The sequence below is a fragment of the Peromyscus californicus genome, unplaced genomic scaffold (assembly GCF_007827085.1).
Source record: "Peromyscus californicus insignis strain IS unplaced genomic scaffold, ASM782708v3 Scaffold_12__1_contigs__length_115047231, whole genome shotgun sequence".
NCBI classification, from domain to species: domain Eukaryota; kingdom Metazoa; phylum Chordata; class Mammalia; order Rodentia; family Cricetidae; genus Peromyscus; species Peromyscus californicus.
The window spans coordinates 19,559,287-19,631,375 of NW_026294413.1; the positions used below are offsets into that span (position 1 = coordinate 19,559,287).

Sequence of the window (72,089 nt, forward strand, 5' to 3'; positions counted from 1 at the left end):
ATGATGCCTCTTCATGTCCCTGAAGTGATGACCTAATTAAAGGGAACACACACAAGAGAGAGGGGTGAGAGACAGGAGAAATAGAGAGACGCAGGCGTGTGTGTGTGTGTGTGTGTGTGTGTGTGTGTGTGTGTGTGTGTGAGAGAGAGAGAGAGAGAGAGAGAGAGACAGAGAGAGCGAGCAAGAGTGACACACAAAGTAGCTCTTTGTAAACGTAAGAACAGCCTCTATTCCCTTCCTATCCCCTTGAGAGTCACTGGCATGGTTTTGTTTTTCTGTTTTATTTGCTGGATGGTAGAAGCACATGCAGATGATGCCCTACATGCCACAGCATGCATGTGGAAGTCAGAAGACAACCTATAAAAGATGGTTCTCTCCTTCCACCATGTGGGTTCTGAAGATCAAACTCAAATCATCCATCTTGTCGTCATTATCCTGTGACATCCTGCCAGCTCCTAGACTGGAGTTTTAAAACATGGTTTTCATTGAAATCAGGTGGATTTTTTTTTTTTGAGAAGTAGACAGCACAACCCTTCAAAACAAAAACATGTCTAAGCTGAAAGCATCAAGGGCTCACCTTGCTTACACAGGAGGCCTAATTCTTGTTCTAACACCAACAAAAAGAAGAAAGGAGGGGAGGAGAGGGAAGGGGAAGGTAGGAGGGGAGGAGCCAGATACATGTGTTGAGCTAAAAATAAACATTTTGCATTGCTATCTGTTGTAACATAAAAACAAAAACATTATCTTCAAAAGGTTGATTTGCTTGCATGTATTAAACTGTAACCTATCTCCTAAAACAACAAACAAACAAACAAAAAACTTTGAGAAGTTTAAATAATGCTACAACAAGCAAACTTACATCCATACCAGAGTTGTTTCTGTCTCAAATCTTTCAGTCTGATATATAAACATGCCAGAGAGGTCAAGATAGTGATTACATACTTAGAATCCTAAACTGGTTTTCAAAAGAATGACATTTCCATCTATACAATTATATTAACAAACCACATGCCAGCATGTTTCTTATATAAGCAAGGACGCTGCTAAAATAACAAATGGCACATTATCATCTAACAGTTGAACTTTATCAAGAATGTCTTTAAAATAATGTTAATATTTCATGACTATTTAACTCAAATTCAAATGATACAATGGCAGTTAAAAACTCTAAATTCCATTGTTTATTAAATATTATAAGCTGTAATCAAATTTAGCTTCTTTTAAAAATAAATTACTATGCCTCTTTTTTAAGCTAAAAAATGGTTGTTTAAAAAAGAATGTAATGCTGGGTGGTGATGGCGCATGCTTTTAATCCCAGCACTCAGCTCTGTGAGTTCAAGGCCAGCCTGGTCTACAGAGCGAGATCCAGGACAGGAACCAAAGCTACACAGAGAAACCCTGTCTTAAAAAAACAACAAAAAAAAAAGAAGAAGAAGAAGAAGGAGGAGGAGGAGGAGGAGGAAGAGGAGGAGGAGGAGAAGAGGAGAAGAAGAAGAAGAAGAAGAAGAAGAAGAAGAAGAAGAAGAAGAAGAAGAAGAAGAAGAAGAAGAAGAAGAAGAAAACAAAACAAAACAAAAGAAGAATGTAACATCCTATTTTGGTTCCTGCCCCTCCCCAAGTTTTCTCTCTAGAGTAGTGAGTTATAATAGTCAATTCTTATTGAAGGTGCCCATATATCTTACCTTTTTGCACTTTGGAGAGAGAAAGGACAATTTAATCTGAGCAGGCTCCAGACACCGGTGAGGGAGGATCAGATTCAGTGTTGCTGTGCCTTTAAAACAGTAAATGCCAGCCGGGCGGTGGTGGCGCACGCCTTTAATCCCAGCACTCGGGAGGCAGAGCCAGGCGGATCTCGGTGAGTTCGAGGCCAGCCTGGGCTACCAAGTGAGTTCCAGGAAAAGGCGAAAAGCTACACAGAGAAACCCTGTCTCGAAAAACCAAAAAAAAAAAAAAAAAAAAAACAAAAAAACAGTAAATGCCATTTTGGGGAAAAGTGTTGAGAAACCGTGACTTCTTCTCCAGTTGGACATTTTGAACTCTACTTTCCCAATTATGAAACGTTTAACTAAAAATGTGGTGCAGGTATGTGATTTGAGCTATGTGGGCAGCTGAGGCAGGGTGACAGCAAGTTCAAGGGCTGCTCTGAGCTACAGTGTGAGTTCGGGGACAACCCCAGGACTCTGTCTCAAAATAAAAAGAGGACTTGAGGTACAGCTCAGTGGCAGGATGCCTGCCTAGTTTTCACAAGGTCCTAGATGAAAGAGAAACAGGGAGGTGGGAATAGAAGCAGAAAAAATACTTGTGACCTTAACAACTAAAATTTATGAATTACTTCAGAGACATATCTAAACTGAGATTTATCTGCCAGGTTAAAATAACTGGTTGGAGATTAGTGGGCTTTTTTTCTGTGAAGTAGAGCCTTTCAGTTTAACTTGGTATAACAGAATTCACATTTTAACTTTCAATTTGTAAATGTCATCATAATGCACTACATAGAAAAACACATTTTGCTATAAATTAGTCAATTGCATAACTACATCAAATGGATTATTCAACACATAACAAGCTTATTCAAATACAATAAAAATCACTTAAGATACTTTTACATTAACATCCAAGCTCTGGTTCACATTCATTCAAAATGGTTTAGATACTGTGAGTTTTGACTTTCAATATTTAAGACATCATGCAAATGTGGTCAAGGGTCCCACAAAACAGAACAACTGTTCAAACTCACAGGAAATGACAGGATCTATGTGGGAGTCCACATATCTATCTGAGAAGGAATACTAAGTTTTTTAAATATCACTCTGGCAATCCTACGTGGATGATAAGATTTATGGCTACCGCTGAACTAGCACAATTATAGAGGATTATGTAATATACATTTGAACTTATAAATTTAAGGGAGAAATCAAAATAAAAATGTGACATTCTGATGCTGGATCAAAAATGGTACATACATATGCAAAACCAAAATACGAATACTATAAAACTGAAAGGAAATTCTAATAAATTGACGTTTGGTAGCTGAGCTTCCTTGTAATTGAAAGTCACAGGAAGAGACTCTAGAAAGCAGCGAGGGTCTCTGTTACTAGTGCACGCTCCCACTGAGGCTATGACGCTCGGCCCTCTGCTCTCCTTCCCCAGCCTAGTGCCTTACTTCCAGGGGTGGAGCACATGCACTTCAGTCAAAAGTAAAAGTTCTACAGAGGAGAGAAAGAAAGTCAATTAGGGAAAACAATTTAGGAGGCTCCATTAGCAAACAAAGCTGTATGCTTTATTTACCAAAAACAAAAAAAAATCATAAAATACAAGAAATACAAAAGAGGTAATAAAATATAATAAATTTTATTTTTCCTTAAAACTGGAAAAATGGTCCTGAACAGTGAGATGTATCTTTTAGCTAGTGTCTAGCAGTCAATTTTGTATGTTCTTTATAGCTCTATTTCTTACACGTATGCAGTCATGTTATTTCTGTTATCTTTACTGTTGGTGTTCAAAGGCTAAGAGAGAAACAAAAAGAAAACCACAGGGGACGGAAAATGATTTGTAAGATGCCAAGCATTATGCTATGGATGTAAAAGAAGATTCCAGTAGGAGTAATCGTCACACACACTCACCACACAGACACTCAACAACCCTGTATTTCACAGATAAGCTTCCAGAACATGAAAGTATGTATTTTAAGTTATCTCAATTCGGGTTATATGTTTTTTACAAATTAATCTTGCAATCATTAAGCAAGGCGCTATTAACAGAACAAGATTTTATTTGCTAAGCTTAACAAATTAAACATTTAAAGAAAAAAATGATTACAGTAATACTGAAAGATACTTTTATTGGCTTTCTAAAAGACAAATGCAAATGAGAATATATTTGGTAAATTAATTCTTTAAATTGTCTTAGATGTAAATAAATATAAGATCTACTGCAATATCTTCTTGTAAGAATTGCTAAGGTGAGTAATCCTTAAATCGAAGTTTCTGATTTGAAAATCCCTAAAACTAGTATTGCCTCTTAGCTTTTTGTTTTTTCTTTAAAGGACATTTGGAATACTCACATTTTCTTAAAGTTCATCTGAAACCACTCTATCTTTAACAAAGTTTATTTCTGTATATTTAGTTTACCTAATTTTAAATTAATGAAAAGAAATCTAGACACAATTTCTAAAAAAAGAATGAAAAAAGCAATGTATGCATGGTTATTTACAAGAGTTTTCCTAAATAATATCATATCCAAAAATCTGACAACTCTCTTCTAATAATCACACTGCAAGTTTTAATAAACATCATCTATAGCAAAGAATATTTCAATGTTTGGAATTACCAGGTGAATCTAAGCGCCAGAAACTAAAGCATTTGACAAGATTAATAATGTAATGTTTATTACACTAATGGTCACGTCAGAAGCATTTACATGCTGGAAGGGTTTATCACTCACCTCTTCCAACTCTATCAAACACTGATTAACCAAGTGTGACTGGACTTTGCTGCAACAACTTTACGGATTCTTTCAAGTATATGCATATCTTTTACATAGGCACATATGCAAATGTGCAAAATAAACGAAATACAGATAACTAAAGAATGAGCAGACATGGCTGGTAAGCATAAACCCCCTGCCATTGATTTCGAAGTTCCACCTTTCACTAAGTTTTCTTCTGCTCTCAGTCGTCTTCTATCTTAGCAAAGCTGCAGGCTTACAGATGACGTGGACACTTCACATTGGTGTAAGAAGGAATGTTGGGTTGATGCAGTCTAGAGACAAAGGAAGAAGTATTAAAATGTATTAAGTTATACTTGTCGGAATCATAATACAGTAAAAACACATTTTACAGCTGCATTTCATTTAAGTATATAACAGTCTTGGGATAAAGATAACTATGTGCTTTAATATTGTTCTAAAAAACAAAGCCTCTATATAAGACCTTCATGTAGTCCACAATATTTACATTATATTTGACTCTTGAAAACTGCAAAATAATCACACTACTCAGAGAACAGTGTTCAAGTTAGCCATTTTTTTTTTGCCTTTTATCTTCCTGTCAATACTACCAAATCCTTCGAGCCACTATTCACGAAGACATTTTAACGATTAGAAAGAAAATTTAGTATCTTCTGGGAATAGAGGATCTTAGGGAACACTTAGACTAGTGTATTTTAATGTAATCCAGAAATACATTTATATAGACATTATATTTACATGTATATTCTTCAGCAAAAATAATGATATATTCTTTTCTTACCTTTTTTTAATTAAAATATAGTTGAATCATTTCCTCCTTCCTTTTCCTCCCTCCAATCTCTCTTAACTAAGTCCCTTTTGAAATCAAGGCCTCTTTTTCTCTGTCACTGTTACATATATCTATAAATGCCTAAATATATAACTATAACCTGCTCAATCCATTCAGTGCTACTTGTATGCATACAGTTTCAAGGCTGACTACTTGGTACTGAACAACTAATTAGAGGATTCATCCCTGAGGAAGACTATTTCTCTCAATCTCAGCATTCCTTACTTGCCTATCTATATTTATTTAAGGGTGGGGCACTTATAATAAGTAACATAAGCTATAAATGTAAATAATCAAGTCATAAACCACACAGTTTACTTACAAGGAGTATCATCTTCCCTCAATAGCTACAGTGGATTGGTTTCAGGCCCTCCCTCCACTATCAAACTCCTCAGATGCTCGCGTACATTAGATAAAATAGTACGGAATGAACACACAGCACGCCTCATCCTCTGCTAGTGTGTCTCACCTCTAGTTATGTACAACACTTAATACAATTCAAACACTATGTAAATGTTTGTTACACTGAATTGTTTGAACAGTATGAATGTAATTCTTTTTCAACTATTTAAAAATCCATGAACACAGAACCCATAAATACAAAGAGCTGAGTAAAGACATAGGTCTCTTTATCTGAAGAGACTCCTCGGCTGTTTAGCAAACAAGTGCTGACTAGACACACAACTTCCAGAAATTCTCTGATAACTATCAAGTTCTCTCTGCTTCTTTCCTTTTTTTCTTACTACGTGACAAAGTGTTTTCCAGTCACAAACCTTGGTCATTCTGGTTTGGTTTGTTTGTTTGTTTGCAGATCTCTGCTTGGACTTTGCACTACTTTTTGCAGAATATTCATCCTTTCTATGTAAGTATGTTGTTATGAAAATTATAGTTTTCAAATATTCAAGTTTGTGCTGCTACTTACTTCAAATGTGCCTGTGGCGAATCATTAAAAAGAAGTTGAGAAAGTAGGATTTAAGTTTCTCTGGGCATAGTGGTGCACACCTGTAATTACAGCACTTAGGAGAGTCCCAATTTTTTTGTTGTTATTGTTTTGTTTTTGTTTTTCGAGACAGGGTTTCTCTATGTAGTTTTGGTGCCTGTCCTGGATCTCGCTCTGAAGACTAGGCTGGCCTCGAACTCACAGAGGTCCGCCTGGCTCTGCCTCCTGAGTGCTGGGATTAAAGGCATGTGCTACCACCGCCCGGCTGAGAGTCCCAATTTTAAAGCAAGCCAGGGTTACATGGCAAGAGCCTGTCTCAGAAGGCCAAGGCCAAGAGCTAACAAGCTTGTTAGTTGCTTGTTGTTTCACATGTGAAGCACTGGGCTTGATCCCAACACCACAAAAATAAATAAGTACAGCTTTTGTTTATAATTTTGTATTTTAAAATTTAAATTAATAAAATTCAATTTTAAAAAATTTTATCAGTTATCTAAAAAGGTCAAAAACTTACTAAATTTCCTTAAGTTATTAAACACAGCATTTAGTACAAAGCATAGTAAATACATTAAGTAAAAATTATGCCGGGCGGTGGTGGCGCACGCCTTTAATCCCAGCACTCGGGAGGCAGAGTCAGGTGGATCTCTTTGAGTTCGAGGCCAGTCTGGGCTACCAAGTGAGTCCAGGAAAGGCACAAAGCTACACAGAGAAACCCTGTCTCGAAAAACCAAAAAAAAAAATTATAAGTGCACATTAAGTATTTAGTATGTATCTGGAAAATATGACTCTACAATATGAATAAATAAACATCATATTAACATTTCTTACCTCTATAGTAAGAAGAAGTATCTTGTTCTATGTGCAGCTGCCATACTTTCAGACATGTTTCTGACTTTTAGGTAATTAACAAATCCTCTGAAGAAAAGGAGCAGGCCTACAAAGATTGAAATCACAGACACGTTCTTAACATAAGGGGAGTACATAGACAATAGACAATGATACATATGATCTCTTCTGCTCAAGGAAGGAAATCTGTAGAATCCCATTTATTCTATATTGTATCTTAAACTACAATGATAACTCCATCATCATAAAATATAGTAACATTTTATTGACATTCTTTCAATTTCTTAATCCTAACTGTAACAAAAGTAAAGCAAACGTAAGCTATAAAAATCCAAAGTCACATAGAAATATGCAAGCAATGATCATGTTAAGTACCAACGTTAATGCATTTTAAATGAGCTCACTCCTAAAAATCTTAACCTTTTTTAAATTTTTATTGATTCTTTGTAGATTTCACACCATGCATTCCGATCCCACTTATCTCCCCATCTCCTTGCATCTGTCCTCTGCCCATGCAATCTCCTCCCCTGGAATCAAATCCAAATTTAAAAGAAAAATCAAAAATCAAGCAAAACAAAGAAAGAAAACAAAACTAAAAAGAATAAACTAAAGGAGAATCATGTGGAAGCTGTAGTGTGGCCCGTTGAGACACACGGTTTATTCACCCTTTAGTCTTTCCTTGTATGAAACTTTCTGATGAATAGAACTCCTGAGCAAATGAAGATGTTTATTTTTAAAGTACTCAGACAAAATGAGGGCAGGTAAGAAACAAGCCTGTCTCACAATATAAAGTGTCTGCCATTTGTGAAATCTGCAGTCAAAGACGGATATGTTTTTAAGTTTTTATTTTTAATTAATAAGATACTAATAATAAAAACTGAGACAAGCCACTCTAGTGATCTTTTGATTAGACAGCTGAGGTGGCCCTCTAAGCAAAATACTATTTTACATAATACCCATTTACCCCATATACATTTGTAATATTTAAAAAGCAATGCCTGTGAAATGCTTCAGAGCTTCAGATGAAGAATACTAGGTAAGTGTAGAAGCATTAACATTATTAGTACAAGCCTCTGTACAAACACAGTTTTCTTGAAAGCACTCAACTCCAGTAAATTTATACCCAGAAACAGTGGGGAGAAAACAAAAGCAGAAGGTATGTATGTATGTGACTTCCTTCACTAGGAAGGAAGAAAAATGCTTGTGAACTTGAAGTCTTAAGTCCAAAACAAACTTCACCCCACTCTGAGACAGTAATCGGAGCGCTACAGAAAGAGGCACATTTGTAACAGACGGGAGAGAGGTTAGCACATACACACGATGAGGGAATGAAGCATGAAGTTCAGTTAAATCTAGTCCCACTGGCTTTCATACCCAGCTCTCTCCATTTGTGACCCTCTCTCTCTGAATTCTACGCATTCCCTTCCAGATGCAAGTCAAAAACAGAAACATTGGGTTTTTCTTTTTCTGGGTTTTTTTGTCGTCGTTGTTTGTTTCTTCCAAATACAAAAAGCACTTTTGAAAACTAACAGACAAAATTTATTTGTGAGATCTCTTTGTCTATGAAGCTGCCAGTTCTTAGGCAGTTTGTTGTGCTCAGGCATTTTCTAAAATAAGTCGTTCATTGCTACAGCCCACTCAGTGGCACTAGTCTTGGCATCCCCCTTGCAGTCAGCTTGTTTTAAGTACTGACAGCAACATCTGAGTGCTGATGGAGTCTGCATACTCCTGGTCTATGTGGAACGGGGCTGTCGTCTGCACTCGGCCCCATGGTTATCTTCCTCTGTTCACGCTCTTAACAGTGGACACGTAAGCCAATACACTCACTAATGTCTAAATACTTACTTAACACAACTGATAGGGTTTTTTTCCCCACTTTTAGGTAAAAGACTCAATAAAGATAAAAAAATTCAGGAAGCTAAGATGTAATTAACAATATATAAACCCACATTAACCATTATATAAATATGATCCCCAACACAGTTACAACATTAAAATAATTTCACTATAATATTACAGAAAGAATTTAGTGACCTTAACTGGCCATTGACAATTTGTTCTCCAAAAATATCCTAAAGGTCCAACAATATGACTAAAAACCTAAAGAGAAGACTGCCACCTACTGTAATCTAAAAGAATTAAAATATGAATTGTCAGTCAAGACATTTAAAATAAGGGCCAAAAGTACAATATGATGTTAAAATTAATTTAATTACCATGTATTACTGAACACTCATAAATCACACCAACATAATAAAAAGCATGCCTTACAAAAAGACAACCAAACAAGTGCTGTGATCACTGGGCATGAAGTCTTTCCCTGCACTGGCAGATTAATGATTAATACAGAGCACATTTCAAAAGCACAAAGACTGTTTCCGTGATCCAAAAATAAGAAGAAGGCACTGACTGCTCCAAGGCTCCTTCTCACAGTATCATGAAATCGTGCACCTGTGCTTCCTCAGATCCTCATCAAAGAGAACAGTATTTTCATGAGACTGCCATGTTGAATTCTGCAGGACTGATTTCTCACTCAGCCACTGGTTCTCTGTGCTGGCAGCCTCTGCTTTTCCGTCTAGGAGACAGCGGCACCAGAGAACTGGGAGCTGAGGAGCGAGTGCAAGGATTTCACATCAGAGACTTGACTTCTGCACTGCTAATACACAGCTGAACTGCACTTAGGATTTTAGAAATATCACTTAACTGAGTAACGAACTAAGATTATTTAAACTGAACGACATTAAGAATAAACTTACCAAGTACAAGAAATATCCACCAAAGCCAATATTGTCCATTGAAATAGCCAGTAAAATAGTCAGAAAACTATGGAGTGAACATAAATACATTAACCATCTTTGTATTATTAAATTTGAACATTCAGATTGTTCTAGGTTTCAGAATAATCTATCTCACATAATCTTTAATGCTTAAAAAACAGCATATAAAAACAGCACAAAAGGAAAGCACAGGAATAATACTTAATGATATACATATATATTTGGGAAAACCTCTCTTATGTAATTGCAAACTTATATACTTCATAAACAAAAACTCCAAACTGCTTGCAAGAGAATAAATGCCTAAATGTTATATATTGGAACTGAACATTTTTTTATTGAAAAGTTCACATCAGTTTCTTATACTCTTAAAGCTACAACTAACATCCCACATACGCCACAGCACCCTGCTGCTTTGGATATTAGCACAAAAGCCACATTAGTTTAATCTTATCGGACGGGGATGTTGTGCTGACCTCTAGAAAGAAGCGCTTTGACCTTCTGTACACCCCCTACTGTTAATCACTGCCAAAATACTAGGCACATAAAGACCCCCAACTCATTAGAGACTTTTCACTTTCAAACTAGATGCCTGACATTCAGTTCCCAACAGTGAACTGAGAACAGCTAAATGAATCCTGAAGTGGCATTTCAACAGTTGCCATTACTGGACATGTTAGCTGGTCTTCCACTCTGTGTGAGGTGGCAAGTTAACAGGCAGCTGGGAGGCAGGGCCTCTCAGCACAGGACACAAGTATCTTCTTTTGAACAGGCACTGAACCTTCATGGAATGTAAGAGGTTTATCAATCCAGTGTTCTTAACCTACTATGGACAATGGTCCCCTATATAAGCAGCTTCTGTATCTTAAATTATGGATATTATGTATCTTAAATTACCTCAAAATAATTATTCTTTTAAGTATTTCAGATAACCTATTCTAAATAAGTTTTTTTTAAAAACTTATTTTAATTTCTTTCTTTCTACTGGTCTCCAAATTGAATCTTACTTACCTAAAAATAATTTTGTTAAATGCAATATTGATGCTTGAATCTGAAATTAATTAAAAGTATATCCAACTATTTGCTGGTGATTTTTATGAAAGCTTAAGAAAATCTACAGCTTTGGAGAGAGAATGGGGCTCTAATACCCTCAAGGTACAGGCCATACATAATGGGCTGACTTCCTTCTTGTGTATCAAGAATGACCCTAGTAAATTATCAACTTTTGGAAAATTTACAAATTCATTTTTGGATAGTTTCCTGCATTCTATGATTTAAATGAGAAATTCCATTTGAGTAACAACAGGTCCACTGGCAATATTGCTAAGTCTGGACATACTTAGTGCCAACTCTTCAGTTTCTTACCAAGAAAATCTGCAAGGACAGGACCGTAGCTTTGTCTTTGTGTTTTATTTACAACGTCTAGTAGATTTAAGCTCCTGGTAGGAACTCATTGGACATCTTTTAAAGCAAAATTAAAATGAAAAACTACCAGAGGACAGTTCTCACAATGGCTCAAACTTTAATCATCTTATAAGAAACTAGTATACAGATCCCAACCAAGAGTCAACAGATTAACATTTAAAACCTATAATCGGATATGTCCAGTACAGGATCTGTTAAAAGAACCAAAGGCCCTGGGAAGCTATAAAACAAATTCAAAAATAATAGTACATCACTCAGAATATTAATATTTGTAACAATGGATACTTTTAATAAATTAATAAAACAGATGCATTATCAAAGCATCTGGAGCATTTAAAGAGGCGAACATTTCAGACTCGTGATTCTACTGAAAACTTTAGGAAGATTTAGCTCTTTCAGTCAGAAAACAATGTTTAAGTAAGTACTACTTTAATTTAGTAATTGGCTAGCATCATTTAAAACTCTGTGGCTAGCTGTCATAACACAGTGCAAGAATGGAGACATCTGAGGGGGATTCTGAGTGCTTGTGAGAAAACTCCAAGAAAACAAAAGTTTTATGACCTCAGTTTCTTCAAAAACACAGAACTGTTCTTGGAATGTGCTTTTTATGCCCCTCCCAGGGGTCTGAGGCTCTGAATTGCATGAGACTTTCATTTGCCTCATTGTTAGGCTCCATTCTCCCAGGTTGCACTGTCTTTAGAGAGGTGAGCAGATAGCTTCGCAGCAAAGTTGACACAATAGTGAATAAAGCTACCCATGCCCACCCTTCTAGGTCCACCCTTTAAGAGCCTGCAGGAGAGACTGCAGAAACGGCTCATTAGGCAAAGACACTTGCCACCAAGTCCAATGACTTGAGTTTGGACCCTAAACCCACATGGTGGAAGGAAAGAACAGACTCTCACAGTATGTTTTACACACACACTCTCTCTCTTTCACACCACACACACACACACACACACACTCAATGAAAGCTAACAAGAACAGACTCTCACAGTATGCTTTACACACACACTCTCTTTCACACACACACACACACACACACACACACACACACACACACACACACTCAATGAAAGCTAACAAAGCCAGGAAGAAACATTTGTGAACAGCCTCCCAAAGGAACCCTTCAAGAGGCAAAGGTAAAAAGTGACCTGAATGTGTCTGACAACGAAAACACCTACACAGCTTGGGCAGAAAACCATCTCATAGCAAGAGACGCCGTTGAGACCCAAGTGAGAAAAGGACATGACCTTGAAAGTCACTTCAGGGAAGAAGAAATCCGGAGAGGCTTAGGGAGAGCACACGGAGTGCGGGATGAGGGTTCCTCAGTAAGCTTTCTCCTTCTTTCTCTTTTTCTGTTTTTAATTTTGAGATAAGGCATTACACTGTAGCCCAAGCTGGTCTCAAACCCTTCCTCCACCTCACAAATGCAGGCTGTGGGTGTCTACCATAAACTCAGCAAGAGCGAGTTCTGACAGCCATTTCATAGGCCTTTACTTTTGAGCTCTCAAAGTTCTAAGGAGAAAGGAAGTATTTAGTTATTATTTGAAACAGGATCTTCCAATATTTATCTCTTCTCATTGTATTTCTAAACATCAGAGTTCTCAGTTCGACTTGAGTATACTTTAAAAAAGTCCTCGGCAAACTCCACATTATTCTTGGTGACCTTGATATCTCTTTGACCAACCTTAACTAAGAACAAATGGACATAGTAAAAACCACCTTTGAAGATATTTAAATTCATAATAATTCATTAAGCAGAAACCTTTAGTTTTTGATTTAAGGCACACTTGTACTAACGACATCACAAGAGCAGAAAGCATGATCTGTTCAAAACATATATACTATATTTCTGTATCCTATATGTATATATATACATACATACTATATTTCTGTAGTCTGTATGTTCGAAACACACATCCATTATTTCTGTAGAGTATAGGTAACCGGGCAAGGCTCTCTGCTTTCCATCCTCAGAAATAACCACATGTGGCAGTTTTTATCAACTTATTATAAGGACACCAAGTAAATGGTAAGGACAATTTAGATAACTTAAAACGAGGACACAGATACCAAAGGTGGAAGTATTTTCTTATTTCAAATAAACAATCTTTCACATTCAGTTATGGCACATATAGTTATACCAAATCTTCATGGTTACAGAATGCCAGAGTAAAAAGTCTTTCCTGGGTGGAATATGTGTGCATGAGCAAACGCTGCGATGAACCACACGTTTTACAGAGGAATGATGGAAATGCTCACCCTGACAATAAGGATCCATTTGATCAGAGAAAGGCCAAATCCGCAGATAGCACCATACCTCCCAGCTATGGTATTGGTGATACAGAAGGACAAGCAGAACCCAAGCCAGTTGAAAATGAATGCCACTAAAAGTAAGAGAAATATGCTTGTTAACAGATTAACAGAAACACAGTCCTAGCAATACCTCACTGCTCACAGGAAACAGCAGCTTCCTTTAACTCTACCCACTGAGCTGTCCGTAGAGACTGCCATGGCTTGCTGTTTGCAGGTCTATCCGTTAATACGCAAATAAACTAGTAAACTTGGGTTCCTGTCAGTCTAGTCAACAGCTTCCTTATCAGTTCTTTAAGTTTTATTACTAGTATGCAAAACTGCATTTTTATTGATGCATTTCACTTTTCATTAACTCTTTAGGGAGCATACAAAATAACTGTTTTGATTTTCCATATATGTGGATCACTCACTGTATTTGCTCATATTTGCCCCTTTACTGCCCCCCCCCACCCCCTACTCCTGTCTTCCCTCCTACTGGTCCCCCTTCCTTTAGATGTTCCTACTTTTGTATCTCTCATATGTATGTGTGTATATAATACAGAGTCCAGGACTACCAGCCCAAAGGTAGCACCATCCACCCTGGGCTGGACCCTCTTCCATCAATCACTAATTACGAAAATGCCTTACTGGCTCCTCTTATGCGTCATTTTCATAAATGAAGTTCCCATCTCTCAAATGACTTTAGCTTGTGTCAAACTGGCATACAACTATCCAGCAAACCCGGCAAGTCACATTTACATTTCAAAATAGTCTTCTGGTTCTGCTTTTTTGTAAATGTTAATTTAGAAGAACATTAATTTTTCTTTATGTTTTCCTGAAGTCTAAAATAAGAATGATCTGGGTAATTAACTATAATGTCTCATTCTGATACAAAGATTCTGGCATACATACTGCAAACAGCTAAACCTTGGAGGAAACGTTTTCACACAATGGTCCACCACATTTTAAAGCATTAAGTCATTTTCAATCTGGTCAGTTATCTATTAGATCAAGTATTAATTTCTCGAGTTGAATTAACTGAAAAGCAATTCTATTCTACTCTATTCTCTTAAAAAAATTTTAAGAGGCACTTTATGATAAAACCTAACCAAACATGAGATTACTTCTCATATTCCTACTAAACATTATCCAGAGATACAGAGATATACATATTTCTCCCCTTTTATTTTCTATACATGAAAATGTAATTATATCACTAAATTTAACTGTAAATCTTTTCTAAGGTTACATGAATTAAGAAGCAAAAACATGAATGTTCTAAAGGTTTTTATTAAAACTCTTATATTTGCCGTGATTTTGTTTGCAAAAAATATAATCTAAAATGTTTAAGTTATAAGCTATATTAAGGAACATATTTCCAGACTATTAGTTTAAGCATGGAATAGAAACCAAGCTGCAATTTCAAGAATAGCCACTAGATGGTAGTAACTACAAATAAATCTATGCTTATCAAAGCAGGCTCTGGGCATACCAGAATAAAAGACAATTTTAATCTTATATAAAATATTTGCAAAAACAAAGAACATAAAAGCAATTAACTTGTAGAAATATAATTTCACAAATTTTACTAAAATTCAGAAATTTTGTATTAAATCTGGGAATATATATTTATATAAATCAATATACTGTCACTGACCAAAATAATCTAAGTTACCATGCATTTATAACATTTATAAGTAAAGTATTTCAAATCCAAAACATTTATTGAGGTTAAAGGAAACAATATATAAGTTCAGACTCAAATACTTAGATGACATAAACGGTATGCTTTCATTTCTAAAGAGGTTGCTACTTATACTATCAATAGTATATTCATAATCTTTTCTAATTGATAGTTTTCCTTTTGGGCCATGTATGTGTGTGCAGTGTAGATGTGGGCATATGTTCATTTGCATGGTTTTGGGCACAGTGTGTGGGATGCACATGTGTGAACATGGGTGTAGAGGCCAGAAGTTGCTAATGGATGTCTTCCTCAGTTGCTCTCCACTTTATTTATGGAGGCAGGGTCTCTCATTTGAACACAGAGTGACCTAGCTCACTCCAAGGATCACTGTCTCTTCCTCTCAAGTGTTGGAATTACAGGCAGCTGCCACACCTGCTCAGCACCACGCCTGCTCAGCACCACGCCTGCTCAGCATGGGTTTAAGGAATCGAAATTCTGGTCTTCATATGTGCACAGCAAGCTTTACCCACTAAGCCATCTCCATCGCCCCATGTTTTCTTAAAAGACATAACCATGAAAGGAATAAATGTTTAAGATATTCCTTATGTCAACAAAATAAGTGAGGAGTTTGATATTATTGTAAAAGCTTACTAGATGAATAAAAAATCAAAGATTAAAAACTCAGGTGCACTAGACTAGCAGTAGGCACAGCAGTGATTAGTCATCTGTCACCTGAGAATCCACTCCTTTTTGTTCTATCTACCACATCCACCCAACACTACAGCAAAAGGAACTTAGGATTCAAATAGCACAGACTGGATAGCAATGTAAACACAATGAGTGAATCTGAAAAGAAAGCCGACTGTCCCCATCTCCTTACGCATGTCTTTTGTTTGAAAAAGGAAATAAAGAGAAGAAAGCATCTCAAACTGAGAAAAGGGGTTAAGCCAACCTCCAGACTCAAAAGGAGTTCAACACGTTAAAAATGATTATTTTTGAAGTTGAGAAGAAAGCATCTCAAACTGAGAAAAGGGGTTAAGCCAACCTCCAGACTCAAAAGGAGTTCAACACGTTAAAAATGATTATTTTTGAAGTTGAGTGTATCATTTTACATAAGTAAACTATTTCTCATTTTTATCTGTTGAGTAAACAATACATGATCTAAGTTTTTACTGAACATTACATGTCTACTATTGGTTTACCAGTAGTGAATTTAATGCATGCTAATCCTCGTGTTCGGAAATAAAAAACACTATGACAGTCTCCCCTCGCAGTTTAAATTGACTCTGTTAAGTCAAATAATTAACAATTTTGTATGAGGTTAAAAATATTCAGGATTGTAGCCTTCTAACTATTACCCTGAATAAGACTTGTATATCCATACCTCTGTGGCACTGTTCTGGATTTCTAGAATTTTCCCTTCTCCAACCCTTCTGACTTAAGGCCACTTGGAGGGACGTCTTCTGCCCCCAAAGCAGAAATGTACAGTTCACTGTATATATGACTACAGCCTTGAAAGGACACAGTATTTCTCTATAAATTCTTGTTCTGCTTTTTCCCCTGTAAAATCTCATTCAGCTTAAATATGCATATACTTCTGGTCAGTATCAACCATAAAGGCTGCTGCTATCAGAATTACCTAACAAACACTTAGCAAGTTCTAGGATTTACTATGTCTACTGTCCTGAGCAATTTACCCTTTAAATGAGGCGGACCCATGCCAGCAGGAGGTTTTCTTCACTGTTATTTTAAATATACTTACACCAGTATTTCCTAAAGGTAGAATGGAAAGGTCACTTACTGAAAAACGCCAGCATGAAAATGCCATCATTGCCTACTCTAAGCTGGTCTACATCGCTGAAGTCATCTCTTGGTGTACACTCTTCCTCCTGGTTCTGGAAAAGACAGACCAAAACATGTCACAAAAATAATTACAATGTTATTACCTTCAATTTAAAAGTAAGAACATCAGTGACACCTAACGTTCTCAAGTGGTCATACAGGTAAGACATCAGCAAGTATTACTTTATCATAGGTGCTGTTGAGATCTTTAAAGGCAAACCACAAAAGGTAACTTGAGGGGTCGGGAGGCGGCTCAGTCAGTACAAGCACACAGACCTGAGTTGGGACCCTGAAAATCTACGTAAAAAGGTTGGCATTGCAACATGTGTATAACCCCAGCGTTGGCGGGACAGAGACAGGCAGATCCCTGAAGCTCACTGGCCAGCCAATCTGGCTAAATCAATAAAGTTTTGGTTCAATGAGAGCCCCTGTCTCAGAAAAGAAACGTGAAGAGGGAAGGAAGGACACCCCAAACCCAATAATATACCCAACACTTACCTCAAGCCTATACACACACACACACACACACACACACACACACACACACACACACACACACAGGTTGAGGGGGAGAATAATATCAAATTCAGGAAAAAGATACAAAGAAGACAGATGTGATACCACTGCATAAATGTCAAGCGGGAAAATAGAACTCTCATAATCAGTGACACAGGGCGATCTGGATAACCTCTGGTTAGGAAGAAGTAATTATTAAAAATGTGTATGTCCTCCGATCTAGCAATTTCGATTCTTGAAATAAATTTAAATATAATTTAAATTTAAATAAATAAATAAATATAAATGTATATATATATTGACATGCTTATAAGAAATAATATATTAAAAAAATTTATTGTAGTGATGCTATTAAGAACAGACTGGACACAATTATAAATGTCTCTTAATCATGGGCTGAGTTGGGAGATAACTCTACAGACATCACTGACTCCTTTTTCTGGATACTCACACAGTGGATAGCTTTGGAGAAGAGTGGAATCTCCCAGCAGAGCAAAGATGTGGGCATTCTTTTTTTTTTTTTTTCGGGGGAGGGGGAGGGGATGAAACAGGGTTTCTCTGCCTTGAAAACACACTCTGTAGATCAGGCCAGCCTCAAACTCAACAGAGATCCACCTGCCTCTGCCTCCTGCCTGCTGGGATTAAAGGCGTGCACCACCACCCAGCCAGATGTAGGCATTCTTAAGGATGGCTGGAGAGCTGGGATCCTAGCAACATAATCCACAGTGTGGTGGCCTGTAGGAACTGGGGGGCTTGGTAGACAGCAGAGCAAGACAACTGCCACTGCTCCGAATAACCAAGTCTTTCCTTCTGACCTAAGAAACTTCCTGCCTTCTTTCCACAATATCGGAAACTGACAAACTAAGAATCTCTCTACCAGCTGGGTTAAAATTCAAGTCAGTTCTTGGTAGACGGATTAAATTATAGGACATGTACCCTAAGAAACTAAAAAGTCAGCATTAAAATTTTTAAGTTAATTTAAAAAGGTTTTTAATATCTTGGTGTCTTTACTATTCTAATTATCGGGGACTACGGGGGTCCAGCCCCTCGATAGTCCCCTCCCAGGGTCCGGGAAGAGTCTACAACCAGCTGATAATTAATCTTTGGTGAGAGGAAATGAATCTATGTACATGAAACTCCTTAGTCCATATACTTCATTCTTCTGAGTCAGTTACAAGCTTATATTCTGCTCTCGTATTTAGCTCATTTCTAGCCTGATTTCTCTCTACACTTGTCTGCGGTCCCCTCTAGGTTCTATTTTATTCCTTCATCTAGTTCTGCCCCTTCTAGGTTCTCATCCATCTTGTTCCTTCCCATATCATCTTTTCTCCCATCTCCTTCTCTCTCCTCATCTCGTTCTTCCTCAACTTGTTCTTCCCCATCTGGCTCTTCCTCATCTTCCATCTCGTTCCTCTAGTCCTCTCTTCTAGTCCTTCAATCTAGTTCTTACCCATCTCCAGTTTGTTCCTCTCAAGTTCTTACCCATCTAGTTCTTCCATTCTCTTTTCTCTTCTCTCTCTCCCCGTGCCCTGGAAGTCCTGGTATATAAAGCCAGGCTTCCAGGGTCAAACGGAGGGGTGATAAGAATCACATAGGGAGCCAATAACCGTTAATTATCATTTGCAACCCCAAAGGGAAGTGACCAATGGGGAAATGAATTAACTAAAGGCTAAATTCGGGTAATATCTAAGAAGAGGGAATCTTACGTGCTCAACTATAGTCTTAAACGTGATTAGTAGAAAATGTTAAGAATCTATAAGTTGCTAGGTCAATGGGAGAAAATAAAACTGTCTTCTTTTTTCCTGTGGCTCCTATCTGTCCAAGCTATCTGCCGTTTTTCTGCAGGGTGGGGGAAAGTGTGCTCAGTCGCTAGGCAACCTGTGTACAGCTAGATGCCTCTGGTGATAGTTAAAGGGAGATCTGGAACCAGAGGTAAGGTTTGGGAAAGGAGGAAGTAAAGTTTAATTGGCACATCCACCAGGCCTTCTCAAACAGGTAGCCTGGATGGTTAAGTCTGTTCTTAGAGAATACAGAGGTATCTCTGATAAAGTATTCTCCTCCCTCTGGGGATGGACCTGGCCGGATGCTGCTAATGATGATAATTACAGGGAGGCTTGAACTGGGGTTCTGGCTGAGCATTGTTGTCAGCGCAGAAGGTTATCTAAATATTCCTAGAAGTGGTTAGGCAAGGAGTTAGCGGTCTATAAAGTTAGTAGGCTGTAAGAAAGGAGGGTCCGAGCTGAATTGCACCTGACCTAGGTGGTGTCTCCTTGTGGAATTTACCTTAAATGAGGAGACTTGCATGTAGACTGTTATTACTGCTAGTCCTTGAAAGTGGCCAAGGGAGATATCTGATTCCAGAGAAAGCCTTTCCTGAGGCTGTTCTCCAAATACCTGGAATGTGTATGTCCAGAGAGTGATCAGTCCACACTGTTAGCCCTTCTTAAGGAAAAGTCAATTGGGAAAACTATGAAGGCACACATGACTTTCATAACAGAATACAGCTGATATATAACAAGCAAAGTAACACCAAAAACTCCTTGGGATTTGGCTTCCTCTGGAGGAATTCCCTGATTCCTCCAGGTAGTGGCTTTGCCATAACCAGCTGAGTTCTTATAATATATTCCTGCGGCCCACAGCATCTAATAATCTCTAAAATATACTAAATGAAATAATGTTTGTATAGTATACCTTCTGCTTACAAAATAATGCACTAACATATAAATGTTTTTGCTTACAAATGTAAAGAACTCTGAAATTATTTGTAAAATCTGTTATCACTGATTACTTCTAATAGTTAAGAAATAGTACTACACAAGGTTTTGCTTCCTTAGCCTTGAGCCCTATCATTTCTCACAAACAAACCTGCATGCTGTTCTAGAGCCCACACAGCAGTCAGATGGAATGAGATAATAAAGACGTATCGAGTTATTTATTTAATTATTAAGAGTAAATGAATATATGAAAGGGGAGGAGTAAATGATACACTGAGGATGGATAAAAGGAGAAGCAAACAGGAACAGAAAATAAGACAATGTAGCTTTGATGATAAGACCATGAAATCTGAACTCTCTCAGGAGAAACAGGTCCATGGGCAGGAAAGAGATCAGTGGAAAGGAGGTCCACAGGAAAGAAAAGAACCAGGAGGGTGGTGCTGATCAGAGTGAGCCGACTCGGACATTGAAAAAGTCAGTGTCTGGTATGTCTGAAATCAAATGAGGACGTGACAAATGTATTGAAAAAATAAGTTCTAGGATGCCGTAAGCTGAGGCAGGGCATAGAGAAGATCAACAGAAAGTGAGGACGTCAAGGACCAGAGATGGCGAATTTATCTATAGAGTGTAATGTGACCGATACTGACACACAGAGACAGCAACAGGAAGACTACACACACTCCTACCCACAGAACGATTTTTACATTCTTTTTACAGAAAGCCACAAAAACACTGTCAAACAAACGATGGCTTTACTCTTTGAGGTGTTTCCGCTGCTGCAGCTGCCATGGCAGCAGCTTTGGCCTTTTCAGCTTCATCATACGTAGGAAGAGAGGTAGCAACACTGTATGGAGGTGGCACGGGGTAAAACTCACTGTAAACTTCAGTATCTAAAGAGAAACAAGATATTTAAAGGAAATCATTAGAATTTAATACGATTTTATAGCCATGGTCATACTTTAATAACTTACAATAAGACACTAAAGATTACTATTGCTATTGTAGGTCTGTATTGTAAGGTATATAACACAAAACACTGCTAAACTTTTATTATCTTTTTTTTTGTTAAATTTATTATAAAGAGGATGGGATGACAAATACCATCTAAAGGTAATTCCAACTCAAAAAGGGCTCAAGATTGAGCATTTTGAACATTCATTGATTTTGTATGTGCAAGTACATTTTCCCCTTCAGCTGTGTGGATTCTTGAGACCAAACTTAGGTCTTCAAAGAATGGCACTATCTCCTGAGGCACCTCACTGATGCAAAAATGAGAATTTGAAAGGAACTTTGGAGCAGGAGGTGAGACTCTCACAGGATGTAACATCTTCCATGTGCTCACCAGGCTACACAAAGCAGCTCATGCACTCACCATTTCACACCCAAACCAATCAAAGAAAAGCCTTTAGAAATTAGTAATCACAGCATCTATGTAGTGCTGACCATGGTGTCTGTCTTCTCTATACATTGTTAGCAACACTGAGATCCAGGAAAACTACGTGACTTGTGAGTCTCAATCACACAGAAGGGGCATCCCCAGAGTCCTCTGCTCTGAGGAACAATACAGGGTCATTTTTCTACATTAATTTCAGCAGCTACCCTAATCTCTTACGAAAATTCCATATTCTCTTTGCTTAAAGACTGGTGGACTTTTAGTCTTTCTCATTCTCACCTCCTTTTCCTTCACTTTCCCCAATATCCATATAGTTCTCTAGATTTTCATTAACAATTTCTGTCTCTGATTTTTAAAGCATTTTTGAGAAATGATTGGCAAAAACTATAGTAAAATAGTAAGTATAGACTGCTCATTTTGAAAAATAAAAATACAGAACATATTTCTAATATAATTAGTGTAAGTTAAGTTCAGCATGAACTGATAACGTTTACAGCAGAAAGATGACTGTGGAAAACGTAGATTCTAAAAGCAATGTCAAACACTGAGGAACACAGAATTTCTTCTAACTATAACTATAATATTTTGATATTTTTCTACACTAGCTTATAATTTTCTCTGTAACAGAATTTCTTGCATCTCCAATATGAAAAGTTTTTATTTTAGTATTATATTTTCAGCTATAGAGGTTTTAAGAAAAAAATAAGTTATCAACATAGGCTAAGAATCTGAAGCGAGGTCATTTCTAATCTACTGACAGAAACTGGTAGTAACAGTACAATTGAGAAGCAAAATCTAAATGAAAACACAATTATTAATCTAAGACAATAACATTGAAATTATACATTTAAATAGAACACATCATCCAAGAAGACATAATCTTCTCTATCAACAGCATGTAAAACCTTGAAAATCTTTTAATATTCAACATAGAAAAGAACCAAGCCATTAACAGAAGCTGAGACATCTCCAGCTCCAGCATCAACTGTGACAATTTAATTCTCTACTCTGTACACAGGCTTCTCAACAAGACTGAAGTCTGGGAGCTCCGTTTCCCAGTCTCTCAAAGACTGTGTCCTTAGTCCAGGCACTGACATGCTATGGAGCTTGACTTCCCCATGCACACAATGGTATTACAGAGGGAAGTAGCATCTAAGAGCAATGTGTCATGAAACACAAATGTCACATATTATTACTGATGCTACTCAGATCTAGAAAAAAAAAGTCATAAAATGAGCTAATGGAGAATACAATGCCACAGAAAACTAGGAAAAGATCATATTTAACACATAACTAAGAAACCAATAAAATATTATCAATAATTTTTCACTAAAGAGACTCCAAGTCTAGAATTACTCAGTTCTTGTGGTTAATTAAAGTCTTGAGTATCCTGTTAGCCAGAGTTGTAAACGAATGCAAAGACTCACCTCTACAGAGGATAGTGCAACAATAAATGAACACTCAACTATGCAAAGACTCACCTCTACAGAGGATAGTGCAACAATAAATGAACACTCAACTATCAGACTCATCTTAGTTGAAATTTATCTAATCCTTAAAAATTATATGCTACATTATCTACTCCAGATCACAGAAAACCAGAAGCTTCTCAGTTTGTTTTATGTTGTAGTCAAACTACAAAGACAGTATACAAAGCTTTAGGTCCCATTAAGCCGTGCGAGCTCTACTAAAGTGTTCACATACCATATCCAGAAGAGATGAAGCCATGGCACGACAGTTCATTCCAAAAATTAAAGATGGATCAATTTTTGAAAATCTAAAAATTATTTTTGTTGCTACTTCATAGCTGTAATTTTGCTACTATTATGAATCATAATATAATTATCTGTGTTCTCCAATGGTCTTAGTTGATTCCTGTGAAAGGGCCAGTCCACCTCACAGGGGTCACGACCCACCAGTTGAGAACCATTTCTAGCCAATCAGAGCCTTTTACTGACATAGCAAAGACAGCAGAAAAGGGCTTGGTAGCAGCAACAGAGCAGCGGCCCTGTTGGCAGAGCTTTAGAAGCCCCAATTCTTAGCAAGTTCTTATCAAGAAGCACTAAGCAAGCATTGATAAAATAAGCATTCTAACAAATAAAACCAACACACTAACTTTATTATGGAGGACCTCAGAAGACTACTTCCAAAAACTGCCTTGAAAAGTCAATGAACTTCAAGTGCCTGGTCTTTTTACAGGTTACAAATACAAAAATGGTAAGTGGACAAAGTTAGCATGAGCTTCCCACACGGAGTCAACCTTCACCAAGAAACAGGGAAGAAAATGTAATGAAGGCTTTGCTTGTGTTTGTGGTGTTGGTGATCAATTCAAGGCCCTCATGCACACCACCATGTAAGCACTCTACCAAGGAGTTACAGCCCCAACTTATGAAGGGGTGTTTTCTTCTGTTACAATGTTTTTCAGTAACTAATTCTTAAAATCAATACTTCAAATGAATGTGAAAGAGACCTTATAGACACTTTTAGAAATTATTACAGTACTCAGGAAGACTACAGTAGTAAACAGAATCATACAACTATAAAAACAGAGTATATAAAACATGGGCGTATATAAATTATCATGTGCCCCGCTGAACACTGCTGAGAAATTACACACTGAGCAGGATGACCTGACACAGAGGACAAACAGCAGCAAGCGGGGATCTCTGACTTGGATACGAGCATTCGTATCATACATATGCTCACCCACACCCACCACATTCTGACTCACTCTTTTCATTATCAGCTTTCCATTACAATCTTATGAATATATGAGCACAAACATATTATGTTTGTGTATAGAGAGAGACGTGTGTGTATGTATACACAAGTGTGATTATATGTGTGCATGTATTCGCTTCAAAGTTCATTCAATAAGCTGGTGCAAGGGCACATGTTTGTACTCGGAGCACAAGTCACTTGGACGCGGAAGCACAAAGATTATGAATTCTAGGCCAGCCTGGGCTACACAGTAAGCTCCAGGCCAGCCTGGGTTATAAAGCAAAACAAAACAAAGCAATCACCTCATTGAAAGACTTGATAATTACACAAAACCATCCTGTCAGAAAGAAGAGGATGTAGTGATCATGACTACATTCCCACCTGAAGTTGTAGGTACTTCCACAGTAATGCTACTGTAAGGTGGAGGAGAAGAGTCCGTTTCCAGTGCTGGTGCTGAAGAAGCAGCTTCCGAAGTCGGTGCTGTGGAGTTAGAAGTTGATGGCTGCTCTACAGCAGATGATTCTGAATTATCTTCTTCATTGTGAAGCTAAAGAAAAAAGAGAAAGAAAATTAATGTAATAACTTATTGTTCTCTTCACCAGCTAATTCTTAAAGATTATTTAAATTTTAAAGATATTCAGGAAAAGGAAGAAAAATAACATTTCAAAAATGAACAAAAAATTTAATGATTTAATCAGTATAGGGTAAAACAAAAACTATAAGCAGGAACTAGTTCATAAGCATCACCCTGCAAACAAGCAAATGTACCGAGTTCTCAGCATCTTGCTTTAAATATGCACTGAAATTTGGTTTCACATTTCTAACATAAAAATATTTTCTGTGAGTAAAAACCTGTCTTGGTAAACAGAATACACTTGTATTCTACGGACATGGAGGCTTAAGTCTCATCACCTAGCCAGCTTGCACATCTGCTTAAAATCAGGGTCAGCAGGGCTTTTATCAAACAACTGAGCTGTCTGCTAGCAAAAGCAGATGTTTTGTTTTCATCTTGAAATTGCTTGTGTCAGTTTGCATTCTATTACTGTCAAACACCCTAAGCACAAGAAATGGGGGGTGGGGGGTATTTCACCTCACAGGTTATAACCCATCATCAAGGGAGGTCAGTGCAGGAACCTAGAGGCAGGAACTGAAGCAGAGACCATGGAGCGATGCTGTATTGGCATGTTTTCCATAGCTTGCTCAGCCTGCTTTCTTATAGCATCCAAGACTATCTCCCCAGGTGGCACCACCCACAGCAGGCTGGGCTCTCCCACATCACTCAATCAAGAAAATACCTCATAGACTTGCTTTACAGGTCAATTTGATGAAAGTATTTTCTCTACTGAAGTTTCCTCTTCTCAAATGACCCTTGCTTGTGTCAAGTTGAAAAAAAAAAAAACCACATGCACGCGCATACACACACACACACACACACACACACACACACACACACACACACATGCACTAACCAGCACATTGCTGCTGTCTACTCTTATGAATGAAAAAAATCTGTAGAAGAGTATAGGGTATAACTGGATTTTAAGACGAGGACATAATACTGTAACACATAAGAACAATTCAAACTTCTAAAACAGTACACAAGAACAGTTGTAAGTTAGGAGAAGCATTCTTGTTATCTGAAAATTTTTACCCCATATTTAAATTAACGTAAGCTTTAACATTTTTTGTTTGTTTTTTGAGACAGGGTCTCGCTATGCTGGGATTAAAGGCATGCACCACCACACCTGAGAGCCTGCTTTAACATTTTTAATAAATAAAATAAAATGCAGTAAAATGGAACCTAGAACTGCTAGTTTCACATGTCTCAGAAGCAAAAATGTTAAGATACACACTATTCCCTATTTAAAAAAAAAAGGGTTTCTCCAACATACACTATATCAGAGATTGTTAGAGCAGCTCCGTTGTTTATTGTTGAAAATGGTACAATACAGAACTGTAACCAGTCAAAAATGTGCCTAACTAATGCAAATAAGAAAAGGTACCTATCTTTTCCAGAAAATGAAAGGGAAAGATATTAGTAAGCTTGTGAGATAATTATAGAATAGACAATAATTTTTTGGGGGGTGGGGGGAATTTCGAGACAGGGTTTCTCTATATAGCCCTGGCTGTCCTGGAACTTGCTCTGTAGACCAGGGAGGCCTCGAACTCAGATCCACTTGCCTCTGCCTTCTGAGTGCTGGGATTAAAGGCATGTGCCACCACTGCCAGGTAACAATCAAATTTATACTACCAAACTAGAGTCTTCTGAGCTTCAGACCTGTGTATCCGTTTACTAATCCATTTTTTTTTAAAGACACCAAGCAATGACCAAAAACAGGGCTCTTGATTTACGTTCAATTCTTTTTCTCTTCTCTCTCAGTGTTCAGCTAACCCACATACTCTTTTCTGACTCTGAGACAGTCTTTCTATGTAGCCCACACTGTCCCAGCCCTCCTGATCTACCATCTCACATACTTCACTCTTGTGTGCCTCCTTCAGTGACAGGACTCCCACAATTTAAGAAGCTGTAATTCACAATGTGTTTTACTAACCAAAGATATCTATAAAAGTGGAGATTAGTCTGTGAAAGCAAAAGTAACCCTCCAGGAACACTTCTCCAAGCCTGCTTCAAATGAAGAGGACATGCATTGGAGGTCCCGGTCACAAGGAGACTATGAAGGAATAAAATGAAAGAGAAGCCTTGCTACCCCTTGTACTTTCAAGTCCCTCCCAGCCAGTCACTGACTTCCTTAAGTTAAAGGAGAGGAATGGAAGAGTTTTTTCATCTCAAAGCCTTCCAAAGAACAAAGAAAGCATGTAGGTGGGGTAATGATCTTATATAAACTTCTGCTTTCAAAAAAAAAATGACACCTCTGCTTGAATTCCTTTTCATGTGCTAAAGCTGCAGCATAAATATCTGGGAGATGTTAAGATGCCTGCCCTCTGTACGGCACTCATGTTCAGCCCCTCAGTTAAGTAACATATGCTGCTTAAAATGCTCTATCAACCAAACTCCACAAACCATTTAGGAGGGGAGGGTAATGAAAGGTAGCAATAGGGAAGGCAGATATGATCAAGGTGGGAAACACGCATGTGTATACACTGAAACCCATTAACATGTAAAACTAGTGTACATTAGTAATAAATACTAGCTCTCTCAGACCTCAGCTACGAAAATTTTCATAAATCTGCTGTATATTTATTCTTCTTTATTAATCAGGCAATATGATCTTAAGAGATGATTAGCAACTGCTGACCTAGTCTTTAAGGAGGGAAAAAGGGAACAAGAAAAAAGGGAAAAAAAACTAAATAAATAAAGCCAGTAAAACAGCTGCCTGTGCTGAACTGGAGCCTTCTCCCGCGGTCTTTAACCTGAGGTACCTCTTAGGTGACATCAGAGGGGAAGACGCCAAGGATGAGCCCTCCCTCAGCAGCAGGAGCTGGCAGATCCAGGAACAGGAACAGCAGGACTCTAAGCACTGGTCAGAGGACTAGAACCTGAATCCTATCTCTGACTCGGAACTGCCTGGAGTGTCACTAACTGATAACTATCTAAACCTGGTTCCTGGAGCTTTAAACCTTATGAGATTACTGGACAGCATCAAGCTTTCTGATAAAGAACAAAGGTATACCATTGCCTCCTCCTCTAAGAGTTAATCCAACAGGGCCTGTCAATCATCTAAGACAGGAAAACATCCTCAAGAAATGTCTGCCTTAGATATTTTAGAAACAGTAGATAAAGCCTGCCTACTCTGTAAAGTGATGTAATGGTCTCTGCTGCTGGGCACTCCACAGCTTACCAGTGCCTTACTTTACCTGCACCGGATCCTGAACTCTTTCCACAGTGAACACGAAGACTGGGAAGCAGATGGGAGGCCAGAGCAAGCTCCCAGTGACAGTCCATCCTGGGAACTGCTTCCTACCGGCCTCCACACGATCTTTTCCAAGATTGACTTCATCAATCTCGTCGTACCAGTGCAGCACGAAAAGACCACAACAAAGGGCAGAAATGTCTACACAGTTCATCAGGGAAGTTATTTATTGTCTCCCATTTTTCAGTTTTATACCGAATTGTATTTCACTTTCTGATGTTTGGTTTTGGTTTGTTTGGAGTCAGGATCTCAATATGTAGCCCCAGCAGGCCTCGATCTCCTAACCTCCTACCATAACCATTCTGGCAGGAAAGAAGACATTCTGAAGAGAGACACTTGTGACTTCCCTTTGGCTACGACACTATTAAAACAATGATCCCCAGGGAACTGAAATCTCCCCAGGAATCTCAGGGAAGAAGGACCGCACGAGAAGGAGAAGGCCGAAGCCTGGTGCCAGTCAGAAGAGGAATCTGTCTCCTACAAAGAGAGGCAGACAGTTCTGACAACGTCTTAGACCATCATGCAGGGAAACAAACAAGATCAATGGAGTACCTTGACCAGGACTCCTTAGTGACACACACATCCTGCCCCCTCTGTTTAAATGTTAACCACATGCCAAGACTCCAAAGACAGACTTGGGATCACTGGACCTCTTTAATGTTTCCTCTTCAAAATATGGCCAAATTGAACAAATCTCCTTTGCCTGTTTTTCATTACTTGTCTCTTCCATTTGTGGTTTATTGGGGATGGTGGCTGAGCCCAGCTTGTAAAGGCTGCCAAGGGCCATGCTCTCAACCAACTACTCTGGTATCACTGCTTCTGCCTTTTGAGGGCTGAGATCCAAGCCTGGTCCACCATGTCAGACTTGGGTTTACTTTTAAAAGATGGAAGTTTTTGAAATCTAGTCTCTAGGTTTGGTGTAGCATCTGTCCATGGCACACTATTCTATGTCATCACTTCAAGCAGGTTTTTGAGATGTATTTATTAGTGGATACGCTATAGTTTTAAGCAATTAAGGAAAATATATGACTGTTGCTTCCTTCTCATTACAGATCCATGGCACTTTGGGTGGGCATTAGTTATATCTAGACTATAGACAGACACTGACTATATTTCTCATCAAACTCCTTTGGCAAAGCAAATCACTCCCAACACCCAGCAAGGCCCTCCTTCTGGGAAGGGTACCTGGGAAAAAGACTGGCTAAAATAACAAGGTAACCTAATTAAAGGACACACAAAAGCATATAACTAAGAACAAAAAAAGGAAAGCTCCCACACAATTAAGGAAACATCAAGGTATGTACCTATATAAATTTAACAGAGCTCACTCATCTTCAAGACAGGCACGCTTTCTATCAAATCACATATTAGAAATAACAATACAAGGAATCCTAGTTTTTAAGCTTCCCTTCCTTAAATGGCTTGAGAACCAAAATTTAGAAACCTAGATGGAAAAGATACTATAAGACATTTTTTTCTAAGAAGGAAAAAGTTTAAAAAATAATGTTTGGCTTTATAAAGCCATTTAAATGTTGAGTTTCTGTGGGAGCCCACAGAGGCTCCCTAGTAAGGCATTACTCAAGGTCAGAGAATCTGAGCTTGCTTTACCCAGCATGGCTGCATAATAATAAGATGATTTGGCCAGGGGCGTGGTTACCAGGTGTTTTGAAGGGTCTACACTTGGCTGTACATTGTGCACTTTGATCTTGAAAGGGGGAGGTCTTTTGCCTCTCCCCTTGGTAGTGTATAAAAAGCCCATTAGAATAAAACTTGAGGTGACTGGGTATTGACCCAGGGTCCTCCCAAAGCTATCCTGTATCTCTGTCTTTCTAGTCGTCTCCGTCTATATTTCTATCTAATACTTCCTCATTCCTCTCTCCTCCCCGCAAGAACCCTTTGACAGGTCAGAGCTGGACTCCCACAAGTTTTAAAAAGATTCCAATGCTGACTTTACACACTCTATTCCATACAGGGACTGATCATATAATAGTAACAGCAATTTGTAATAAAAGCTTCTACTCCTTTCCTGTTCCTGTAATCAAATTAAATAAGAACACTTTGACATATCCTCCAGAAAGTTTCTAATTTGCATGAACTAAAAATAAGCCAGCAAAGTGGTAGTTGGTAAAGTTCAAAGACTAAAATTGTCTAAGCGCACATTTCTCAATGAAGAGCTGAGACAGCACACCTTAGAGCATAGATAAACATCCAAACAGATGTCACTGGACTTGGAATATATCTCTTTTAGCTATTAGAATCGGAACAATCTAGAAGATTTTAAAGCAAAACTGTCGGGGGCAGGAGCTACTGAGGCACAAACAGAGCAGGAGCTAGTGAACTGTAATTGTAACCATTCTCTTGCAGGGAGCACTGAGTCTGGGCTGCGGTCGTGAGGTTCTGGGGTTAAAGACCTTGTCTGGATGTTACTGTCTTCCTAATCAGATATAAGCCTAGAAGTTTAGGAAGTGGGTTCTGTTCATTTTAGTAGTCAATAAAGCAAGAAGCAGAGCCTAGGGTATGTACAGGTCCATAAACTTCCAGAAGTTTTCTCTAATTGAACAGGGAGCTTACTCAGTGTTATATATACTGAACAACTCAAGATCGAGTAGTATGCACACATCTTGGACTAGCTACAATTCTCACGGTACAGTACAGAGTAAAATGTGGAAATTTCATCACTCAGCTACCGTGAAGCCATCATAGTAACCTCATAAGCAATTACCTGCCTCCTAAATTTACTAAATTATACTGTTTTCCAAAACCACAGATCTATACTAAACATAAACTCCAGGGGCTGGAAAGAGGGTTCAGTGGTTAAGAGCACTGGCTGGTCTTCCAGGGAACCCAGGTTCCATTCCCAATACCCACATGGCAGCTCACAACTGTCTGTAATTCTAGTTCCAGAAGATCCAGGGACCTTCTGTCTCCATGGGCATAGGCATGTATGTGGTACACAGACATACATGTAGGCAAACACCAAAACACATTAAAAAAATTTTTTAAAGAAATAAACTTGCCGGGCAGTGGTGGCACATGCCTTTAATCCCAACACTTGAGAGTCAGAGGCGGGCAGATCTCTGATGAGTTCGAGGCCAAGGCCAGCCTGGTCTACAGAGTGAGTTCCAGGATAGCCAGGGCTACATAGAGAAACTCTGTCTCCAAAAAAAAAAAAAAAAAAAAAAAAAAAAAAAAGGAAAGAAGGAAGAAACTCTAACTCTGTGCATCCATCTTTAAAATAACTCCACTAGACCTGAGCTGCTACCTGAAGTCATGGTGACATCTGAGACCAGGTTGCTACAGAGGACCAGGTCTGGGTCCGTGGTGCTACCACGGTCGGGTTCTGAATTGCTGTCTACGGCCCACGGTGCCACCAAAGGCTACATGGATGCCTGGGGTCTGGACAGCAACCTGTGACCATGCTGATGTCTGAGGGCTGTGCCAACACCGGGGCTGATCTGCATAGCCTGCTTGCCACATGGGGCCATGGTGTCATCAGGGCCCAGGCTGATGCCGTGGACCATGTCTGGGTCCATGGCCCAGCAGCAGCCAGGGTCTGGAATGATGTTGTGGCTCCTGTTTCCACCAGGGACTGTGCAGATGTCTGGGGTCTAGACAGCCACCTGAGACCATGGTGGTGTCCGAGGGCCTTGCTGCCACAAGAGCTATACTGATCTGGGTGGCCTGTGCTGCCACCAGGGCCACGGTGACATCCCGGCCAAAGTTGCTGCCAAGGGCCATGGCTGGATCCATGTTCCTGTTGTAGCTGGGGTCTGTACTCCTACAAGCAGTCATAGGAATCATGCATGTTGGAATTGGAGGGACATGCTGAACTGGCCCTGTCCCTCACTGGCCCTGGGATAGCTGACCCCGCCCCTCATGAAACACTGCAGCAGGAGAGATGGCCCTACCCCTCACCATAGGCACAGGAGAGCCACCTCCAATGGCATAGGCCTAGGAGAGCTGGCTTTACTTCTCACCTGAGGGAGCCGATCCCAGTGGCCTTGACTGGCCTGCTCAGCTACCACCAGACCCACATCCTAAGTCTCGGGTTAGCCCACCCTATCATTTCTACCCCATCTATGACCTGCTGGAGTGTGTGAAGGGACTGGTCCTGCAGAAAGACAACCAACTGCAGGATCTCCACGACTCAGGAAACAGCAGTTTCAGTAAGGGTCCAGTGAAGATGGTGTGCCAGAGGCCTCGAACCAGGCCACTGACTCGCTGTAATGAACACTTTGCCGGTGGGGCTGACTGGACAAAAGGGTCTACTATATGACACACCACAGCTCCCAGTGCCACCAGGATGGATGAAGAGGGGCTGGGAAGACGGAAGATCAAGGTGGGTTTTTTGTTTTGTTTTTAATTCATTTTCTGGGGGGGGGGGTTTCTTCTGGGGGGCATGCTGCAAGGGTAAGGAGTAGATATGGAAAGATTGAGAAGTGAGTGGGACTGAGACACATGAAGTGAAATTCCAAAAAAATTTTATGTCATAAATAAATAAATAGATTTGAAAAAATAAAAATAAAAAATAACTCTACTGGAGATGATTCTTACCATAGGCAAACAACGAATACACAGACACACACACATTTAAAAACTCACCCTCTGCCGTGGGAAATCAGAAAATAGCCAGTCCCTGGATTAAGGACAGACTACCTAGTACTCTTCACACACTGAGGGAAAAGGCACTAATGACTTACAGCACTGAACAGCCACAAATACCATCCATAGATATGACCTTACTCATTCAGGAAACATATACTATCAAAGAACATAGAGATAAAAGAGTAAGTTGGTCATAAAGAGGCAATGTTTTCATACAAATTAGCAAGAATACCTCTGGGGAAAAAACAAATTTTATTGAATAAAATAACACAGAAGTAGTATTAATAGCAAAAATAAAATGTTGCTAGAAAAACTGTACATCGGGGCCAGGAGTGGTGCATGCCTTTAATCCCAGCACTCAGGGGACAGGCAGGAAGACTTGAGCTCAAGGCCAGTCTGGTCTACATAAGGAGTTGCAGCCAAGCCAGAGCTAGAGAGACCCCTGTCTCAGATAAAACAAAATAAAACTACACAATGGAAACAACAGACATCAACTTCCACTAGTAAGGGTAAAATTAATTTAACCATATTGGAGAAAATTTGGTAATTTGGAGTAAAACTGGATGTGTACATAACCCATGATTGTATTTTCTAGATGTCAACACCTGAAAATTCTTACACTTAAAGACACACAGAGGCATGCTCAAGGTAGCACTTTTCAAAACAGCAAGAAACTATATAGCCAATTATGTCATGAGTAAATTATTATATAAATATACCACTGTTACATATTATACATACATATATTGTCATATACTATACCATGTAAATTGTTATATAATATTCCTTAATTTATATAACAGAATTCACAACTTAAATTGGGAAATTAAATGTGTAGTAATTGTAATGGATAAATCTTAAAAGCATACTCTCCTAGTTTCATTTCCTTCTGCTATTATAAAATAACTTGTAAAAGCAGCTTAAGGGGGGTTGGGGATTTAGCTCAGTGGTAGAGCACTTGCCTAGCAAGCGCAAGGCCCTGGGTTCAGTCCTCAGCTCTGGACAAAAAAAAAAAAAAAAAGACAGCTTAAGGGAAAAAGGGCTTATTTGAACACATATTCACACAGATACACACACATACACATACTTAATAATAAATCTCTAAATTAAAAAAAAAAAAGTACATCTAGGCTAGGAGCCGGAGAGACGGCTAGCAATCCTGGCTATTCTTCCAGAAGAACCAGGTTAATTGCCTGCACCCACATGGCCACTCACAGCGGTCTTAACTCCAGTTCCAGGGGATTCAAGGCCCTCCTCTGGCCTCAAGTACTGCACAAACACGGTGCACAGGCATACATGAAGGCAAAATACATATACCCATAAATTAAAAGTAAAGATTAAAAGAATGAAGCACCAAAATAACGTAACAAATGCAATTCATATAATCTAATCTTAAAGGATACATTGCACTGAAAAACATTTTGCAATCAATAAAAGTAAAGAAAGTGTACACAAACAGGGGGAACTTTAGGGTCACTTGGAGGGAAGAGAGACAAAGCGAGACGTGTACGGCTTGGAATTTGGGGAGGTGGAGAAATGTTGGTGACCTAAAACAACACAACAAAACACCATCACCAGCTGTTCCCATGGCATGAAGTCTTTCATATTATTCTATATTTTTATGTTGGAAATGCTTCATAATTTTATGATTTTTTAAACCTGAACCAACCAAATTGACTTCCAAACATAACACTAAGCGGAATATTTTCCAACATAAAAGCAGTCAAGGAACACATAGCAGTGTTTTCCTGTCCTTACAATAAAACTGCTTCAGGATGAAACACAGGCAAGCAAAGAAGCAATCAAAACAAAAACTAAAGAAACAGAAAAGTTATGTCATTTTTTAAATGTAGAACCAAGGCTAAATACAGAACTAAAGACTAAGTTAACTTCTGGTAAACAAAAAGCAAGTCTAGTAAACTGAGAAACACACCTAAAAACAATACAAATACCAGAACTTGGGGAATAGATAAAAGTATTTCTATCACTCTGCCTTTCAATATAGAGATTTGATCTCTAATATTTAAATCTTCACCATGCAGTTTCAAATTTTACTCTGATTTCTTATGATTTTTTTCTAAGCTTTTTTTTTTTTTTTTTTTTTTTTTTTTTGGTTTTTCGAGACAGGGTTTCTCTGTGCAGCTTTGTGCCTTTCCTGGAACTCACTCTGTAAACCAGGTAGGCCTCAAACTCACAGAGATCCACCTGTCTCTGCCTCCTGAGTGCTGGAATTAAAGGTGTGTGCACCACCACCACCCATCTCTAAACTCTTTTCTTAATTTTAGTGAAATCTTACACAATTTAAGACTTCTGTGGTGGCCGGGCATGGTGGAGCATGCCTTTAACCCCAGATCTTGAGAGGCAGAGGCCAGAGTAACTATGAGTTGAAGGCCAGCCTGATCCAGTCTCAAAACAAAGGCAGTAACAAGAGGCCATGATAAAGAAACCTTGACTGAGATTTGAGTAATTCAGGTTTTCCCTTTTGCTGTAAAATTCAAACAAGACCACTGTCTTAGTTAGGGTTTCTACTGCTATGAAGAGACAACCATGACAACTGCAAGTCTCATAAAGGAAAATGTTTCATTGAGGTGGCTAGTTTACAGTTCAGAGGTTCAGTCCATTATCATCATAGGACATGGCAGTGTGCAGGCAGATATGGTACTGGAGAAGAAACTAGAGTTCTATATCTTGCAGGCAGCAGGACATGGTCTTACTGGGTGTGGCTTGAGTATATATGAGACCTCAAAGCCCACCTCCACAGTGACATACTTCCTCCAACAAGACCACACCTACTCCAACACCACACCTCCCATTAGTGCCACTCCTCTTGGGGGCCATTTTCTTCAAACACCACAATCATATTTATACTTTTATTTTTAAAATAACCCCGCTCAGAAAATCACTCGAATCTGTCTATATGTAAACATAGGTTTTTCTGGCTGATGAGATTTGGGGGCCTAGATTGCTTGTGTCTCTGTACTTCTGCTGCATATACTTTTTAAGCTAAGCAAATGTCACTTTTTACAAACTAAAGGAATTAGGAGAGAAGGAGCACACTACAGGCCCAGCCCTCGGGAGGCTGAGGCGGAACAATCACCGATTCATGGATGGCGTGGGCCAGCTAGCAACACAGCCAAACTGGGCTCTGTACAAAGAGCCTGTCTTAAAGAAACCAAACAAAAACACTAAAAATAAAAAGAAAAGAGGGGACCACTATAACACACATTTCAAACTAACATTTCCCATTTTAATATTATGCCCTACAAAACTACTCAAAGGTAAAACAGGAATTCTTTTTTTTTTTTATTTTTATTTTGCAATACAATTCAGTTCTACATATCAGCCACATATTCCCTTGCTCTCCCCCCTCCCACCCCCCTCACCTTCCCCCTAGTCCGCCCCCCATTCCCATCTCCTCCAGGGCAAAGCCTTCCCCGCAGACTGAGATCAACCTGGTAGGTCCAGTCCCTTCCTCCCAGGCCGAGCCAAGCAATCCTGCATAGGCCCCAGGTTTCAAACAGCCAACTCATGCAATGAGCACAGGACCCGGTCCCACTGCCTGGATGCCTCCCAAACAGATCAAGCCAATCAACTGTCACACCCATTCAGAGGGCCTGATCCAGTTGGGGACCCTCAGCCATTGGTTCATAGTTCATGTGTTTCCATTCGTTTGGCTATTTGTCCCTGTGCTTTATCCAACCTTGGTCTCAGCAATTCTCGATCATATAAACCCTCCTCATTCTCGCTAATTGGACTCCCAGAGATCCACCCGGGGCCTAGTCATGGATCTCTGCATCCAGATCCCTCAGTAAAAAACAGGAATTCTTACAAAGGTATTACTCACAATGTCCTATTAAGAGAAAATTAGAAAAAGCCTATTAATCCAAACTAGAATAAACATGCTATATCATTATAACAGAATGTAAGCATTTTAAAGTGTTTTGAAAGAACATTAAAATTAAAAGGCTATAAAGACTATAAAATTAAAAGACCTAAAGAAATTAAAAGACTTGAGAAGTGAATCATATTACCCCAATTTTCTTTCTTTATGTTTATTTAGTGTGTGCATACATGCGTGCTTCTGTGTGATGGGTAGGTATGGACATGCACCAGTCATGGCACACATGTGGCGGGCAGAAGATGCCTTGATGGAGCTGGTTTTCTCCTTCTATCTGTATGTGGGTTCCAGGAATTGAATGCAAGTCTCTCGGCTTTACAGTAAATGCCATTACCTTTAAGCTACATCACCAGGCCCAGTTACTCCAATTTTAAATAAGACATAGGGTTATTTAAAAATGACTATTCAATCTCCATTATTTCAATTTTCAATAAGACAAAAGGTTGTTTCAAAATGACTGCTAATAAACAAAATAGGTAGAATGGATTCTTGAAAATTTTGAATTCTTTTTCTTCACTTTCTTTTTTACTAATCTGCACTTCCCCCAAGATCTCTACAAGAAAGATAAAGGAACATTGTTTCTAATGTAGGACATAATGACGTAATAAAGAGCTTTCTGTATTTAAAGGAATTTCTGTAAGCTGGTTAAGCCTGGGGTTATAAGAAAGCTTACATCTGTAAAATTTCTCCTTGGTACTGAACAAGATCATCACAGACTCCACATATTACTCAAAACCTGTACAACCATCATCAGGAGAAAAGTCAGGTCACAGATCCATACATGACACTATTGTTCCAGTCCACCATCTTACAGCACATAAATACTGTACTATCAGCAGGAATCTATTTCCGTGTGGTGATTCGCTAATGAAACTCAGCTTAAAGGTCACAGGGCTTCAGAAGGGCTTTGTGCTGCTTTGCCACCTGTAATAACACTCTTGGTATCCTTTTCCCACACACAACATAAACCACAGATATTCTCGGATACAATCTGAAGAGGCATTCTGAAGCCAAGGTCCTCAGTTAGAAAGACCCTGCCTCAAAAAAGAATCTGCTTTTAGTTTTGAACTAATACTACCTATTCCTTAGAAGTATGTTAAGGCTGACACACACTGCACACAGCCTTGTGAGAAATGCTCACTAAGCAGCACAGCAGCAGCAGCAGCAGCAACAGCAGCAGCAGGAAGAAAGCAGCCTTCTCCCACTGCTGTTCTACCTACAAGTGCAATCCACACTAAATTCAAGAACTCAAACCCCATTACCTTATTTAAACGCTATATGCTAAGAAAGTGCCAAGATGATGCGGACCATGTCACAAAGACATGATCTGAGTATTATATATAGTATGTATAAAATTATAACTCAGAGAATAAAATATGAATCTGTGAACTCAATGTGATATGAGTGAATAAACAAATTGGCCCTGAGAAAGCTCTTTCTTTTAGAATTAAAATTAGTAAGTTCTTAAAGAAATGATGAACTGGGAAACCAACTTGACAACCACTATAGCTACTACTTCAGTCAGGAATAGTCAAAGAACCATAGAGCCAATAGACCATTTTAAAACCAGGACATGGTTAGGCTGTGTTACAAAAGAACTGGCCTGGCCTTTTCCAATACACCATCAGGAAAGACTACAAGACCAGAATGGTGCTCCATTTTCCACTCTACCTCTAGAAACTCTGTGTGGTCACTAACTCCACTCTCAGCACCTAACAAAACCATCTCTCCACACATGATGAATCTCTGGAACAACAACCCTGTTCCTCCTACCCCTGTCCTTGACTATGTACCAGAACAAAATGATTTGGGAGACTACAGCTGCAGATCATAAGCCTCTCTTCAAGTCTGTGCAGTCACACAGCCTACCAGACCCTCTGGAGGCAGGCTAGAAAGACAAGGCAAATGAAGAGACCATGAGAAATAAAGAGCCCTTGCTTTTTTTTTTGATTTAAGTTTCAGAGTCAAGAATTTCAATACAAAGACCAAGCCACTACCAAAGTGACTACACTCTTGCTATGTTTTGTTGTTTTGTTTTGTTTGTGTGTGTGTGTGTGTGTGTGTGTGTGTGTGTGTGTGTGTGTTTTGAGTAACATTTTAAACAAGAGCATTAAAACAGCTAATGAACAATACTAAGGTCAAAACTTGTCTTAAACCTTTGTGACTTTTGATTTTTTTTTTTTTTTTTTTTTTTTTTTTTTTTGGTTTTTCGAGACAGGGTTTCTCTGTGTAGCTTTGCGCCTTCCTGGAACTCACTTGGTAGCCCAGGCTGGGCTCGAACTCACAGAGATCCGCCGGCCTCTGCCTCCCGAGTGCTGGGATTAAAGGCGTGCGCCACCACCGCCCGGCTGACTTTTGATTTTTAATCTTATCTTACTCCTTCATAATTTATAAACATGGACTTCACCCTGTATAAACCATGCCTCAACCTCACAAAGGAAATTCTTTAGATAAAATAAACCTTTGTACCTTATTTTAAAATTTATAGTTTTAAACTTTAATCTTTAAACTTAACTACAGATTGTATCTCTAGAACAAAGTAACTTTAAAAGGCACGAAAATCTCTTACACAGTTACGATTAGGACATTTTAGTGCCTTTTTTTTAAGAATTATGAGCTTTTTTATCTCCTTTATTTTAGTTCATGTGCTTGGTGTTTTGCTTGCATGTATGTCTGTGTGAGGCTGTTGGATCCCCCGGAACTGGAGCCACAGACAGCCATGAGCTGCCACCTGGGTACTAGGAACTGAACCCAGGTCCTCTGGAAGAAAGACCAGTGCTCTCAACCACTGAGCCATCTCTCCAGCCATTAGCGCCCTGTTCTATGTCCTCCACACCATGTGTACTTTCCCCTGACTAATAAACTCCAATCTTGATCATACCATTCACTCCCAAATATCAGACAAATATATCACGAAGATCCTACCTCCTAGTGGAGTTTCTCTTTAAATTCTATCTCTGACTTAGTGCTATCTACCTACGTCACGCACATGTATTTATTTACATCACACTAACAAATAACAGCAAACAAAAACCTGCCCGTTTAAAATTACTCTTTTCCTTCTTTTTGAACTGTCTCACCCTTTATTCCTTCACACTCATCCTGAAAAGAACAAATAAAAAGATGTCTAATTTCATTCTCTGTGATTTTAATTTCCACTTCTTCCCCAATCTATTACCATGTGGCTTTTACTCAAACATCTCTCACTAAGAATAATGACCTTCTAATTGTTAACTTTGAGTTTTATTTCCAGTCCTCAGCATCACAAAGATCTTCAATACTTTAACACACCAAACTGTATTGATTAGATTTCAGCTTCCAATCATTCCCTTCTCCTTTTATTTACCGACCATTCAATCCTGTTCTTTTAAAGGATCCATATTTCCCTTTAAAGATTTTGGTAGTTTGAATGCGAATGGTCGTGTGGACTCATATATTTGAACATCTGGTTCCAGGGTGGAAGAACTGTTTGGGAAGGATTAGGAGGTGTGGCCTTGTTGGAAGAGGTGGGTCACTGAGGGCAGGTTTAAGGTTTCAAAAGATACTCTACCATTCTCCGTGAGCTTTCTACTTCCTGTTTGTGGATTGGGATGGCAGGTCTCAGCTGCTGCTTCGGTGCCATGCCAGCCAGACAGATCCTCACTATGACACCATAATGGTGATATACTCCTATCTTTCTGGACCCATAAACCCCAAATAAACCCTTCCTTTTACAAGTTGCCTTTGTCATGGTGCTTTATCACAGCAACAGAAAAGTAAAACAAAGACTCTTGGACAAAACTGACTCCTGAGCAACAGATGCTGTCTCTAACACCTAAGAGCTGGACTGAAGCTAGATAATACATAATGGGTTTGGCTGAGTTTATTTGTAGGTGTTAAAGCACCTACCCTACGGCATTACTGCCAATGCACTATCACAAGCACTCATCTAACATTTTACAAGTTAGCGTGACGCACTCTCTCATCTCATACGCTTCTAGAACAGTGGTTCTCAACCTTCCTGAGGTTGCAGCCCTTTAATAACATGTTGTGGTGACCCAACTAAAAATTTTTTTTTGCTACTTTGTAACTGTAATTTTGCTACTGTTATGAATCATAATATAAATATCTGTGTTTTCCAATGGTTTTAGGCAACCCCTGTGAAAGGGTCATTTGACCCTCAAAGGGGTCATGACTTAGGTTGAGAAACACTGTTCTTGAAGATCAGATAGTTGCTAACTGAATAAACTAAAAAAGAACATGATTTGGGGTCAGGAGACCTAAATTAAGATAGATACCCTACTAGCTAGATAAGCTTGACTGCACTAATAACCTCGTTAAGCTTCATTTTATTACTGTGATTCATGTATTTTTGTATTTATTCAATCAAGTCATCAATTAGTTTTACAACCAAGACTTACTAAAGCTAGGTTTAGTGATATAACATATATTACAATACTGGGCACCGGGAGTAGATTCAATACCATCAATACCCAGAACCTGTAGGTTCTCATGACAAAGGAGCTCAGGCAAAGGGTTGTGACAGAGTGCAACCGGTGCTGCAGTAGGGGAATAAGGGAGCGGACCATACTGGATCACAGGTGATGTAGCCAACGGAGGCCACCGAGGACCAGGCCTTCCGAAACGCCAATTTCTTCAGAGAAAGCTTTATTCTTCCCTTTACAGACACAGAGAGAAGCTAAGAACAGAATCCTTAAGCAAAACTAAATACAGTGCCATTTGTTACTAAGGCATGCTGTTGCTGGTGATTCACTCAGGAAGCAGCAAGGGCCAAGACACTACAGACACTAGTAAAGGGCTGATCCCTCAAAGTGTTACATGCAAGACCAAAGACTCTCAAAAGTTGGTGAGGTCTAAACACATAAACTGAGTAACTCTAGACTACCAGAAGACAAACACCGTGTAAACACATGAATCTCTCTCCTCCTCCCCGCTTCCCTCTAAGTTAGCAATAATGTACCTCTAAACTTATTTACCATAGTAAGTCTTAGTAAGTTTTTAGATTTCAACTCACAGGAAATGTCAGCCTTAAATGCAGCAACTTCCCATATAACCCTGCCCCTCATACACAAAGTCCCCTTCCCCATTATCTTTATCTGCAGCACTTGTTAAAACTGATGTACCCACTATGACACACGTCATTGTCATTCAAAGTTAAGTCTTGCTGTTAATTTTGCAGCTTATGATAAATGTCTAAGGACCTCTATGCATTCTCACAGTACTGAACAAATTCCACTATACTGAAACTTCTCTTGTACACCCAATCACCCGTCTTTCCTCACTAGGACATAGCAATCGTTGATTTTTTTTTAACTGTCTCCGAAAATACTGTCTCCAGAATGTCACACAGTTGAAATCACATAGTACCTAGATTTATCAATCTGACTTCTTTCAGTTTAGTATTATGCACTGGCATTTCCTCCATGGTGTTTGATACCTGGATCTCTTGTTTTTGTTCTAAATATATGTAACTGTCTGGAAGAACTATACTTTACTTACCTGTTGAAAGGTATACTGGTTGTTTCCATTTGGGAAATTACAATCAAAGCTGCTCTAAGCATATATGTGAATATTTTATGTGAACCAAAAGCTTTTTAAGAACTTCTGATTTCATTTGTTCACTGTTTACAGAGAAACAACTGACTTCTCCCTACTAATGTCATATACTTATTGTAATCATAATCATTTATAAGTTCCAAGAGTTTTGTTTGTTCTTCCATATTTTATAGACTGCCAACAGATTAACTTATTTCCTAATCTATACATTTTATTTCCTTTTTTTGTAGTGAAATATGCAAAAATTCTTTCTGCTATTTTGAAATATACATTATTAACACTACTTATATAGCTAAGCAACAAAAGAGCAGAACTTATTCTTAGCTAACTGAGTGTCAGCTGGCCAACTTTCCAACCCAGTCTCCAAACTACTATTCCACTTCCACTAAGCTACTGCCACAGCTGCCTAAAGAGCGGATGTTAGCTTGGGAAGCCCCCAGTCAAAGGCTGGCTCCAAGAAACGACACAACTCAAACCACAGAACAAGCGAAGACCACAACGCAGCTCACAGGAGTGTAAGTAGACACAGAGCAACATCCAAGTTGAAAAAAAACCTGAGGAGGAGCAAAAGCAACTCAAGAAATTGAAGACCTCTGCTGTGGGATGGTCTGTATGTCAAATGTGTTGCTGATTGGTCAATAAATAAATCACTGATTGGCCAGTGGCCAGGCAGGAAGTATAGGCGGGACAAGGAGGAGAATAAAGCTGGGAAGTGGAAGGCTGAGTCAGAGAGACACTGCCAGCCACTACCACGATGAGAAACAGCATGTGAAGATGCCGGTAAGCCACGAGCCACGTGGCAAGGTATAGATTTATAGAAATGGATTAATTTAAGCTGTAAGAACGGTTAGCAAGAAGCCTGCCATGGTCATACAGTTTGTAAGCAATATAAGTCTCTGTGTTTACTTGGTTGGGTCTGACGGCTGTGGGACTGGCAGGTAAGAGAGATTTGTCCTGACTGTGGGCCAGACAGGAAAACTCTAGCTACAGACCTCCAACATATGTTAAAGAAAAACAAAACTAAGAAGAAAGTTCAATACAGGGGTGAAAAACGTCAAAAACCTGTCATTGGCTCTTGTTTCAACAAGGCAGAGGCCACCTGCAGGCCAACCCTCCCACTGCAAGAAGCACTATTGCTTACTGTAACTATAAAGTCAGGACAAACATATTAACAGCAAACCTCTAGACATTCTTAATATTAAAGAAAATGTTCTGAAATATAAAGGAACACGGAGCGGGGAGGGGAGAGTGGAGGAGAGAGAAATATCGATACACCCTGCTCAGTCTGTTTAGTGTTACTTGTATGTATATATTTTTAGGACTGACTACTTGGTACTGGATAACCAATTGGAGGACTCACTTCTAAGTAAGACTAATTCTCCCACTCTCAGCAGTTGTTAATTGCCTGGACTGCTCTTCTAGGTTGGAGGCCTGTGAAATTTCCCCTATCCACCTTGGAGTGTTAGTTTCTGTTGTCATTGTTCAGGTCTTGTTTAGATTCCATGGGTGTGGCTTCCTTGTCATATCTAGAAGACTTCCTTGTAGCAGACTTCCTAAAAGCTTTCCACCCCCTTTCTTGATGTTCCCTAAGCCTTAAGTGTAGAGGGTATGTTGCTAATGGGCCAACCAGGATACCCCAAGGTCAGATGTTCTCTGTATTTTGACTAGTCATGACTCTCTGTAATACAATCTCCATCTGCTGCAAAAGAAAGCTTCTTTGGTAAGTATTTCACATGCAGTGAGGAATTACACTGGTTTAGTAAAGTGGCATCAGGAGGCTCTCCTCCAAGATCTCCTCCATGACCTCACTAGCCATGGGCAACTGGCTAGTTTACAGTATCACGCATGATTTTTCTCCTGTCAAAGTAGACCTTAAGTCCAATTAGACAGCTGTTGGCTACCACTAAGATATGAGTGTCACCATGATGGTCATTGTTACAGTTCACAGGCACCACAGCTAGCTTTTGGCAGCTTACATAACACCTTCTAGTATGGTAAAAGCAATTGTCAGAGGAGGCTTTCAGATCAGTTCCAGCTTCGATTCTAAGTCCTGTGTCAAAAGTGAGTGGTGTCTTCAGCAATAGGGACTAGTCTTCAATTTCTGGAAGGCAGGGAAGAGCAACAGCAATAGCCTATATTGTTTTGGGAGTCTCTTGGACTCCCCAGACCAAAAACTTAAAAGGAGGTTTCTCATGGTACTGGAGTTTTTGTTAGACAATCTATGGCTCTTGGTGAAAGCATTATTATCCCAAATGGCATATATTCATTTAGGGTATTATGTGTATTATATGCCATTGTAGGCAATTACAAAATGATTCCCGATGGCCTCTTCAAACATCCTTAGAATTATTCATCCACCCTCCCTCCCTGTCCTTCTGTATTGTTTTGGTATAATTTGAATACTTCAATTATGTTTATAAGTAATGAAATTTGTCCACCAAGTTTGCTGTATAACCTCAAACAGAAGTTCCTAAAGATAGACTTCTACCACGTGGGATGGTTGAAGAAAATGAATAATTAAGTACTCCCTACTTACAAAGTACCTAGAAAGAACTATTCTCCTTTTCATAGTGTCTTACTTAGGGAGTTATTGCTGTGAAAAGACACCATGACCACGGCAACTCTTATAAAGAAGACATTTAACTAGAATGGCTCACTTACAGTTTCAGAGGTTCAGTCCATTATTATCATGATGGGGATTATGGCATCTCATAGGCAGATGTGGTGCTGGAGCCGAGAATGCTACATCTCGCTAGGCAGGCAACAGGAAGTCGACTGTCACACTGAGGGAAGCTTGAGCAAAAGAGACCTCAAATCATACCCTCACAATGACACACTTCCTCCAACAAGGCCATACCTCCTAAGAGTGTCACTCCTTTTAGGGGCCAATTTCTTTCAAACCACCACCCATGGACAGAACAATTGACCCATGGTTACTATCTTACAAATGTAGGTTGCTAAACAGAAGAGGCATTATGTAAAAAGATCAGAAATAGCAGTATTATATAAACGCAGTACCTATCCTAATGGTGAACATTAATGATATTAGTATTATATAGGTTATACAGCATACTTTTCCAGTACAGAACTCTGAAAATTATGTATCACTTTATAATAGACTCAATATATCTACATTTACACTTTGAACACTCAGAAAAGACATTCATCTATTTATTTTCATTTCTTTTCTGTATATATGCCTGCTCTGGTTTTCTGAGATAGTTATCAGGCTATGTAACCCAGACAAGCTTCAACACATAATCTTCCTGCCTTAGTTTCCCAAGCAATGAGATTACAAGTGTGCATCATCACATCTAACTCATTTATTTCTTCCAGAAGTCATTTATTTTATCCCTATAATAAAGAGGCCCACAATAATCTAATATACTATTATAAGCAATAAAGATCTAGTTCCTATTTCCTATAGACTTTGGTCTAGTGAGCAAATATATTCTGCAAAATAAGAACTACAATAAGCATACGTGCACAGTGTCAAAACATAACTTGGAAGTAGAAAGGGGAAAAGGGCAACAAGGAGGCAGAAAGTGAGAGGACATTCTCCAGAGAAAATAACACGTAAAGATCAGGATTTAGTGCAGAGAAGGAAGGAAGGAGGGAAGACAGAGAAGGGGAAGAATAGTATGTTTAAACATCAGAAGGCCCAGGTTAGCATGGAGATTACAAAGGAGAGAGAATCAGAGAACTAAGAGCGTAACATATGGCTGCAGAGTGTACTGATGCAATAACAAACTACACAAATAATCATTTCACTAAGAATACAGACAAATTCACTAAAGTCTCAAGTATTATCTCAAGACCCTTGTCTCTTGGAAGAAATTACACAAAATGTCACCTTACTTCAATAAAAGCTCTCCTGAGGTAAAAAAATAACAAATGACCTTCAAAAACTGACATTGGAAAAGCCATTGGTATTCCAATATCCAACAGACTACATGCCTTGAGACCCCCAAAATTACTAAAGAGGTTAGCATTATCACACTAAAAGACACTTATATAATAAATGAGTTATTTTCTTATTCTCAAACTTGCTGTTCAAGTAGCATGATTTCTCTACATAATGTCAAGGATAACTCTGGAGAGACATCACAGATGAATGAAAACACAGCACATTCCTGAACTTAAAATTATTATGTTGTTCATGTTCAAACAAATCTTAAAAGTAAGCAAGTCAAAACAGTGAAATAATCTGATAGTAAATCTTAAACTACTGCAACACTTCTCAACTTGCACTTGGCATGTCTTTAACAAGAATTTTTACCCACACCTTAATTCCAGCTAAGTGATCAAGCTTCTAAAAGAAGCCATAACAACATGGCCAGAACACATAGACTTAATGATGACTTAAAATCACATGGTAGGTAGGGCTAGCCTTAATTATAATGATCATGTCAGTGAATTCACATTAATAAATGTCAGCAAGATGTATTCCATAGTTATTTAAATGCATGTCAAGACTATATAGAATACAAACAGAATTCCAAAATGATGTTATCAAATACATATACAACCAGACAATATTTTAAAATGTGAGTTGGATATTAAGTAAAGAATAAAAAGAACATAATTGCTAAAAAATCAATATAAAACAAGTAAGGACAAGCTGGAGAAATGGCTCAGTGTTTAAGAGCATTTATAACTCTGTCAGAAGATGTAAGTCCAGTTATGAGCACTCATATCCTACAGCTCACAACTGCCTGTAACTCTAGCCTCCACCAACACTGCACTCATGTATATAAACTCACACACCACACACACACACACACACAGACACACACACAATTAAGAAGTGTTTAGTATAATCTGCAGTCATTGTCTTAAAATTCTTTTTTTTCTTTTTTTTTTTTTGGTTTTTCAAGACAGGGTTTTTCTGTGTAGCCCTGGTTGTCCTAGAACTGGCTTTGTAGACCAAGCTGGCCTCAGCTTTACAGAGCTCCACCTGCCTCTGCCTCCCAAGTGCTGGCATTAAAGGCACGCACCACCACAGCCAGCCGGGTTGATTCTGAATTTTGTATGCGCTATCCAATTAAGACTGCCATGGAGCATGTGCTAGGGACTTGCAATCTCAGCTCATAGTTTACCTTCTCTGCAAGGGTTTAATCAGCTTCACCCTGACTCAGTTCATAGTCTCCCAGCTTCATATAAAGCCACAAGGTCATAGCCATATATTGTAGCTGGCATCACCTTGAAACTTTAGGAGAGCAAATCAGAAGAGCCTTTACACTATTGCTGATTCAGATATTGGCATGCCCTACTGTGGTGGTAGCAATCCCTTAGACTTTGAGGTCTGTCTGCAATGAACTGAAGCAACAGACCACAGAAAAGGTAAGCTGACTTTTCACTTCAGGCCAGAGTCTCCGTTTCATTAGACTCTGCATGTTATTACTTAGCTGAACCTTACTGCTTCCATTAAATAAATTAGAAACTAGAGTTATCAATGGAGTTCCATTTTGTTATTCTGAGTTTTGGCCCACATCCAAACCCCACCTCACAGAAGCCTCATGGCTTTCTTTTCATGTTTTAAACCAACAAACTCAAGTAGGCCACTATCATACCTGCAATACCCACAAGAACTAGATCTTTTTCAGTCAAACTACAGCCTAACTATTACACCTTCAAAGTGGATGGGATCCCAAATATCCTGGTATTTATTACTGAGGGGTCAAAATGTCTAATTCAAAGATGAACAACACCAATTTATTCCCTCCACATGGGTGCATCTTCTACCCCATTAAAAAATGGAAGCTGAGCCAGTGTGGTGGTTCATGCCTATAACTCTAGAACTTCAGAGGCTGAGACAGGACAATTGCTGGAAGTTCAAGGCCTAGCCTGAACTACAGTGTGTGACTGTCTACAAACAAATATGAGAGTGAGGTGGGGAACTTATTCCCTCTCCTTCTGAATCTAGGCTGGTCCTACAATTGCTCTGACTAAAAGAGATGTGAGAGAAATTGAATTTTAAACTTTTAAGCCTAGACCTCAAAAAAAATGGCAGTTTCTTCCTCCTCCTAAGCTGTGAGAAGCCACGCCCATATTGAGAAGGCACATGAAGAAGACAAAAGAAAGCACACACCGAGAATTGGGGTGTTTCTGTCAACATATTTTCTTTTTTTTTTCTATATTTTCTTTTTTAGACAAGGTTTCTCTGTGTAGCTTTGTGCCTTTCCTGGAACTAACTCTACAGCCCAGGCTGATCTCGAATTCAGAGAGATCCGCCTGGCTCTGCCTCCTAAATGCTGGGATTAAAGGCGTGCACCACCACTGCCTGGTTATATTTTCTTTTAAAAGATTATTATTTTTAATTATGTATATGGCTGTGTATGGGTATGTGTGCAGGTGCCCTTGAAGTTCAACACCACCCAACAAGGGTGCTGGGAATTGAACTCTGGTCCTCTGCAATAATACATACCCTTAGCCCTTGAGCCATCTTTCCAGCCTCTAAAATAAACTTGCAGATTATCTCCTTCATAGTATTTTCATGATCTAAATTATCATTCAAATGCTACTGAATATATATTACACTAGTACTAGAATATGTACAGCTCAAATATACCTAATAGGGTCTGAATTTGATTCAGCATTGCTCATGAATGCTGAATGCATTCATGTACATAGATATTTTAATGAGATACATTCAAGTCAATGGCACAGTTACAATTGTCATACTGTTCAGAGAAACAGCGAGGGGAACTTTAAGGTGCACTGAAAAACAACTCACCCTTGCAATCAAGGGAACATAATATTGATCCCAGAACTGAATACAACACATCGGAGTGCTGATGTACACCTTGGTAAACGACTTGGTACACAAAAATTTGAATGTAAATTTTCTCATGTACAGATTTTCTTAATCTTAAAAGTCTATTTGAAAGATTAAATAAAAATGAGTCTTTCATAGAACCCCTGAAGTATCTTTGAGGAAAGCCCTTCACTCCACAGGAGAAAGACACACAAGCATGTAATTCAAGACAATGACTTTTCTACTATTGTGATTCTCCACTTTTCCTCTGCCTTGGTGCAAATGGCAGATCCAAAAACTCTTCTACTCATAGATTTAAAGGGATTCCTACACTCAAGAATAAGACTGTATGCGGCAAATAAACCAAACTAGGACTTCTCATAAAGTAAGGAGAAATATAAATGGGAGAGAATATACTATGGTCAAAGAATTAACAAGAAATAAGTCCTGCTAGACGTCAGCAATCAGGACATAAAAACCAGAGGGAAGGTTGCTGAGCTATGGCTCTACAGGTACTGAAGGCCCAATCAAGGAACCTGTATGCTAAGAATTCCACACTTCATTCAAAAAAGTCATCAGAGTAGAAACAATTTTAAAGGCTAAAAAAACTAGATAACTATTTCAGGGGAAAAGTTTGGGTCTGGTGGTTTCTTATGCAATTAAATATACATCTACACTATTATTCAGTAATTCTATCCAAAAGCAGTACATGTCCACAAAAAGACTGATACAAGAATATTCCTAAGTTTCCTTTATAATAGCCAAAAGCTAAAAACAATCCAAATGTCTCCCAACAAAGCAACAGATAACAGAAATATATTCACACAACTTGTATCAAGTAAAACTACTCAATAGCAAAAAGAGATGATCCATTGACATTTATAACATGGATCCATCTCAGAGCCTTCACACTGAATAAAAGAAGCTTTATAATCTTAGAAACTAACCATTCTAAAACTAGTAAGTCTACCTATTTAAAGTGGTAAAAAAAAAAAAAATTACCCAGGGGGGTAGGAATTGACTGGCAAAGATTGTAGGAAAACTTTCTGGAGTGATGGTAATATTCTGTATGATGGCAATGAGTTCAGTTTGTAAACAACAATGGTACAGATTGGGTATTAGTGTTTCTCAGGGCTGCAGAGTGAGGCCTTGTCTCAAATTTTAAAAATTAAAAAGAGGGAGCTAGGTGGTGGTGGTGTACATCTTTAATCCCGGCACTCCAGAGGCAGAGGCAGGTGGATCTCTGTGAGTTCAGCTGTTACACAGAGAAACCCTGTCTTGAAAAAAAAAAAAAAAGTTAAAAAGAGGACACTAAGTTGGGAGGGAATCCAGTGGGAGTAGATCTGAAAAAGGGTTAGGAGGATTACGATGAATATGATCAAAATACATTGTATGCAGGTAAGAAATTCTCGTGGGATAAAAATATTCTATCTTTTAAATAATATTGAAGACATACAAAAGCATTAAGTGTAACAAACTGCTATTTCTTCCAGTTTTCTATATTTCTACATATTTGAAAGTTGTAATAGTAAATGCTATTGAATAGTGGAGTGGGGTTTAGAAGGAAACCACTGAAGGTTTTTGAGGAAAAAAAATCAAATTTATATTAAAAGAACATGACTCATTCCATGCAAACAATAAAGCAAAGGGCAGCTAAGCAACAGAAGAAAGTAGTAATTATTTCATAGCATGAACCAGGAAGAACTCACATGGAGAATAAAGACAGAGACGTCAGAAGAACGCTCCTAAGTATCAGGAATAAGGAAGGACTTTCAAGGACAATACAACAGAGACTAAAGTAGACAAGAGCTTAGAAATATCAGATTATGCAACTGGGCAAGCTTGAGTACATAAAAAGCAGTAATAGAAGACAGATAATATATATTGATAAATTAAAAGCACGAAGGTCACGGAAATCGGGAGAGACAAAAAAAGGAGGTAACTAGAAGTAACATAAAGTAAAGGGCTGTGGTGTTTCTTTAAAATGGAAAGTGAAAGCAGACAGCTACACCTAGAAGTCACCCTCCACTGCGTCACCTAGAGTGGTCTACTGGGTGAGGCAGTGGTCCTGGGTCTCAAAATCTCACAGCAGTCTTGCTTAGTGTGCTTTCCTAAGCGCAGCGTTCAGCTTCCTGATGACTGAACCCTTCTGTGCTAACTCCACAGACAACGGAGAACTAAGGTCAGCACAGAAGCTCCTTACACGGCAAATAAACCAGCATTGTTGTTTGTTACAATGTTATCTGCTTCCTACAAAATAGACAGATAAATAAAAAGTGCTAAGCCCAAGACTCCGGTTGACTCAGACGTGGAGGCTAACTCACTGCTGTGTCTCTCCAAATACTCATTAGCCTCACAGGACTTTGGAACAAGGAAAACTACTCAAATATGCTGTGTTCCTGTTGCTTGGTACAACTATGAGTAATGTCATTTGTTCTGACTTAAGAGTCTTCTGTTTTCTGCCAACAACCATGAAACATTAGCAGACTAATTCATTAGCTTATGAAAACAGTAGTTATTTCTATGTGCCAGCCTCTATCAGTGGTTCTCAACCTTCCTAATGTTGTGACGCTTTAAAAGTTTCTCATGTTGTGGTGACCGCCAACCATAACATGATTTCATTGCTACTTTATAACTGTAATTTTGCTACTGTTATAAATCGTAATGTAAATATCTGATATACAGGGTATCTCATATGGGACCCCTGTGAATGGGTCATTCCACACAGGCCCCCTCCCCACCCCCTACCTCCCCCAAGAGGTTGCAACCCACAGGTTGAGCACCACTGCTCTGTATGTTTTACATGAATTACAGTATTTAGTTCTCACAATAAATATTTATGAGGTTGTACTAATATGAGGAAATGGTGCTTTAAGATGTGAAGTAACTAACCCAATGTTTCAAAACCTGCAAACAGGAGGCTCAGTGGGATAGAAACAAATGCAGAGACCCATAGCCAAACATTAGTCAAACCTCAGGAAATCCTGTGGAAGAGGGGGAGGAAGATTATGGGAGCCAGAGGGGCCAAGGAGAGCACAGGAAAACACACAGCCAACTAACCCGGGCTCCTTGGGGGCTCATGGAGACTGAACCACCAACCAGAGAACTTGCATGGGACTGACCTGGGCCTTCTGCACATGCCTTACAGTTGTGTGGCTTGCTCTTCTTAGGGGACTCCTGGCAGAGGGAGGAGGAACTGTCTCTGACTCTGTTGCCTCTCTTGGGACCCTTTCCTCCAGTTGGGCTGCCTCATCTGGCCTCGGGGCGAAGAGGAGCCTAGTCTTCCTGCAGCTTGATCTGCCATAGCTGGCTGATGTCCATGGGAAGCCTACGCTTTTCTGACAGGACAACTGGGGGGGGGGGGGGGGCACGGGTTGTAAGGGGGGAGTTGATTGGGCTGGAAAAAATTAATTAATTAGCCGGGCGGTGGTGGCGCACGCTTTTAATCCCAGCACTCGGGAGGCAGAGCCAGGCGGATCTCTGTGAGTTCGAGGCCAGCCTGGACTACCAAGTGAGTTCCAGGAAAGGTGCAAAGCTACACAGAGAAACCCTGCCTCGAAAAACCCAAAAAAAAAAAATTAATTATTAATAAAAATAGAAAAGTTTTTTTAAAAAAAAAAAAAAAAAGATGGCTCAGTGGTGAAGAGTATTTGATCTCTTCCAACGACCAGAGTTAAGTTTCCAGCACTCACACCAAGTGATTTACAACCATCTCAAACCAAAGCTCCAGGGGATTTTCTGGTATCCTTGGAGACCAGCACACACACACACACACACACACACACACACATATGAAAAAAGGGTTTTTTTAATTGCAAACAGAGCAACCTAAATACAAGCCTAGGTGACATTAAAGCCTGTTTTGGTTGGTTTGTAGTACATGAGATGGAGCAGCGCCTTCTGTGCAAACATTCTAGGCCGAGTGCTCTGCCACTGAGCTACATCCCAGCTCCCTACCTTGATTTTAGCACTTCAAACCTCCTTCCTTAGTTGATTTATCAGGAGCAACTTTAATTCTCCAGATACAAAAGTACTCAGACCTCTATAGTACAAACACCTCAAATTATATTGCATAGAAAACTTACGTTGTAGGAATGTTAACATTATCTTAAAATGTAAAAAACCAAAGCATTTTGTGGTCAAAGATCAAAAACAACTAGGGTAAAGGAACCTAAGCTACTGTCTTTACTAAGGAACTTCTCACTATGGTAGTATGTTAGACGCAGTCCAAGAACAACTATTGTCAGCATTCTAGTACATAGTTCGAGAAACTGCTGCTATAATTAACACTGCCAATTCAAACTATGCACAGTCTTTTAACTCTTAGTCGTCAGCTTGTTGTAGGTACATGAGCCTTCAAAATAGAGAACATCAAAGCCAGAATGCAGTTTGGCAGCTGCAAAACAAGTTAGCTACCTAACCATTTGGCACATTGCTCTTTTCCTACCAAGCACAACTAAATTTCCCATAACACAGTGAAAGTATACATCATGCCCAGTTTTGTTTTCCAGAAATTAGAAGAGTACCAAGATTTTGAGGCTGTAATTTTATCTACTGTTATGGATCTTTTTAACAATGGATAGGAAAGAGGAGGGTGAAAAAAACAGTATGTATAGTCAGGAATGGTGGTGTGTGCCTGTTACAGTAGTGCGAGGCTGAGGCTAGACATGAGGGTGTTTTATTCAGTGGTAAAGAATGAAGCTGCAGGAAGACAGATGGAACTGGGAGGTGAATATGTTAAGTGAAATAAGCCAGATTCAGAGAGAAAAACACATGTTTTCTAATAAGGGGAATTTAGATTTAAATTTATACATACCAACATATACATACATACATATGTATATGTGGGATGTGAAAGTACAAAAAGAACTTATAAAATTCACTACTTAATATGTTAGCCGAAGCAACAATAATACACTTTAAATGGTCCAGATAAAGTGTATATATACATGCATTAAAACACAGTAGGTCATTCTGTCTGTAGAGGTGAGTTTTAGCTCTTTAAATAAGAGTAAAGCACCACAGCACAGCATTTCTCAGCCCTGCATACAGTTCCCTATCTCCTGACCTAATCATCCCTTAACACACAACAACCAAAGTTGTTTATGAATCATTCTAGAGTTTCAAAATAAGACCTGAGCTAAAGGCAACCATAGAATAGTCGTATCCATCATATAAACTGGGTTTCCAGACTGAAAACTAGCTATGAAGTCTACTCAAAACATGAAATTCAGTTGTACCCATGCCATGTTCCCAGACAGTTACATAATAGGAAGCCATCCATTCTCAGCAAACCAAGAGTTGTCCCAGAGATAAACTTACTAGGTAACTGCACAAGTAAAAGAATTTAAATGCAAATTTAAACTGGGATAAAATTCTCTAATGCTTCTGCTTCTAAAGAAAAATAAAATAATATTCTACCTAAAATAAATAATTTATTTAGAACGACTTTTGCCCTCAGCCCTTATGGAGTGCCTCCACCCATTCAAAGTCTATATAGGACCTAGCTTCAGTTTTGAAGTGGGGGGAGGGGGGCAAAATGTGGTCTTTTCAACCTACTTTGAAAGTTAGACAAAAAGGAAGTAAATTAACAGTAAAAGTAAACGCCAATGTTTTATCTGGAGAGATTTTGAGGGGGGAAAAATAGTTCCAACTAGTTACATCTATTGAAAGCAAAAGAGACAACATAATAAATTGTTTACCAAGAAAACTATTCTAAGTAGCGACCATGGTTGAGCACAATAAGGAAAATCAGACCAAAGACAGAATTCAAATCAATTTATATCACTACAAGACACAAATAGAAATGGGAAAGATTTGAAAAAGAAGTATCAATGTTAAAATTATCCAAGATGTTTATCAGTGGCATTTCTTTCTTACAAACAGTTAGAAAAGTGTCTTTAAAAGTATAATGCCACCCAAAACTGACAACTTGAAAAGCACCTTCCATAAAATGGCAATTTTTTTTCCTAAGCTGTTCTGAAAATTTTCAGAAAATTCATAATCTGAATCACCTGGCCGTGTTACAGCAAATAAACTCAAATGATGCGGAAGTCTTACCAAAGAAAAAAGGAAAAATTAGTTATGGTACGATCCTGTCTTACACAATCCTTGGCATTTGTCTGGCCTGAGTGACAACACACAAGCTAACAGACAGGAAAGGTGACATATGGGACCCACTGTACAATTTTATAAACTACCACACGCACCATCAACAATATGCACAAGTGCTTTTCTCCTCTCCCTCGGTCAATAGGTTTCACTAAACTACCTGAAAGTTTATAAACGAAAATGCAACACAGCAAATACTGCTGGCCATGATACTTACAAGAGTTATTCCCAATGACACCATTAGAACACACCAAGGGGAAAAAAATACAGAAATTCTGACAAAGAAAATACAGGGCACGTTTCACTCACTTAAATACACTTGAGAGGTAAAACTCTGTATTAAATGAAAACTACTCTTTTTTTCAAACAAGATCTGAAATTTATTTCTAATAAAACGCTCCACGCCCACCGAAACCCACACAGACACACACACACAGACACAGTGGGGACAGACATTTTTTTCCCCCAACAAACGATCCCTTTAATACTAACAGAATGGAAAAGGGCAGAGTGACAAGGTTAAGTAGAAGAGAGAGGCACGTTCGTCCCCCACCACCGCTGCTCTCTACACAGGTCCGTCCACGCAGCCCCTAAAGCGGGTGTTCAGCCCAGCTGCACCCCGTTCTACAGTGTTCACCCCCACCCACCCCACTCCATCTGTGACGCCGATCGCCTCCCTGACAGGTCCGTGCACGCAGCCCCGCCGCCGCCGCCGCCGCCGCCGCCGGAGGAAACCCCACGACAAGGTCTCACGCGCGGGTCTGAGTCGGGGAAGAAGGAAATGACAGGAGGGGACACGAAGCCGGAGCGAGTCGGGGAGGTCGGGGAAGGAAGCGGGGTTTGGTGCGGAGCAGGCCGTCGGCTGCGGCCGGGGGGCTGGAAGGGTCTCGCGGGGACGGGGAGGCAGCCGGTCCTCTCCGGGGTGGCCCGGTGGCGGCGGCCGTGGGGTCCCTCCCCCCCGGGGCCCGCGCACTCACCACCTGGTAGCGGCCAGTCCCCGGCTGGTGGTGATCCATCCTGCCCGCCTCGGGGTCTGGCTTCCGAGCGGGCGTGTCCCCTCGGGGCTCAGTTCCTTCGGCCTCCCCGGTGGACGACGTCGCCGCCGCCGCCGCCGCCGCAGAGCCCCTTCCGCCGCCTCGGGTTCTGCCGCCGCGCTCGCCCGGCGGGGCCGCTTCACTTCCTGTCGCTCCCTCGGCGCCGGCGGAGACCTCCGCGTCGCTCGCCGATCCGCGCCGCAGCTCCGGGGAGCCGCGCGAGCTACTGAGCATGCTCGGGGCGGACGCGCATGCTCGCTGACTCCGCCGGCGTCCCATCCGTGTCCCGGCTGCGAAGGTGTCCCTAGGTGGGAGGAGATGGAAAAGTCAGGCAAGTCCCGGGGAGATCTCGAGGGTGTCAGCCTGTCGGGAGTGGGCGGTGGCAAAAGAAGCGGAAAGGGAAAAAAAAAAAAACAAACAAAAAAAAAACAATCGCCCCGCTTGATTGGACTTTTCCGCGAGGGCAGGTTTCACTGTGGGGCGAGCGAATGCACCGTCACTGCGAAGGCGAACGTTCAGGGGAGAGGAGGTGCATTCCTAGAGCACGTGAGAGCAAATCGCCCTTTTGATAGTCCCAAGCCTAGACCCATCTTCAGGGCAGTCGTTCAAATCACTAATGAGGTAATGAGTTACCAAATAAATGTACATTATATAGATATAGATATTCGGCTTTAGAGTCACAGAAAAAAATTCGAGGAAGGAAAAAGACACATATTCTTGCTTCTGCTTATGCATAGCCTTCCTCAGTAGAACAGGGAGGGCATTTGTAACAGCTGTCGAACCCACAATAACATACCATTGTCACCTAGAGTCTATAGATTGCCTTGGGGTTCGTTTTGAGTGTTGTACAGTCTATGGGTTCTGACAAATAATGCCATAACGATGCACATTATAGTTCATACCGAATGGTTTCACTGCCCTGAAAATCCTGAGCAGGACTTTTCCTGCAAATTTCTTTTGCCCCCTTCTTGGTAGTAAAAGATTTAAGAATCCAGCTGACTCTTCAGACATATCCCTATGTCTTACAAAGAGGCCTTCAGAAATAGGAAATGAGAAGGACAGAAGAAAATAATGAAATGAGGTAGGATTTTTGTGGTAATACTCGGGTAATACTAAGATTTGACAATACTAAAGAATAACTTTTTGTGGAATATCACAATACCTGGTGGCTAGCAACACATGACCAGTTACTGTGTATGTGCACCTGTTTCTCTCTCACAAGGCACAGAGTGTACCAGGCTTTTTTCTTTTAGGCTACCAACCAGCTCCCAAATCATGACATGGATGGAGACTTACTAGTTATGAATGGTCAGCCTAGCTTAGGCTTGTTTCTGGCTAGCTCTTTTAACTTGAATTAACCCATTTCTTTTCATCTACCTTTGCGTCATAGCTTTTTACTTTTCTTTTCTTCTGTGTATCTTACTCTCACTGCTTCCTCCAGTGTCTGGCTGCTGACTGCCTGGGTTCTGGCCCCTCTTTCTCCCTCATTCTTGTCTCTCGTTCTTCTTTCTTGAGGCTAGATTTCTCCTCCTGTTCATCCTCTCTGTCTGCCAGCCCCAGCTGTCCTTTCTCTGCCTAGCTATTGGACATTCAGCTCTTTATTAGACCAATCAGATGCCTTAAGCAGGCAAGGTGAAACAAATTCAACACATCCTTACATAATTAAACACACATCCTTACATCATTAAACAAATGCAGCATAAGCGGATGTAGCACACCTTCACATAGCTGAAATAATATTCCACAGCATAAACAAATGTAACACATCTTTGCCTAGTTGTATTCCACAACAGAGCTTGTTTCTCTGCCAAGAAGAAGAGCATGGTGGACCAGCAAAAGGTACCTTTTAATCAAAACATCTACTTATTATACCCTAAGAACTATGACCCCACCTGATCTGGCCCAACCATCTTTTTTAAGATAACCGAGCCCTTTCTCCATAAATTATCTTACTCTGGAGATCCCCTGAGGGGAACTGGGGGGATCTGAAAACCTCTCACTTTACTTTCATATATGTACAGAGGAGAATTCTAAAATAAAGGAAGCCAGTAGAGGAGCCTCGACAACAGGTTCAACTAGCAAGATACAACAAAGTTCAATAATCTTTGGAAAACCGTTAACTAAAAAAGTTAAGTCTTCCTGATGTTTTGTTTTGTTTGTTTGTTTGTTTGTTTGTTTTTTCAAACCATTCATCAGATCTCTATTTGGGCCATCTTGAAATATCTAATATCAGCATTACCAGTCTAACAATAATAAAAAAGCAATGATATTGCCATACCTAATTTTCTTTAAATTTGCTTTCATGTGCTCCAATGTAATGTATTTTAAATTCTAAAGTAATAAGCATGTCATTTCATTGATATTATTAGTATAAATGCTAGCTCCCCCTTACAGTTATTACCCTAAATAGTATTATCTCTCATGACACCTAATGTTAGCAAAGAAAAATTAGATTCCTATATAACTTCTTATCTATAAAGATGATTTAGAATTGAATTTTTATGTCCTTTTATTTTCATTAGCCGCTTAAATGCATTTGTTTTTAAATTTCATTGCTTCTAAGAAAAAGGAGTCATTGAAAATCAGAGACCTGACTCAAAGTAGACACCCTGAATCCTGTTTATATATCAGTTGTTGCATTTTGCCCCCGCCCAGGTTCTCTGAATATGTTTCTCCTCTCACAGAGCAGATGACACAATTCAATGACACAACACATTCTCGGTGAGGAAGTAAAAGAGAACAGTGGAACAAAGCACCAGCACACGGCACTGGCATCTCCTGAATCTCGTCCCTGCGTGTGTCATTTTAGCCTCCACACAGCTCTTTGGTGTAGGCAGACATCACTGTAGTCACCACTTAACAGAAAGAGAAACTAAGGCACAAAGAGAGTGAGCCACTTTACCAGGGCTGATGTCACCAGTAAGTGGTGATAGGCACCAGAACCTCTACAGTGTTAGGCACTGTGCTAAATATTGCACCCTAGAAAAAAGAACAAGTCCTTGTCTCCATCTCTCCCGTGGCACTCACACAGAAGAGAGAAAATCATGATACATCATAAATAGCCGATCTGAATTCCTTCAGTCCTACCTTTTTCATCCGAAGGAAATCATGATGCTTTCTTGTCATCTGCATAAGAGGCTTTCTGATCACTTTTTCCCATGTCAACTAACCTACGACCACAGCAAAACAAGATGCTCACATCTCCCCTGGGAGCCACTCCTTGGGGATGAAGTAGAAATCCTCTTAAGAGATCTGAAACAAGAAACGACAATATTCTCTAGAGATCTTAATATCTGGTAATATTTTTAACACTTGATCTTTTAACAATGACTCCACTTACCTAAAAAAAACTGATGGTGATTATTACCCGAAGCCACCTCAAGTGGAACTGTAGAATTTTACTGTAGTTGACTAACACTTCTTGCGAACCAAATCAAATTGCATCTCCAAATACAACCACCCAAATGTTTACAAGTGCTGCATGCTATCCTGGGTAGAATATCTGCCCCAGATTCTCTTTCAGGAAAGTTCGGTCTGCTCAGCTGTAAGGAATGTGGGCCACCAGCATCTTCCGGTTATTGGCTTTGAAGCTTTAATCCTGAAGTGATGCTCTTTTCTGGACAGCTTCCAGCCACTCACTGATGAGGCAGTTGGACAATGCCTAAGCTGTTTTTTTGTAACACCAGACCTCTTTAAGCCAAACTCACCAAACTGCTGAGCAGGTACTTGGTCAAATCTGCATCATCTTATGGCTGCTCTCCCTGCCTAACCCCTTTTCCTTTCAGACTTGTTACTCCCCAGTGAACCTTAATTTTCTGTCAGCATCTGCTTTCTGGAAAGCCCAACCTAGACAAGTACCAAGATGTAAAATGATAGAATATTATTGATACTATCAAAATTGTGTTAAAATAACTACAACTATCATTTTGTGGCTAGCTTTTCGTGTCTACTTCTCATATAGATATGATATGTCTTTTACCCTCACGTTAAGAACAACTTTGATGTTATTCAATAGAACAATAACATGAGGTCATAGCAAACTCTTTGTTTGACTCTTACTTTTCACTGGGAACTACTCCCACCTCCCCAGAGGCATAGCCATTCCCTCTGTGAGTAAACTGATTTTCTTCACCATCATCTTTCCTAAGCAGGTCTGTTGAGCCACATGTACATATACTGAATTCTTCATTAAGATTCCCATAAGTTTAAGAGCAGTAGAGATGCTGTTCCCCACAGAGAGCCACAGGTCTAAATCACAAGTTGGCAAGGGATCCGATCTCTGGAGATTTTTAGTTTTGTGTTACTCCTTCTACACTGTATAACATGTAAATATGTTATCCTCAAAGTAGCTTCTAGCTTTTGGTGGATAGTGGGACCCAAATCCTGACAATTAACTGAAGAAATTTATGTGACTTTGTACATTTATCTACAGAATGACTGAAAAGTAAATTACCTTCTCCTAGAGACTTCTGTCTATATCTAACTAAAACCCATTATCATTTTCTGAACTTTAATATTCTAAAATATATTTCAGAGCATATGGAAGTCTGCTTTTCACTTTAGTAGATGAGAACAAGCACATTTATCAATCCAGACTTTTTCAACATTACTGTATATATTTGTCCTTAAAGCAGTTGTAGGCTTGAACTCAATTTAGCATCATATCGTGTTCCATATTTAGCTGGTTATGAGATTCCTGTCATCTGTTCAGCTCCATAATTTTAGAGAGAAAATGTAAAGTTAGCAGTTTGACAATGTGGCACATGCTTTTTTGCTCTCTCCTTGTTCTCTTCCAATATAAAGGGAAAATATAAAATGAAACTATCTTCCGTCCATCAGAATTCAGCTACAGAAACTGAAACAGAAGGAAATAGATGTTAAGGATGTGTTGGAGAGGGCTGGAGAGATGGTTCAGCCAGTAAAGGCTAGGCTTACTGCCCAAAAGGATATGTTTTTGGTTTGGATTTTTTTGTTTGTTTTTTAGCTATGTTTGTTTTGAAGAGGTTATATGTGTTTTTTGTTTTCATAGATTAGTGCGTGTAACTGGGGGTACTGGCTAGACAGCTCAAGATCTAAAGCTCTGCCTTTCTGGGAGGAGCTAAAGGTTCTGTCTTAGGCAGAAAAAAAATATTCTTAGGGAAACCCAGCTCTGCTTTTAAATACAATTAAGCAATCAAATAAGTTCCATTTAGATTTTAGAAGATAACCTTCACTTAAAGTCAACTGATGATGAACTTCAGTCGTACTTTAAAATGCCATCAAAGCTATGCTACTTTTGACTGATTAGTCAGACACTAGCCATATTGATGTGCTGAACTGTATCCCAGGTTTATTTAGACATAAGCTAAAATGGTCTCTGTAGAATAAAGATAGAGTATGAATAGAAAGAAAAGGAAGGTACCAAAAGGTAGCTTATAGATTAAAATAATTTTCTTACATTTGTTTTTTGTCAGGTTTATCTCATATAAAGTACTTACGTGTAGTTATATGGAGGCATCACTAGGCAATAATTCAAGAAGATAAGAAGTATAATTAACTGTATTTCAGTCCTGACACTGTAATTAGCATTTTTTATTTTTCCATTGTTTGGGTATGGAAAACAAATTTGAATAAATCAATAGCCATTTTGCACTAGGGAGTTCAAACTTGAATTTGAACAACACATAAGTTATTACAATAATCTCTTCTATACCCTGAATACCTCTAGTTCTTTGACTATACTAAAGCAGAGCTTTGTGTGATGTCATTTTGTCTCCTTTTTTCTCTGTAAGTCAATCCTTGTCATTGTAAGAAATCGGATATGACCCTGAGCTTTATTGACTATTGTGATAGGTTCCTTTTAACTGATTAATATGTGATCTCTGTGTAAGAAAAAAAATGTGTGGAAAATACTAGGAGAAAGGGATGTCTCTCCATGTTAGTGAGCACAGTTCCCATTCCTCCACAGTGAGTCTGTGTCTCTCTTGTTCAGCACTAAGGTCACCGTATGAGGCTGCCTTATTTTCAGTACTGAGCATAAGAGATGTCTAGCATCCAAAAGGATGAATGAAGATGATAGCCAGGCAAAATGACTTCCCAGATGCTGCTTTTTCAAAAGCAGGAAGCAACTCAAACCTACTTCCTGTCCCTAACTTTCAAGTAGAGAAAAGGCTGGTGTCTCCTAGAGCCTCAGAGAGTGAACATAGTGGACAGAAGGACGTTCCTTTGACATCGCACTCTGGTTGTCACTAGTATGTCACTAGTGAAGTTTCCTTGAAACACCTATAAACTTTGGTAGCTAACGATATTTACTAAAAGATCTGCAGAGTCAGGCACGGTGGTGCACACCTGTAATCCCAGCTCTGGGAAGAAGAGGCAGATCTCTGTGAGTTCAAGGCCAGCCTAGTTGACATAGCCAATTCCAGGCTAACCAGAACTATATAATGAGACCCTGTCTCAAGATAAATAAATAAACAAACAAATTTCAGGAGAGAGTCCCTCTAAATCAAAGACATCAAGTTTTAACCTTCTTTCTCCGGTTACTCTTCTTTCTTACTCTTAAAAACACACACATAAATGATCCAAACATATGTGCACATATTAATTCAGCATATATGGTAGGAACTTTTTATTAGTTTGGATGAAGCAGATGATAAGAATGACAGTGACATTTGGCTAGAAACCAACTCTCCAGGAAACAGTCATAAATCTCCAGCATTTGTGTACTTACCGCCCAAAACTACAAGATCACCCAACTCAACACTTTCATTTTAAAGAAAAGGAAACTGGTTTTGGGCACTGGGAAGATAGTTCAGTCTGTAAAGTTTGATTCCCCGAGCTCCAATTTAGAAGGCAGGCAGTGTGGCACATGCTTGTGCTTGCAGCAGTAGGGAGACAGAGACAGGTGGATTTCTGGAGCTAAGTAGCCAGCCAGCCAAGTCTATCTGGGGGGCTCCAGGTCAGTGAGGGACCCTGCCTAAAGCAAAACAGCAAAGTCGACAGTGTCTGAGGAATAACACCCATGTTGACCTCTGCCTCATGCCACGTGTTCACATGCCAAACATGTGGGGGGGGGGGGGCGTGTACAAACTGAAGCTTAGAGAGGTAAGTTCAGACACTTAGGCTATATCTGCAATCTATTACCACTTCTCTCTCAGCTTTGCTTAATTGTTGAAACTTTAAAAAAAAAATCCAAAGTACTTTTGGCTTTTCCCACCTCATCCAACAAGAAATAGCTCTCTAAAACACTACTACTGTTGTAAATCAGTAAAGTAGAACTCCAGCAGTCATTAGAAGAAATAAGACCAGTAAATGTATTGCCCCCAAAAAAGTCTAAATTGGTATGAATTCTTTCCAGGTTTCTGCTTTGAAACAAAGAACACAAATGCAGTAAAATATGTTCCCCATCAATCATTTCTTTGCAAATTATAGTAGATAACGTGAGTTGCACATATTCAGGCTTGAAAGTCAAACAATCCTTTTCATTTATATAAAGTTGAAGATGCAAGAAAACCTAAATGTAGAGATAAAGTAAATAGGATTCTGTCTCTCTTGACTAAGCCTCCATTCTATGGCCATGGCCACTTTGACATTTTTCCTAAAACAATACAGCTACACTGTCCAACACTGCAGGCCCTAGTCACATACGGTCATTTACATATAAACTAAATAAACTACAAGTTATTTTCCTTACTCACCCAAGACACATTTCAAATATTCAGTTGCCACAGGTAGGTCTAGTGGCTACCATAATGATCACCATAGATATAGAACACTTACATCACAGAAAGATCCATTGGACATTATTGCTCAATAAAACATTCTCCTATTCACCTTAAACTATCCCCGCCACCCTTCACTTCCAGAATTAGCCAACTAATTTTGTAATGGCCTTGGTCTCCACTTTGCCATGGCTTAGCAATGTAGCCCCTGGGTAAGTCAACCTGCTCAGCTGGTTTGCTCATGTTTCACATCATAATAATTCCTTCTCCATCTGTCCCAAACATTATTCTGAAGCTCGAGTAAAAATGTAACCATCCAAATAGAAAGGACTATTGTTTCCAGAAGCCCTTTTCCTACTGTTAATGTTCCAGTGACTGTTAAGAAAAAAAAAAGCTTTAAAATGTTTGCACTTAAATTTTGGGATAAGTATTATAATCTCTGTATAACACTGAAGCCAATTAGGTCTTCCATCATTAGCACAGCATATGTTTTTCTAGTATGATTGGGCTTATTCCATACATACCAAGTCATCATAAAGTAATAGACTTCACTCTGTGTCACCAGAGAAAATATGTCTGAAGTTGTTTATCCAGTTGTAAAATTATGATGTGGCATATTAGTCAATCATAATTATGGTAATAATGAGTAATGTTTATGAATGTTGCTAGGAGTTTTTCTGAGTGTTTCATACATATTGTCTCACTACATTCTTGCCATAGGCCAAAACAGCTCTACTTACTAACCAATGGGAACAGCATATACTCAACAACATACAGAAAGATATCCCACAACACTATATTCTCAGAGTAAACGTATGGAGTCCACTGTTGTTGCTTACTTTTCACATAGCAAAAAATTTACAGCCTGAAGGAATTTGCCAAAAGATACAAGCAAGTCAGAGAAGAGGTGTAAATGGATGTTTCCTCTCCCACCTGCCAGTTCCCAAATAACCGTTCAGGGCTTATGTTACTTATAAATGCTCAACCAGTAGCTCAGGCTTGTTACTAACTAGCTCTTACATTTAAATTAACACATTTCTATTAATCTACATTCTGCCACGTGGCTCATGGCTTGTTACCTCATTTTTTTACATGTCCTGCTTGCTCAGCGGTTGGCTGGCTGGCATCTGCTTGACTCCACCATTCTTTCTCCCAGCATTTTCAGTTTGGCTTTCCTGCCTCTTATTCTGCCTTGCTATAGACCAGTCAGCTTTTTAATTAACCAATGAGAGTAATACATATTCACAGCATACAGAAGGATTATCCTACAGCAAAGAGGGATGTGCCATATTATAGTTTTACTTTAACTGTATTTTATTTCAATATAATCCCACATAAACTAGTATACAACTCATAAGTCTATACCTTGGTGATTTTTGTAAAGAATATAATCTCATGTAGCCAGAATCTAAATTAAGAAATAGAATTATTTCTAGAACACCCAAAATACACAGTGATTTGTTTCCTATCTTTTCCCTTGTGCAAGGAATAACAATTAATGTGACTAGTGGCACTAAAAATTAGTTTTTACTTTGAATATTTTACATTAAATTTACTGTTTCATTTGTTTAATCTTATATTGTTAATATTTACTCATATTGTTGAATGTGGTTGTTTACCTGTTACTATATATCTATTGGTGAATATACCATTCATTTCTTACAAGTTTTACTGAGTAAGTATGGCTTATATTCCTTTTCTGGGACTCACCACATAAAAGTACCATAAACTATGTGATTTAAGAAACAGAAATGTATACTTACATTTCTGCAAGTTAGAAGTTCAAGATCAGGGTTTCAACAGGGCTAGTTCCTTCAGATATCCATAAAAAAGAATTCAGTTTCATGGCTCCCCAACAGTTTCTGGTGGTTTACTTGCAATCTTTTGTGTTCAGTGGTGTGTAGATGTAGCACTCACTCTCTGTCTTCATCTACTTATGGTATTCCCCGTGTGCCTGATTGTGTAAAAAGGTTTCCATTTTGTAGGGTCACCAGATAGTGGATTAGGGTTCCAAAGTCCTGACTTCATCTTCACCACAACTGTCTACAGCAACACTATTTCCTTAAAAATTCAAGTTCTCAAGCCAGAACTTTCAACACAAAAATGCAGGAGATTAAAAAAAAAATCAATGCCTAAGAGAGACATTATGAACAATACTGCTAAAAATGTTCTCATACATGTTTTGGTGAATAGGTGTATTCATATTATAAATGTCCCCACAAGTGCATATGCTGGATTATAAATATGTGTGTAATAAATGTTTGTATAAATGTATGTGTCTTTGTAGGTTTGTGTATGTGTGTGCGAGTGTGTGTGTGTGTGTGTGTGTGTGTGTGTGTGTGTGTGTGTATTTCAGCTTTAGCTGATACTGCAAAACGATTTTCCAAAATGGTTATAAGATTATTTTTTCTTCTAATCAGTATATGGGAATTAAATTGATCTACAGCTTTGCAAACATTTGGTTTGTAAGCAAAAAAAAACAGCTTTTAAATATTAACCATTCTGGGGCTGGAGAGATGGCTCAGCAGTTCAGAGTACTGGCTGCTCTTCCAGAGGTCCTCAGTTCAATTCCCAGCCCCCACATGGTGGCTCCCAACCATCTGTAACTCCACTTCCCGGGCCTCCAATGCCCTCTTCTGGCCTCTGGTGTGTCAGACATGCAAGAGATGCACAGATATACATGCAGGCAAAACATCCATACACACCATGTAATTTTTTTAAATTTAATTTTAGCCAGTTTTGTAAGAGTCTTGCTTCTTTTAATGATAATAAGTTTGAACTTGTTTAGATTCATCTTGGTCATCTTTTCTAAACTGCTCATTTGTCTGCTTTCCATAACATTGACTTTTTTTGTTGTTGCTGGATTTGCCAGCAGTTTTTTATTTTATTTATTTGTTTGTTGGTTGGTTGGTTTGTTGGTTGGTTTATTGAAATGGCTCTTTTGTTAGATATAGCTTTGACATTAGCAGTAGCCCTTAACATCCATTTTCATTCTTCTTGATCTTGAGGCGAGCTTCAAGAGTGGACACTTGCGGTTGAGTTCCTCCCTTTTCTAAATTCTTCTCGAGAGTGTTCTAAATGCCTGTCCTAGAGTTTCTATAGCTGTGATAAAATGTCATGACCAAAATCAACTTGTGGAGGAAAGGGTTTATTTCATACTTTTCCAGATGACAGTCCATCATTGAGGGAAATCAGGGTAGAAATTCAAGTAGGGCAGGAACCTGGAGGCAGAAACTCATGCAGAGGTCATGGAGGAGTGCTGCTTGCTCCTCATGGCTTGCTCAACCTGTTTCTCATTCCATACAGGATGACCTGCATAGGGATGGCACCGCCCACAATGAGCTGGGTCCTCCCACATCAGTCATCAATAAAGAAAATGCAGTACAGGCAAAATTTATGACCGCATTCTCTCAACTGAGATTCTGTCTTCCCAGATGGCCCTAGCTTGGTCAACTTGACATAAAAATCATCCAGGACAATGCCCAATCAATGATGGGAGGGAAAAATCATCCTATAAAGCGGAAACAGAAGCTGTAAACCATACAGAACTGTCCATCAGTAGATGGCCTATGTGAAGACTGATGGTTTTCTTCATTACTCGACCTTTAGTTTCAGGAATGAATGCGTTTATATTTGACTCTGTGAGCATCAAACTCAGCTGCTACTGAAGTTCCTTTCAGAGACTGTAGCTGTTCTGCCTGCTTGCCTTTCTTCGTGGGTTTTCATCAGGCTTGATTGCCCTTTCCTCAGCTCTGATATTGTTAAGATCTATTCATAATGTTACTGGGATGGGGTTCGTCCTCTCTCAGAACTTACTATGGGTCCTGCACAGAGTAGGCCACCCTTATTACTTTACTAATTGACCGATGCTCCTATTCCATCACAATGATGGGATGATGATAAAATGCTACTTCATTTAATAAACATTTTCAATCTCAACAAAGAAATACCTCAAAACATAACAGAAGTGTCACGCTTTACAGGTATAGTGTAAGAAGCCTCTAATAGTTCGCCTTGACTAAGTGTAAATGGGGTCTGGCCACTTAAATGCCATCTCCTTTCTATTTTCATGTATTGTACAGTCTCTCCTAGGATCTCAATTCAGTATTGGTTCTATAATGAGCTAAACTACAACTCAGGTTTTAAAAAGTCACTTTATTATTGTGGTAAAATAAACACAATAGAAAAGTGGTCATATTAACCATTTTAAGTGTACAGCTCACTGGCATTAAACACACATTTTCTTGTCTCCGCTACAACCATCATTCATATCCAGAGCTTTCACCATCACATACTGTAACTGTGTGCCTATTGAATATCAACTATATGTTACTTTCTCCTCCTCGTCTCTGGGAACTGGTCACCTTTCTGATTTCTGTCTCTATCATTTTGCCTCATTAAAGTATTTAATCTATGTGAAATTATATATTTGGGTTTTTTTTCTTTGACTTACTTTAATTACCATAAAGTCTTCAAAATTCACCCATGTTGGGCTGGTGAGATGCTTGATTAGGTAACAGGACCTGCTGTCAAGCCTGATGACCCCGAGGAGCAACATGATGGAAGGAGAGAACTGACTCTGTGTGTGACACACGGACACATTTGTGCAGCCGCACGTGTATAAACAATGACTCAAATCGTTTTCCTTTTGATATGTCAGAATTTCACCCATGTTACAGTGCGTGTTGGGACTATTTATGTGGCAAAATAATGTTCTGTTGAATGATAAGCTAAGATTTATTTATATAATCACCATTGAATAGACATTGGGCTGTTTCCACTTGAGGTATTTTTATTTAGTCTCTGTAACTACAGCCCAAGGCAAAACTGAATTTTAAAGCTGGTTCTGTCACTAGATATCAGTTGACCCTAGCTAAGTTGAGTATTCTCTTTATATCTTAATGTCTTCATTAAAAATCAAAATGAATGTACCCAGCTTACTGTAGTGGAGTGAGCATTTAATAAGAAAACAAAATATCTAGTGTATCTAGAGCCTGCCAAATAGTTGGGTATCTATAAACTGGCAGCTAGACAGGGTTCACCTTGACAATTGAAGCGTTTGCTCCACATACCTAAGATGACATCCAGACTGATGTATACAATACATATCTTGCTTTATGAAAAGTCATCTTAGGTCAAATATATATGGCTTATCCCCAGGATACTTTTAGCTTCCACAGTAGATTAAAATCAATGAAGGGAGACAGGGATAATTTGTGAACCATGTCCTTTTTCTTCCGGCCACAGTCTGTTTGCCAACCTAATAGAGGTTAAAATGTCAGCTCAAAAGTCTGGTTTTAAGCACTATCAATTTTGTTTATCAGACAAATAAAATCATTCCTTTAAGGAATATGCACTTAGTAACTTATATAGAAAACATCTTCAGAATCAACTGAAGACAAACTAATTCAAGGGTGGCACTGATCAAACTTTTCAGAAGAATTTTTTTAATTAATTGTGTGTGTATGTGAATGACTGTGTAAAGTATACATCTATGTGTGTATTGTGTAGGTGCACTCACTTCGGTGTGTATGTGTGTGGGTCCACTCCTGTGTATGTGTGTAGATGCACTCACTTCTGCATATGTGTGTGTGCACTCACTTCTGTGTATGTGTGTAGATGCACTCCTGTGTGTATGTATGTGGGTACACTCACTTTGTGTGTGTGTGCGTGTATGTGTGTGTGTGTGTGTGTGTGTGTGTGTGTGTGTGTGCGCACTCACTTCTGTGTGTATGTATTGGTGAAATTATTAAGGCCACTCCACATAGTTAAAAGGGAGGTTTATTTTGTGGGGTAACTTACAAATGAAGGGATAGGTTACAGGGTCTGGGAAAGGTGAAGCGCAGTCCAGTTGGTCGGTGTTCTCTGGAGAACTCTGCTCGGTCTCTCTCCAGTGTCCAGGGTCCAGGAACCAAGAGAGCCGGCACATCCGGATCTCAGGTCTTCAGCGTCCTCTCTCAGCCAAGCCTTGTAGGCGTGACCATTACCGAAGCCTCAATGGGGGTTGGAACTTCCAGGTCAAAGCTGGAATGGCTACCCACTACATGTATGTGTGTGTGCACTCACTTCTGTGTGTATGTGTGTGGATGCACTCACTTTGTGTGTGCACTCACTTCTGTGTGTATGTGTGTGGGTGCACTCACTTCGGTGTGGGCATGTGGGTACACTCACTCCTGTGTGTATGTGTGTGTGTGTGTGTGTGTGTGTGTGTGTGCACTCACTTCTGTGTATGTGGTGGGGGTGCACCCACTTCTGTGTGGGTTGGATGTGGCAGCCAAAGGTCAACTTTGGATAACTTCTTTTATTGCTCTGTACCTTATTTTTTTTGCATGTTTTAATTGATTTGGGGTGGAGGTTCTGCACACATGTGTGGAGGTCAGAGCACAGCATGTGGAACTCAGTTCTCCCCCTCTTCCTTGTGGTTTCCTGGGATTGAACTCAGAATCACCAGGCTGGAGACAAGTGCCTTTTACATGATGAGCATCTTGCAGCCCTCCACCTGACTTTGTGAAAATTCTCACACTGACTCTGGAGTCCTCTGTGTTCAGCTTTGTTAGCTGGCGGAGGAGCTATGGGACCTGCCTGTCTCGGCCTCCCCTCCACCTCCCAGCAACCCCTCCAGCATCAGGTTACAGAAGCATGCCAGCACACCCAAATCTCCTGTAAATTTTATTCTAGCTGGGACGCGGAACGTGGGTTCTCATGCTTGCACGGTGAGCACTAACCCCCTGACCATCTTCTCGGTCACCTTGGAAGTGTTTTGAGTGATAATATTTTTATTACCTAAAAAATAGTTTGCCTCTTATAAAATATTAATATAAGCTATAAAAACCTTTAGGTATGCTTTATAATTTAATAACTAGAATTTTAAAATAAACATTTTCTAACTGAAGAAATTAAATTTCCAAAAGGAAGACTAATGATTGAATTTGGGCCTTTTTTCCAAACACAGTTTTTGGGGAAGGCTGAGCCTAATAATTTTCTATATTCTTTTCTGTTTTGTTTGTGATGTGGTCTCCCTGTATAGTCCAGGCTTGCCTCTAACTCTCAACAATCCCACTGCCTCAGCCTCACTCCTGAGTGCTGGGATTAAAGGTATGAGCCATTATGCCTGTCTCTGTTTTCAATTTTATATTCTCTCTTTTTTTTTTCATGTAACATTGTAAAGCAATACCCTACACAGATTTTTTAAGTGATGAGAAATTTTGTGAACATATTTTAGAATTTAATAATTTTCTCTTAATTCTTCTGTAAGCAAATTATTACAAGAGAGGTAATAATAGCAAAGTAATTAAGAATAGACCTGCACAAATTTATGGTTTCAAATCCCAGATGATAGCAGAATATTGAGAAGTTGCTTTCTCTATTCTGAAAATACAAAAATATTAACTACCTGATAGGGCTGGTATAAGGATAAATATGCTAATGTATGCAAAATATTTGCAATGATGTCCCTTTTTAAAAAATTATTTATTTATGTTATGTGCATTGATGTTTTGCCTGAATGTATGTCTTTATGAAGGTGTCAGGTCCCCTGGAACTGGAGTTACAAACAGTTGTGAGCTGCCATGTGGGTGCTGGGAATTGAATCTGGGTCCTCTGGAAAAGCAGCCAGTGCTCTTAATCACTGAGGCACCTCTCTCCAGCCCCAATGATGTCCCTTTTATTAGAGCTTAAAACCTAGGTATGGTATTCTAAAGAATGAAATGTTAAAATAATATATATATATATATGAAAGTATGATGTGAGTGCATGTGTGGGTACATGTTCACATTTATGGGTACAAGTGTGTGTGTGTGTGTGTGTGTGTGTGTGTGTGTGTGTGAGAGAGAGAGAGAGAGAGAGAGAGAGAGAGACAGAGACAGAGACAGAGACAGAGGCAGACAGACAGAGAGAGCTGGTGCACACGTGTGTGCATGCTTGTAGAGGTTCGAGGATCTTCCTTGATTACTCTTCCACCTTATTCTTTGTGGTATGGTCTCACGTTCAAACCCCAGAGCGTCGTGATAACTAACTAGTCTCACTCACCAGTTTACTCAGAGACCCCCTTTCTCCACCTCTGAGACTGAAATTACAACTGGGCTGCCTCTTCCGGTATTTACATGGGTTC

General features: G+C 39.3%; 1 protein-coding gene across 1 annotated transcript; it reads right to left on the reverse strand.

Annotated features, from left to right (window-relative positions):
* Positions 1–3,754: 3,754 nt before the first annotated feature.
* Ndfip2 (Nedd4 family interacting protein 2) lies at positions 3,755–56,608 on the reverse strand. The gene is made up of 8 exons (XM_052732524.1): positions 56,223–56,608; positions 24,828–24,993; positions 21,089–21,222; positions 17,062–17,155; positions 13,544–13,668; positions 9,836–9,902; positions 7,062–7,167; positions 3,755–4,760 (listed from the first exon to the last, which is right to left on the reverse strand). The coding sequence occupies exons 1-7, from the start codon at positions 56,556–56,558 to the stop codon at positions 7,064–7,066; spliced, it is 1,026 nt and encodes a 341-aa protein (XP_052588484.1). The 5' UTR covers positions 56,559–56,608; the 3' UTR covers positions 3,755–4,760; positions 7,062–7,063.
* Positions 56,609–72,089: the final 15,481 nt, after the last annotated feature.

Coding starts and splice junctions, on each gene's coding strand:
- Ndfip2 (XM_052732524.1), bottom strand. CDS start 56,558: ATGGGACGCCGGCGGAGTCAGCGAGCATGCGCGTCCGCCCCGAGCATG. Junction 24,994..56,222: donor GGACTGGCCGCTACCAGGTG/GTGAGTGCGCGG, acceptor TTTTTTCTTTAG/CTTCACAATGAAGAAGATAA. Junction 7,168..9,835: donor GTGGATATTTCTTGTACTTG/GTAAGTTTATTC, acceptor CAATCTTTGTAG/GCCTGCTCCTTTTCTTCAGA.